General features: G+C 44.1%; 1 protein-coding gene across 1 annotated transcript; it reads right to left on the bottom strand.

The window, feature by feature from the left end:
- Window positions 1–27,828: 27,828 nt before the first annotated feature.
- FMOD (fibromodulin) lies at window positions 27,829–50,705 on the bottom strand. The gene is made up of 3 exons (XM_072137314.1): window positions 50,401–50,705; window positions 49,003–49,933; window positions 27,829–28,360 (listed from the first exon to the last, which is right to left on the bottom strand). The coding sequence occupies exons 2-3, from the start codon at window positions 49,922–49,924 to the stop codon at window positions 28,209–28,211; spliced, it is 1,074 nt and encodes a 357-aa protein (XP_071993415.1). The 5' UTR covers window positions 49,925–49,933; window positions 50,401–50,705; the 3' UTR covers window positions 27,829–28,208.
- Window positions 50,706–72,089: the final 21,384 nt, after the last annotated feature.

Genomic DNA, 72,089 nt, shown 5'->3' with positions numbered 1-72,089 from the left:
AGCTACCGACTGATGGCGCCGTGCCCACGGATGGTAGTTCGGAGGAGGAGGTGGAGGAGGGGTGGGAGGAGGAGGAGGCATAGTAGGCCTGAAACACCTGGACCGAGGTAGGCCCCGCAATCCTCGGCGTCGGCAGTATATGAGCAGCCCCAGTGTCAGACTCGGTCCCAGCCTCCACCAAGTTAACCCAATGTGCCGTCAGCGATATATAGTGGCCCTGCCCGGCAGCACTCGTCCACGTGTCCGTGGTCAGGTGGACCTTGTCAGAAACGGCGTTGGTCAGGGCACGGATGATGTTGTCTGACACGTGCTGGTGCAGGGCTGGGAAGGCACATCGGGAAAAGTAGTGGCGGCTGGGGACCGAATACCGAGGGGCGGCCGCCGCCATGAGGTTGCGAAAGGCCTCGGTCTCTACTAGCCTATAGGGCAGCATCTCCAGGCTAAGCAATCTGGAGATGTGCACATTAAGGGCTTGGGCGTGCGGGTGGGTTGCACTATATTTGCGTTTCCGCTCCAGCGTCTGGGGTATGGAGAGCTGAACGCTGGTGGATGCTGTGGAGGATCGTGGAGGCGACGATGGGGTTTTTGTGGCAGGGTCCTGGGCAGGGGGCTGACTAGCAGCTGACACAGGGGAAGGAGCAGTGGTGTGCACAGCCGGAGGTGAACGGGCTTGTTGCCACTGAGTGGGGTGTTTAGCATTCATATGCCTGCGCATACTGGTGGTAGTTAAGCTAGTAGTGGTGGAACCCCTGCTGAGCCTGGTTTGGCAAATGTTGCACACCACAGTCCGTCGGTCATCCGGTGTTTCCTTAAAGAACCTCCAGACTTCTGAAGATCTAGCCCTCGCCGCAGGAGCCCTCGCCACGGGAGCTTCACTAGTTGACACATTTGGCGCTGATGCACCAGCTCTGGCCCTGCCTCTCCGTCTGGCCCCACCACTGCCTCTTCCAACCTGTTCTGGTCGAGGACTCTCCTCCGTCTCAGAAGCACTGTGTTCACCCGGCCTCTCAACCCAGCTTGGGTCTGTCACCTCATCATCCTCCGATCCCTCAGTCTGCTCCCCCCTCGGACTTCCTGCCCTGACAACAACTTCCCCACTGTCTGACAACCGTGTCTCCTCATCGTCGGACACCTCTTTACACACTTCCACTACGTCAAGAAGGTCATCATCACCCACAGACTGTGACTGTTGGAAAACCTGGGCATCGGAAAATTGCTCAGCAGCAACCGGACAAGTGGTTTGTGACTGTGGGAAGGGTCCAGAAAACAGTTCCTCAGAGTATGCCGGTTCAAATGCCAAATTTTCCTGGGAGGGGGCAGACTGGGGGGGAGGAGGCTGAGGTGCAGGAGCTGGAGGAGTGGCGATTTCGGTGACATGGGTGGACTGCGTGGAAGACTGACTGGTGGTGGACAAATTGCTCGAAGCATTGTCAGCAATCCACGACATCACCTGTTCGCACTGTTCTGGCCTCAACAGTGCTCTACCACGAGTCCCAGTAACTTCAGACATGAACCTAGGGAGTGTAGCTCTGCGGCGTTCCCCTGCTCCCTCATCAGCAGGTGGTGTCTCACCCCGCCCAGGACCACGGCCTCTGACCCCTGCAGTAGTTGGACGCCCACGTCCCCGCCCTCTACCCCTAGCCCTCGGGTTAAACATTTTTAAAATGAGAGTTATAACTTTATTTTTTTTTTTACTTTTTTTTGTTTTTTTTTGTGTTTTTTTTTTTTTTTGTGTTTTTTGTTTTTTTTTGAGTTTTTAAAACCAAACAATGCTATCCTATTGCTATGGCTATTTTCTAGCCAAGTATCAAAGCACACTACTATGCCAGATGAGATGACACTGAGTTAGTGCCTAATTGAAATCCAACCCCTACTAAATTTTCCCACTTCGGTCTTTGCTATGGATATGTGCGTCACTAAGCGCAGAACACAGCGGTCGCAAGTCTCGTCACTACAAATTGCTCAGAATTGGCTAGTACATGCACTGCAGAAAGTACAGCCACCAGCAGATCAACCAGAAATCAAATATATAGAACGCTACTGTATGCGTAAGTAAGCTCTTTGTATTCTCCTATGGCTATTTTCTAGCCAAGTATCAAAGCACACTACTGTCAGATGAGATGACACTGAGTTAGTGCCTAATTGAAATCCAACCCCTACTAAATTTTCCCACTTCGGTCTTTGCTATGGATATGTGCGTCACTAAGCGCAGAACACAGCGGTCGCAAGTCTCGTCACTACAAATTGCTCAGAATTGGCTAGTACATGCACTGCAGAAAGTACAGCCACCAGCAGATCAACCAGAAATCAAATATATAGAACGCTACTGTATGCGTAAGTAAGCTCTTTGTATTCTCCTATGGCTATTTTCTAGCCAAGTATCAAAGCACACTACTGTCAGATGAGATGACACTGAGTTAGTGCCTAATTGAAATCCAACCCCTACTAAATTTTCCCACTTCGGTCTTTGCTATGGATATGTGCGTCACTAAGCGCAGAACACAGCGGTCGCAAGTCTCACTACAAATTGCTCAGAATTGGCTAGTACATGCACTGCAGAAAGTACAGCCACCAGCAGATCAACCAGAAATCAAATATATAGAACGCTACTGTATGCGTAGGTAAGCTCTTTGTATTCTCCTATGGCTATTTTCTAGCCAAGTATCAAAGCACACTACTGTCAGATGAGATGACACTGAGTTAGTGCCTAATTGAAATCCAACCCCTACTAAATTTTCCCACTTCGGTCTTTGCTATGGATATGTGTGCCACTAAGAGCTAAACACAACGGTAGCAAGTCCCCCTGCTAATTCCTCACAAAATGGTACTAGATGCAAATTAAAATAAAAAAAGTAGAACGTTATTGTAGCCCTAAGAAGGGCTGTTGGGTTCTTTGAGAATCACTCCTGCCTAACAGTAAGCTAATAGAACACCCTAACGCTTTCCCTGACCAGCAGCAGCTCTCTCCCTAGCGGCATCCAGACACAGAATGATCCGAGCAGCGCGGGCAGCGGCTAGTCTATCCCAGGGTCACCTGATCTGGCCAGCCAACCACTGCTATCGACGTGTAAGGGTACCACGTCATGCTGGGTGGAGTGCAGAGTCTCCTGGCTTGTGATTGGCTCTGTTTCTGGCCGCCAAAAAGCAAAACGGCGGGAGCTGCCATTTTCTCGAGCGGGCGAAGTATTCGTCCGAGCAACGAGCAGTTTCGAGTACCCTAATGCTCGACCGAGCATCAAGCTCGGACGAGCATGTTCGCTCATCTCTAGTGTTGACTCCTCAAAGTTACTCAGCACCTGACGGATATCAGACATCCACGTCCACTCCTCATTGTAGACTTGAGGAAGCTGACTGACCTGACTACCAGTTCTGGTGGAAGTTGACATCTGGCAGTCTACAATCGTTCTGCGCTGCTGGTAAACTCTGGATAACATGGTTAATGTTGAATTCCACCTCGTGGGCACGTCGCACAACAGTCGGTAAGCGGGCAGTTGGAGGTGGCGCTGCGCTGCCCTGAGAATGGCAGCATCTGTGCTTGACATCCTGAAATGCGTGAGCAAATCAGACAGATTGGGGTATATCTTGAGGAATTGCTGAACTATGAGATTTAACACATGGGCCAGGCATGGCTCATGTGTCAGTCTGCCGAGTTGCAGAGCCGCCACCAGGTTACGGCCGTTGTCACACAAACCTTCAGTTTCGGCGGTGCCAGCCACAGATCAGTCTGTGCCGTGATGCCCTGTAATATCTCTTGGGCGGTGTGCCTTTTATTGCCTAGGCTCAGCAGTTTGAGCACCGTCTGCTGTCGCTTAGCGACGGTACTGCTGCTGTGCCTAGAGCTACCGACTGATGGCGCCATGCCCACGGATGGTAATTCGGAGGTGGAGGAGGGGTGGGAGGAGGAGGAGGAGGCATAGTAGGCCTGAGAGACGTGGACCGAGGTAAGCCCCGCATTCCTCGGCGTCGGCAGTATATGAGCAGCCCCAGGGTCAGACTCGGTCCCAGCCTCCACCAAGTTAACCCAATGTGCCGTCAGCGATACATAGTGGCCCTGCCTGGCAGCACTCGTCCACTCGTCCGTGGTCAGGTGGACCTTGTCAGAACCGGCGTTGGTCAGGGCACGGATGATGTTGTCTGACACGTGCTGGTGCAGGGTTGGGACGGCACATCAGGAAAAGTAGTGGCGGCTGGGGACCGAATACCGAGGGGCGGCTGCCGCCATGAGGTTGCGAAAAGGACTCGGTCCTACCAGCCTATACGGCAGCATCTCCAGGCTAAGTAATCTGGAGATGTGGACGTTGAGGGCTTGGGCGTATGGGTGGGTTGCACTGTACTTCCTCTTGCGCTCCAGCGTCTGGGGTATGGAGAGCTGAACGCTGCGCAAGGAGACATTGGTGGTTTTCGCACGGGAGTTGTTTGGGCCGGGTCCTGGGCAGGGGGCTAACTAGCAGAGGCAGCAGATGACACAGTGGAAGGGCTGGGACGGCACATCAGGAAAAGTAGTGACGGCTGGGGACCGAATACCGAGGGGCGGCCACCGCCATGAGGTTTCGAAAGGCCTCGGTCTCTACCAGCCTATAGGGCAGCATCTCCAGGCTAAGCAACTTGGAGATGTGGACGTTGAGGGCTTGGGCGTGTGGGTGGGTTGCGCTATACTTCCTTTTGCGCTCCAGCGTCTGGGGTATGGAGAGCTGAACGCTGGTGGATGCCGTGGAGGCGAAGATGGGGTTTTTCGCACGGGAGGTATTTGGGCCGGGGTCCTGGGCAGGGGGCTGACTAGCAGATGACACAGGGGAAGGAGCAGTGGTGTGCCCGGCCGGAGGTGAACGGCCTTGGTTCCATTGAGTGGGGTGTTTAGCATTCATATACCTGCGCAAATTGGTGGTGGTTAAGCTGGTAGTGGTGGAACCCCTGCTGATCCTGGTGTGGCACAGGTTGCACACCACAGTCCGTCGGTCATCCGGTGTTTCTTTAAAGAACCTCCAGACTAAGTGAAACATTTGGCGCTGATGCACCAGCTCTGGCTCGGCCTCTCCGTCTGGCCCCACCACTGCCTCTTCCAACCTATTCTCGTCCAGGACTCGCCTCCGTTTCAGAAGCACTGTGTTCACCCGGCCTCTCAACCCAGCTTGGGTCTGTCACCTCATCATCCTCCGATCCCTCAGTCTGCTCCCCCCTCGGACTTCCTGCCCTGACAACAACTTCACCACTGTCTGACAACCGTGTCTCCTCATCGTCCGACACCTCTTTACATACTTCTTCCACTATGTCAACAATGTCATCATCACCCACAGACTGCGACCGGTGGAAAACCTGGGCATCGGGAAAGAGCTCAGCAGCAACCGGACAAGTGGTTTGTGACTCTGGGAAGGGTCCAGAAAACAGTTCCTCAGAGTATGCCGGTTCAAATGCCAAATTTTCCTGGGAGGGGGCAGACTGGGGGGAAGGAGGCTGAGGTGGAGGAGCTGGAGGAGTGCTGATTTCGGTGACATGGGTGGACTGCGTGGAAGACTGCCTGGTGGACAAATGGCTAGACGCATGGTCCGCAATCCATGACATCACCTGTTCGCATTGTTCTGGCCTCAATAGTGCTCTACCACGAGTCCCAGTAACTTGAGACATGAACCTAGGGAGTGTAGCTCTGCGACGTTCCCCTGCTCCCTCATCAGCAAGTAGTGTCTTACCACGCCCCGGACCATGGCCTCTGACCCCTGCAGTAGTTGAACGCCCACGCCCTCGTCCTCTACCCCTAGCCCTAGACCTCGGGTTAAACATTTTCAAAATTAACCCCTAGGCGCACCAGGACGTTATAGTACGTCCCCGGGGCTAGATGCTTAGCGCACAGGGACGTTCTATAACGTCCTGCTTCTGACGAACGGAGCCGGTACCAGAAGCAGCGGCTGTCAGCTGTCTAGTACAGCTGACAGCCTGCGCTAACACCTGCGATCGGAGCCGGCTCCGATCGCGGGTGTTAACCCCTTACACGCCGCGGTCAAACATGACCGCGGCGTGTAAGGGTGTTTGCGCTGTGGATCGGATCCCCCGTGCCGCTTACCACTTCTGGGCAGCTCCGAGGACTGGCATGTGCCCCGGAGCTGCCCGGTCTCCATGGCAGTCAGACCCCTTCCGGGTCTGACTGTAAACTGTCTGAGCATGCGCAAGCTTGCTCAGACAGTTTACACTGCTCTACAATAAAATAGTATTGTAGAGCAGTGTATTGAACTTGAACCAGTGATCAGAGCATCACTGGTTCAAGTCTGTATAATTAAAAAAAAAAAAAAGTCAAACACTAAAGTTAATACATTAGAATAAATAAAAAATAAATGCATTAAAATATAAGCCCCTAAAATGTCACTTTCCTATAAAAACACTTAATAAAGTATAAAAAACACAAAAACCCCCCGCATATTTGGTATTGCCGCGTCCGTAACAATCTGTATAATAAAACAGAATCGTTACTGGACCCGCACGGTACACGCCGTAGAAAAAAACGCAAAAACGTTCCGAAAAAAGATCATTTTTAATTAATACCCTATAAAAAAATGCTCTAAAAAGTAATTTAAAAAATGTTATGCACTCCAAAATAAGCACACTAAAAAGAACAACTCTTTTCGCAAAAAATAAGCCCCTAACCAGATTTTTCAGCCGAAAAATAAAAAAGTTATGCATATGAAAAGATGGTGATGCTAAAATGAACAAGATTTTCTCCAAATTGGTTTTTATTCAGTACAATTGAATAAAATACACAAAACCCCCACATATTTGGTATCGCTGCGTCCGTAACAATCTGCATAATAAAACAGAATCCTTATTAGATCCGCAAAGTGAAACCCGTAAAAAACAAAACAAAAAAAAGCTCCAGAAAAAAGATCATTTTCAATTAATACCCTATAAAAATGCTCTAAAAAGGGATTTAAAAAATGTTATGCACTTTAAAATAAGACCACTAAAAAGAACAATCCTTCTCGCAAAAAATAGGCCCTTAAACAAATTTGTGAGGCAAAAAATAAAAAATGTATGCATATGAAAGACGGTGATGCTAAAATTAACAACATTTTTGCCAAATTACTTTTTATTCAGTAAAAATGGGAAAAAAATAAAAAATCTATATAAATGAGGTCTTTTTGTAATCGTGGCGACCCATAGAATAAAAATAATATACTAAACAGCCAAAAAAACCCCATAAAAATCTTCCTGAAAAGTGATGATTTTCATTTCCTCCACCAAGAAAGAGTTAATAAAATCTCACCAATTAGCCTATAGATTCCCCCAAATTACGTACCAGAAAAGTGCATCTTATGTGGCAAAAGAAATAAGCCCCTATAGGTCCACATTAAAAAAAAAAAAGAGAAAAAAATTATAGCCTGTACAATGTGACATAGCAAATCTGATCTGGATGGCGCCTCCTTCCCTTCTATGCCCGGCCGTGCGCCCATACAGCAGGTTACCACCACATATAGAGTATCCGTGTACTCGGGAGAGATTCGGTAACAAACTTTGTGGAGCCTTTATTCATTTAATCCATTGTAAATGTTTAATTTTCCACCCAAAATGGGTGTATTGTGAAAAAATATTACAATTTGCAGACTGCACCTCCATTTTGTTTTAACCCCTATAAAGCGTTAACAAACTTCTTAAAAGTGGTTTTTCATACGTTGAGGTGTAGAGTTTCCACAATGTGGTAATTTACTAGTCTCACTGTTATTTAGCCCTTTCAGTGTCAATTAGAAGTTGAGCAGGTTCATCTAATACAGGTTTTGGTGATTTTACAAAAAATGTGAAAAATGATACCTAAATTCTGAGCCTCATAACATTCTAGTAAAATATGTGGAATCTTAAAAAAACATGCCAACATAAAGCAGACATTTGGGAAATGTAAGTTATGAATTTATTTGGGAGTTATGACCATCTGCATCAAAAGTAGAGAATTTAGAATGTTGAAAATAAAGAATTTTTCCAAATTTTTGCCAAATTTAGTTTTTTTTCATAACTAAACGCAAAAGATTTCATCCAAATTTTTAAACTAATTTGAAGTACAATGTGTCACGAGAAAACAATCTCAAAATCCCCTGGATATCTCATAGCGTTCCAAAACTATAACCACTTATAGTGACACAGGTCAGATTTGAAGAATGGGGCTGCGTCCTTAAGGCCAAAAGAGGATGAGTCCCGTAGGGGTTAAAGTGTAAACTGTAAATTTTTTTGCTGTTTTTGTTTTTTTTTAACAAAACGATGCTATCCTATTGCTATGGCTAGTTTCTCACCTACACTGGCAGCACACAACAGGATTTTGTGCTGTGCCTGATGACTTTTAGTTTTGAAAAAAAAAATCAGACTGTGCCTAATTCAATCAAACCCCTAATAAATTATCCCACTTAGGTGTTTGAGATGGATATGTGTGTCACTAAGAGCTAAATAGAACGTTCACAAGTCTCCCTGCAAATTCGTCACAATATGGTACTAGCTGCACTACTAGTGCCAGCAAGGCCAGCCACAAGCAAATAAAAAATATATATACACTCACCGGCCACTTTATTAGGTACACCTGTCCAACTGCTCATTAACACTTAATTTCTAATCAGCCAATCACATGGCGGCAAGTCGGTGCATTTATGCATGTAGACATGGTCAAGACAATCTCCTGCAGTTCAAACAGAGCATCAGTATGGGGAAGAAAGGTGATTCGAGTGCCTTTGAACGTGGCATGGTTGTTGGTGCCAGAAGGGCTGGTCTGAGTATTTCAGAAACTGCTGATCTACTGGGATTTTCACGCACAGCCATCTCTAGGGTTTACAGAGAATGGTCCGAAAAAGAAAAAACATCCAGTGAGCGGCAGGTAGGCAGAAGAGCATCTCTGAACGCACAGTACGTCGAACTTTAAGGCAGATGTGTTACAGCAGCAGAAGACCACACCGGGTGCCACTCTTTTCAGCTAAGAACAAGAAACTTAGGCTACAATTTGCACAAGCTCATCGAAATTGGACAGTAGAAGATTGGAAAAACGTTGCCTGGTCTGATGAGTCTCGATTTCTGCTGCGACATTCGGATGGTAGGGTCAGAATTTGACGTCAACAACATGAAAGCATGGATCCATCCTGCCTTGTATCAACGGTTCAGGTTGGTGGTGGTGGTTTCATGGTGTGGGGAATATTTTCTTGGCACTCTTTGGGACCCTTGGTACCAATTGAGCATCGTTGCAACGCCACAGCCAGGTAGGCTGAGTATTGTTGCTGACCATGTCCATCCCTTTATGACCACAATGTACCCAACATCTGATGGCTACTTTCAGTAGGATAATGCGCCATGTTATAAAGCTGGAATCATCTCAGACTGGTTTCTTGAACATGACAATGAGTTCACTGTACTCAAATGGCCTCCACAGTCACCAGATCTCAATCCAATAGAGCATCTTTGGGATGTGGTGGAACGGGAGATTCGCATCATGGATGTGCAGCCGACAAATCTGCGGCAACTGTGTGATGCCATCATGTCAATATGGACCAAAATCTCTGAGGAATGCTTCCAGCACCTTGTTGAATCTATGCCATGAAGAATTGAGGCAGTTCTGAAGGCAAAAGGGGGTCCAACCCGTTACTAGCATGGTGTACCTAATAAAGTGGCCAGTGAGTGTACGTCCTATTTGCACATGCCCTGTGCAGAAAGGACATCTATAAACATCTTGACAGTGACCAACTTCAAATGGCCATATCTCCTGAACCCTGGCACATAGAACAGGATATTTATCATACGTCATATCATGATAGGACCGCCTCTGCATTTTCACAGTGCGAAATGTCAAGAGGCTGCAGGCTCCTGCGATTATTCTACACCAGGCCTGCCACATGTAAAAAGTCGCCGGCAGCAGGGCGTGCACAGGGGGAGTACGGCTGCACCCTCCGCTCGACCAGAGATGGTGAATATCTCTGGTTCCCTTAAAGGCGTATTCCCATCGAGCATCTTCATTTAATTTAATTAATTTGCCATACGTAAACATTTCTTCCAATGGATATTATTAAAAAAAATATTCCTGTATGAAGATAATTTCTCATAAATGTGGCCAGAAACCTGATGCTTTCTCAGATACGAACACCTCACATTTTGGCAGTGGTGGCCAGACATGTCCTGCCCGACCCCTTGGCTTCAGTGATTATTACCACAGGACGGCTGTGCGACATGCAGTAACTCTCGGATATTTCCTATACAAAAACCTTTTGTTTGTTTGTGCAATCACTCCACCATAGGTGGCCGTATCCAAGGACACAGTCTTGTTTCTAAGCGACCATATCACTACATTTATGAGAAATTATCTTCACACAGGTAAAATGTTTTTAATAATATCTAATTGAAGAAATGTGTGTGTGTGTGTATATATGTGATATATATCTCTCAAATTAATGAAACTGAATGTGAATGCCCAGGCGAGAATACTCTTTTAAAGGGCACCTACCACCACGATTCTACCTATAAAGGTAGATCGGGTGGTAGGTGGATGAATGGGACGTGAGGATTAGCCCTTTATTTTAAGCCTCTACTGGGGCGTGGAGTAGCCGGACATGAGGCTACTCGTCGCGGCTACTCTACACCCCTGTAGCTCTTTTCTCCCCCTACCATTGCATCTTTAGCGCAGAACGCCGGGTACTCGGACGAGTGCGCGCAGCTACGAAGAGCGCATGTGCAGTAGCTCCGGCCTTGGAGCTGTGGCCGCACACCCGCAGGCCTGCTGCGCATGCGCAGAACGCCGGGTACTCGGACGAGGGCGCGCAGCTCTTCGTAGCTGTGCGCCCTTGTCCGAGTACCCGACGTTCTGCACCGAAGATGCAATGGTAGGGGGAGAAAAGGGGCTACTGGGGCGTGGAGTAGCCGCGACGAGTAGCCTCATGTCTGACTACTCCACGCCCCAGTAGCCGCTTAAAAAAAATTTACATATCCCCCGATTTAAAGTTTTCTTAAAGATAGCCGGGACGTGAGGATTAGCCCAAAAAATGGCTATCCTCACGTCCCATTCATCCACCTACCACCCAATCTACCTTTATAGGTAGAATCGTGGTGATAGGTTCCCTTTAAGCATTTATGCACAATCCAAAGAATTGTGTTTCTATATGTAAGGGTTCAGTAGATATAGGCGTCTGAAGTGTGCCCCCCTCCAGCCTGTCAGCTGAAGGCAGAATATAGAAGAAGTTTCAGGAGACTTTCACTTTGCAGAAGTACATGCACCCTCTGCATCCATAGCTCAACCTGAGAAAGGGTGATGGTCCCCAAACTTCTTACATAGGGGGGCCTTCATGGTCCCGCTCAGACCTTTTGGAGGGCCGGACTAAAGTTTAAAAAAAAAAAAAGAAATTCCTCTGTACACTGCACATATCTTATTTTTGAGTGAAAATACAAAGCAGGAACACTACAATACTATATTTAAAGTAAAGAGCAAGTACTTACCAGCATCTCCATGGGAAGTATGAGCCTGCTTTTGGTTGATCACCACCATTATTATTTCCTATGCTGCCCCCCACCATTAATTATTCCCTGATGCTGCCCCTCGTAATTATTTCCTATGCTGCACCTCCACCATTAATTATTTCATATATTAGGGCCCCCGGTTGCCACAATCTTTTCACTGCTGTTTAAAAAAAAAAATCCTATACTCGTCTATGGCAGTGGATCCCGCATTGCCTTTCTTCTGGCTGCTGCCGGACAGGAAGGGGTGCGTGGCCGCGCATCCAAGTTCAAGGAGCGATGTGCGCCGGGGTTGTCTTCCGGCCACATCGCTCCACCTACAGTAATAGTGTTTAAATGTCCCTTTCCGGCCACATTGAGCACTTTACAGTGACGGACAGGAGCTTCCTGTCCAGACAGACAGAGGCCCCTGCCCGACTGCCGAAGCCAGATAAAAATGGTCCGCGGCCTGCATGTGGGGACCCCTGGTATAAGGCCCCTATCACACTTGCGTTGCAGATCACATCAGTCTGATCAGAGTGACATCAGGTTTGGTCAGTGAAAAACTGACATTTTTCATCATAGTGCAATCAGTTTTCAGTCAAAATTTGTTCAGTGTCTCAGTTTTTTTACGTTTTCAATGCATTTTCATAGCTTTTTTAATGCGCAGATAACGCACGTGAAAAAGACTGTGGACTGTGGTCTATCTTTTCTATGGCAATTGATCAGTGACAAACATTTTTCATGCGTCTCCATGGACTTTTATGGTGCGTTTTTGACATGCGTGACTTGCAAATGTACAGCATGCTAAGATTTAAACCTTATGGTCCATATTAGAGGGTCCCATCACCTCCCATGTCGCCGTTACATAGAATGGCGCTGCAGGTATGGACGCAGCTAAAACCACCACACAATTTATGGATACCATAGCTCAGTGATGGCAAACCTTTTAGAGGCCGAGTGCCCAAACTACAACAAAGACCCGCTTATTTATCGCAAAGTGCCAACACAGAAATTTAATTAGTGATTTATACTCCCTTCTCTGTCACAGTTTTTATTGATACCAGCACCATGAGGACACCCATATAGCAGAAAATAGTCCCAGGTAGAGCTGTCACTTTAAAATAGCTCTGTGCACAGCAAGTCCTGGGCTGTCTGGGACTGCAGGAAGATACCCGGAGTCATCTCTGGTGATGGCCTGAGTGCCCACAGAAAGGGCTCAGAGTGCCACCTCTGGCACCAGTGCCATAGGTTAGCCATCACTGCCATAGCTTATATGCCTATCTGATGGAATGCAGCACTACCTCAACTGGAGGAAATGGAGGGCACAAAAAGATAGCAGGACTCGGGCATCCACCTGCTCTCTGATATATATACAGACAGCGTTCTGGCCTCATTCAGATCCCTGGAAGCTGACTTCTGGCACATGTACTGAGTGTGCCCCCCCCTATTGCACTTTTTTGGGAAATGGTGACAGCCTTTCAATCAGACTTGCTCTCACCCCAAGTACCTTGCACACTGAGATATGTTTACTGGGAATACTGTCTGAAGAAGCATGGTCTCACTACCACAGAATATTCTTACAAGAAGCAATATTTATGGCCAGGGAATGTATCGCTCTTAAAGGGAACCTGTCTCAGCTCTTTGGAAAAATTAAGTTGCGGGCAGGTTCCCATAGAGCTCTTATAGCATTATGGCAAGCTTTCTTCAGGTAATAAAATCTCTGGCCTGAAAAGGAAAAAAAATTAACATTGATTCTCTGCCTGGTATCCAGACAGAGTCTAGTGAGTCAAGGTGGGCATATACATGTGTGAGTCTGAGTCTTGCTTCCACCTACTTTCACTACGTCATCCGGCTGTAGTGAAAGTAGGTGGAAGCAAGACTCGGACTCAAACATATGTATACACCCACCTTGAAATGTGTAATGATCTCTAATAGCCAGCAGATAGCAGGCCATTAGAGATCAGCAGTAAAATTGCTACTACTTAAAATTTCCCTACTTAAGAACACCCAACTTACACGACCCCTAGTTACAAACAGCCCTCTGGATGTTGGTAATTTACTGTAATTTACGCCCCATCCCCTACTGACGGGGAACCAAGGGCCGACACTGGCCTGCTTGAAAAGGGAAATTTTCATGACACCAGTCAGAATAACAGTTGCTGACTTCAGCCGTGAGAGATACCGTATATACTCGAGTATAAGCCGACCCGAGTATAAGCAGAAACCCCTAATTTTGCCACCAAAAACTGGGAAAAACTACTGACTCGAGTATAAGCCGAGGGTGGGAAATGCATTGGTCAACTCCCCCCCCCGCCCCCACAGTATATAGCCAGCCAGCTCCCAGTAGTATACAGCCTGACAGGCCCTAGTAGTATACGGCCACCAGCCCCCAGTAGTGGCCAGCCTGCCCCCATGTAGCATACAGCCTGCCAGCCCCCATGTAGCATACAGCCTGCCAGCCCCCATGTAGCATACAGCCTGCCAGCCCCCATGTAGCATACAGCCGGCCCCCACAGCCCTTAAAAAAATCAACTTATGTACTCACCCTCCAATGTCAGTGCGTCACGTCTTCTTTCTTCTCCGCGGGTCCTCTTCTTTCTTCCGGCATGGACGTGGCCATGTTTTCTTCTAGCAGGCGCATACTATGACGCGGCCGCTGCTGACGTCATAGTATGCGCAGCCAGGAAGAAAACATGGACGCGTCCATGACAGAAGCAAAAAGAAAGAAGAGGAGCTGCGGAGAAGAAAGAAAAAGGGACGCGCTGACATCAGGGAGCCACGCCGACATCGGAGGGTGAGTATATAAGTTTTTTTTTTTTTAAGTGGGAATTTTTCTTTTAATAGACTCGTGTATAAGCATTTACAGCACATTTTTTGTGCTGAAAAACTCGGCTTATACACTAGTATATACGGTAGGTGTTGCGGGTCAGCGTGATGTTATGAACCCTTCACGACTAGGGCTATCTCCTATAAGACATGCTTCAACTGCTGCTGTAACTCCTCTGCCTCTTACTGCAGACTTCTGACTCCTCGCTCACACTGACTCTGACTGACTCTTAACTCCTCCCTTCTTCCCACAATCCTTTGCTGCTCTTTCACCATGGTAGGCTAGCCCTTTGTTTATTAAACATAAAACAATTAAAAGGTATATACACAGTACATTGTGTAAAATGTTGGGTCCTAAAGCTACAGCAAAGTGGAGGGTACTACATTCCCCGGGACTTAAAATGGAGTACGTCCTCGTACGACTTTTACACATTCACAAAAAATACAGTTTTACATTTTGTTCAATTTCCAATTACAAAGTGGGTGGGTTTAACCTCGCATAGAACTCAGCAATTGTATAAGGTAGAATAGGTTATCCTTGCTGCACAATAACACATCACATGGTTCCTGTGTCCTAAAGACACCAAAGGAACTTTACCTGGATCTAATATCCCTTTCAGCAAGTAGGCATCCACCAAATCCTGTCAAGAGTAGCTTCTAGCATCACTTTATCCCTGATTCTCTACAGTTGCTGAACCCCTGGGCATTAAGGTTGGGGTTGTCCATCATGAAGGCCAAACAACCGACTCAGTTTGTCACAGGCCATAAAAGCTACTGAGGCCTAGGGACTTATACCCTGATCCGCAGCTGGTCCCAGTAAAAACATCTCATGTCTACACCACCGACCCTCCTTGCCTATCACTCACCAGACAATTTTTTTATTCAGTTCAGGTGCCAAAGATATAAATTTAGATATTACATTTACATTTTACAGATGTCAAGTCGTTTCATTACAATCTTTCTTCAGCTGAAAGGCCTAACGGTTTGTGCAAACTGGGCATAGTAAATATTAATATCTAAGTGCAAAATTCACATTGGCATATATTGGTGCATAATATCACAATAAAAGTGCTTTTTATAGCAGTTACACCAATAAAGTCCTTTTGCCTGAAAAGGAATGCAATTCAAAAGTGTCCATATTCCTAGGTCCTGGGTGTGGATGCCACTTAACTAGCTTTGTCTCTGGGCACAATGCAGAGCACACAGACCATATTTCGTTGCTGTGCCAGCTATTTTTTTGAGGTACCGTTGTGGCCGGTAGAGCAGACAAGTGACCATTACTGAGAAAGATGAACTTTCATAGAACAGATGAAGTCTCTTTTTTAGTCCTCAATGGCCTGAGGAACAGGCCACGGGCTCCCAGGATTAGAACAATCACCCAGCGGATGACCTAGTCCTTCCCACTCTGCTAAGGGCATACTCCCTTAAACGTTGCAAACATGGCTTTGAAACAGAGGGGGATTACGGCACAGCCTAACTTTGATACAGACAACATCAAAAAGTACCTCTTATCAGGGCATCGGCCCCTCAAGGGAGGTCATCACCTCCTGCTACTTCGGAAACATCAGCAACTTCTTGGCCTTGCTTTCCTCTTTCTCACTGTAAGGCTTCTCATACTCTGGCACATCTGGTGGTCCGTTACCTCTTCTTCTGCTGCGGAAACTGTCATAGTCCCTACCGACATTGTGACTGGGGCTGTGGTGTGGCTGACCCCCATGTTTACTGCTGCTCTGCCATTCACTGATGACATGTCCCCGGAGGGTGTAGCAGAGAACGGCCTTGAAGGGGAAAGCTCTGCTTCCCCACGGTTTCCTCACCATCTAGACTTTGGGCCCACATCCTCTCCTTGTGGCACCAGTAACCCTTTGGGCCCTGCTGCAGGGAGAAGGTCACTTTCGCTGCTGGCTTAAAATTATGCAACCTCTGTAGCAGGCCTGGCTACTTCTCGGACTGCCGGGACACGAATACCTACCTGTGAAGGAAATCGCAACGTTCCGGACCCCTGAAGGGTACGTAAGGTCACTCAGTTATCCTTTTACAGACACTCCCAGAACACACGGGTTCTGAGAGGCGCAGGAAGTGATTTAAAGTTGTCCACACAACTTCCGGATATGGCACAACCCTAAATCAAATCCCTGAATGACTATAAGATCCCTCTCACTAGCCGCAGTGAGACAGAATATTATCAGCCTTATGCTGCCACCAGTTCTCCTTTAATATAAGCCCGGTCCGTAACGGGATTATATAGGGTGAGGAACCAACCCGGTAGCATGTATATAAGCGAGAAACCCAGACGTAAGATTCGTGATCGAGATAAAAGAGCAACACAGATTAGATTTTATATTTAATTGCCTTAAGGGCACACTAGACAATACAGTACACACAATAGATATATACAGTAAACAGAGTACAAATTACAAGGGTAGCACCACAAGTCTAAGCAGTTGGTTAGTTAGTTAGTTACCTTTGTGTGTGGCCTAATGGGGATGGATAGTCCACACTTTTAGATCTTCCCTGCGCTTAGTTGATGTTAGTTTCCCCCAGGACAAAAGACCCCCTGCCCCTTCAATGGTGCCCGATTATATCAGGTGTGGACACACCTCTGTCCACCCTAAAGGTGTGGTCAATGGTCACTCCTACCTGATATTACATCCAGAGCCCTGGAGAAGCCACAGCTACCCCAGGGGAAGTCCTAGGGTCATGGTTCTGGTATCATTGGATCCGGGTGAATTCTAGGATCGCATTGATACCAAACCTGACCCATTTGCTATGGTCCTATCCAGAGATATTGATATCTCGGGATCTGAGTATCCTAGAGCAATGAACAATGGGTTGTTATGATTTATGGAGAATAACCAATCCAAAAATGTATTTGGTGTTCTGGTGAGATGGACCATAACTTCATAACTGTCTCTATTCAACCTGGTGATGTGAAAGTTTTAATGAATCTTTGTTTGAGACTGGGGAGACGGGGGGGGGGGGGGGGGGGTGAGGCCTGCAGTCGGTTTGTCTGTATAGGTCTTTGAAGCCCGATCACATGCTGGGTTTGTCAACAAACTGGCTCATTTAGGTTAATTTATGGTGGTGAATTACCAGCAGGCCTCCCCTCCCCCTGGTCACATCATCACACTACCAATATGTCCCATCTTCTCTAATGAAGCCGAACCCCCTTTGGGTGTCGAACCCAGTCACAACACCGGAAGTCCCGTTTACTCCTGCCCAATACCCAGTCATGGACTCACCGGGCCTGCCTCCTTCTGGCTAGTTTTCAACTGCTCCAAATCTTGGGCCTGCTTTGACTTCTGCACCTCTACCTCTGTGCGGCTGCCAGCAGGGCACTGCTGGATATACTTTCTGCACCGGCCACCAGATGGATCTGCCCTTGGATGCTACTGCAGGCTTCGGCTCTGTAAACGCCACTCTCCTTCTGAGTCACGGCCATCTCCCAGAGCTTCATCAACAGCAGCTCATGAAATGGACCTTGTTCCGGTCCCATCCAGGCAAGTCTGGCCCATGGGGGTGAAGGCGGCAATGTCAGTGCTCGGGGCACCCTGCCATACAGTTGCTCTCTAGGGGTCTCAGTGCTGGAAATCCCCTCAGGGCTCCTGCTGGGAGGATATCAAGTAGTTCCCAACACAGGGGAGAGAGCTGGGCATTATCTCTTCATCCATCAGCTCACGTTCTTCCTTCCGTGCCATGCTGCATGCACAGTTCACAGGGCTTCCTGCAGCTTCACGCCAACTAGTGACATCCAGTCAGCTCTTCCTGCCAGTGGATTTTTCGCGGGCTTTGAATTTTTGCTGCGTAGTTGTTTAGTTATTCTTCACGGGTTAATTTGTTCCATGCTGGAGCAGCGCTCCCATGACACTGTGCAGTATGGCAAACCATGTCTAGTCAGATAATCCTGGAGGGCTTTCACAGCACAAAATCCAATTCTTGGCGTTTCCCCTTTGCCCTCTCTGCAGGGTACTCACTATTGCTGGCGATGGCTGCTTGGGATCTCCAGACCTCCAGTGGGGTGAGCAGGCCTCACTTCACCCCCACGCATCTCTGCTGCACCACGAGGTAGGCCGCAATATGGCAGACTGTCCTTGTTCTCACACGTGGCATCCGCTTGCCCACACAATAGGCCGCAAAATGGCTGCCGGCCTTATCCACTAGGTCCTCGCAGAATGGCATTGATCCTGTTCGTGACGCCAAAAAGTAAGTTCTGTCGCGCTCAGTCCCCTTAGGCCGAGAGCCGACACAGGCCTCCTTGTAAAGGGAAAGGAAGAAAGGAAATTGTTCACTCCTCTGCCTCTTACTTTAGACTTATCTCACTCCTCTCTCACACTGACTTTGACTGACTTTTAACTCCTCCCTTCTTCCCACAATCCTTTGCTGCTCTCACCTTGGTAGGCCGGCCCCTTGTTTATTAAACATAAAACAATTAAAAGGTATATACTCAGTATATTGCCATAGCTGTAGGACCCGACATTTAACACAAAGTGGAGGGTGCTACAGTACCATTTCAAAGGCAAGCATAGCAAAAGCCTGAACTTCCAGCACAGGTTGAGTGTGACAAAAATAAATCCATCTAATTGACCAATACTAAGTATAGTATATAGTATATGCACACCCTGGCACCTGGTTTCACTAGAGGAAGTTGTAGCAGGTAGAGGTAGTACACATCCTCTCCTTGTGGATCCATCACCACCAGCAGCAGCACCCTGGCCACATTATGTAACTTAAGTCTGCTTTCCTCATTGTAATATATCCCCAGTAATGTATAAGGATATGGGGAAGTTCATAATAACACTGGAACTACAGTGTAGTACTTTATGAGGTTATAAATGAAATTAGTACTAACAATGTATGCAGGGCCGGAATAAGGTTGGTGGGGGCCCCTGGGCACAAAATCTGGTGGAGGCCCCCATTGAATGTAGTCCAGAGAGGGAACAGCAATAACTATTAACAGCCCCCCAGCAATAACTATACATAGCCTCCCCAGCAAAAACGATATACTGCCCCCAGTAATCATTATATACAGTGCCCTAACAATAACCATATACAGCCCCAAGTAATCACTTTATACAGCCACCAATAACTATATACAGCCTCCCTATAATAACTATGTACAGCTTCCCTATAATATACAGCCACCTATAATAACTATATATAGTCCCCTATAATAACTATATTGTCAGCACCTGCCCAGCAACCGCGCAACCACAACTAGGCTTGGCGCTAGCTGTCAGACTAGGTAAGTGGTAGCGAACTCGTCCTGTGACGTCCCTGCGGGCTAAGGTCCTGCCTAAAGCAGATAAACCGCCCTGGCAAGGGCAAACACACTATCAGGAACCTAACTGACGGTCCCTGAGCGACCCTACAAGATGACAGGGAAGACTTACTTCGCCTGGCAGCTGCTGGATGGTGGAGCGGACAGGTAACCAGAATACAGGTATAGACCAGTGTTCACACTGGTACACAGAAACCGACACAAGAATGAGACAGGGAAGTGGGGTCACGCTAGGAAATAAACGATACTGAGGGACAAACAGATACAGACAGACAAGCAGAGTCAAACAACCGGGTCAAAACCAAGATGGCAGCAAATGTACAGAATCGTATAGCAAATAGAATGGTTGGTAGGAAAAGCAGAAGTCAATACACAGAATTGCAAGAAACGCAAGAGCACTAGATACACAGATTAGACTGAATAACCAGCAGCCAATGAACGGCTGGCCAGAGTATAAGGCAGTAATGGACACTACCTCCAGCAGTGACTGGCTCAGCCGTCCATCACTCAAACTGCAGCTGCATACGAGTTCAAAGACAATCCCAGCTTTCCCAAGATCAGAAATGGAGCTGTTTTCAGGCAAAAACCTGAAACCAGATCCCATCAGAACAATTTGCGAGTTCTGACAGTACCCGCCTTTTATGAGGTGCCACTGTACCCACTGTTCCCATGCAAATAAGATCTTGGGCCTTTAGCAGATTTTTGTGGGCTTGTGCCCAAACAGAACATAGGCTGGACACAACTGCATCTGCCTCCAGGTTACTGGATGTATCAATAGACACACAACAAAAAAACGTGGAACAAAACCATACCTGCAGAGAAATGGGGACTTGGCGGTAGATGGGAAGTCTTGGTGATTATACACAAACTACCCCAATCTTCCTGGCAGTCAGATACAAAGCTCCTAAGGTACTGCTCAACCCGCAAACTGTCTTGATCAGATTGTCCAGCAGTCTCAGGATGACAGGACAGTGTTGCAGACAGTTGTATCCCCAACTTTTTACTGAACTCACTCCAGAAACTCAGATGCAAATGGTTCTCCCTGATCAAAAATAACACACAGGTACCCCATGCAGTTTAAGAACATTGTCAATGAACAGTGACCACCCAAATTACTGTCATTCCCTGAGAGGGAGGCAAATTCTTGACAAAACTCATAGAAAGATGTGTCCATGGTTTAGACTGAACGGATCAAGGAGCAGGGGATTCCACTGGGCATTCTCTGGAAACCTTAGTCTTAGTACAATTACTACATGTTGCAACACATTTTCTCAACATCATGTGACTAGAGATGGGCGAATCGATTCGAACAAAGTGAAATTCAATATGAATTTCATGGAAAACTTGATTCATCACCAACCCGAAGTTTACGCTGATTCATGGGAACAAAGTATTTTTTCCCCTCTTTTATTTAGCTAAATGGGCACAAACACAACGTGTTGCATGGGGCAGAGAACTCTGGAAAGGAGAAAGGAACACCCTTGATGACATCTGCAGACCACTAAGCCCATCAGCGACCGGCAGGCTTATGTGATGTCACACAGCCCTATAAAAACCAGCCATTTTTAATTTCGGCACTTCACACTGCATGTGCTGTCTGTAGCGTCTAGCAGCTGTTAGTGTAAGGTGCTTTAGCGATTTCTGCTCCAATCCCAGGGTGTGCGTTTAGGGGGATCTGTATACCCTGAATAGCAGTTCTTTTTAGTTACTGAATCCAATAGGAAGAAATCTGTTTCATATCCACACTGCTGCTGTAGTGATTTGTGGACCTCTCCCAGGGTGTGCGTTATGGGCATCTGAATAACAGAAACTACAATATTTTTTTGTTGCTAAAGTTGAGAGCAAGACATACGTGTCACATCTACCTAGTTTATAGAGTGATTTCTGCTCCTTTCCCATGGTGTGTTTTGTGGGGTATCTGTATAACGCAAATTCCAATACTTTTTGTTGCTATAATTCAGAGAAAGATTTACATGCCAAATCCACGTAGTTTATAGAGTGATTTATTTGCTCCAATTACAGGGTGTCCATTGTGGGGTATCTGTATAATGCAAATTCCAATACTTTTTTTGTTGCTAAAGTTGAGAGCAACAAATAAGTGTCAAATTCACGTAGTCGATTAACCACTATGTCAGACAGAAAGGTGGCAGGTGGAGCAGGCAGAGGTCGCAGCACAGTAAGGGGACTTCGCAGCAGGGGTGACTCTGTGAGGCCAGAACTGCCGTTGTCATCTAGCGGCAGTGTGTTAACAACCAAAAGGTTGTTGAATGGTTGACTAGGTCATACAATTCCTCAAATATAACATCTGACAACCCCAGCCAGGAGTCCGTGGGTTGGTCAGATACAACAATTAGTTGGCATGGCCCAAGAGCAGGTCAGCGGCTCTAACCTGTCCTCAACTAGCCTCTGTCCTGTTCATTTCCCTCAGCCAGAGAGCTACTAGGTGGTCAGGGCTCAGTGCCGCTATTCAGCAAGGACGAAGTGTTTGAGGGCAGTCAGCAGCTGCTTGGCAGTGAAGAGATGGGACAGACATCCTCTGCTTCGTGCAGTAGGTAGGCTGTGCATACTGACACCATTGAGGAGAGTAGCGGTGACAGTGAAACGCAAATTGATGATGATGTAGCCGATTGCACTCGGGAGCCGGGTGTAACAAGGGATTCGCCATCGTCGGGCGAAGAGAGTGTCAGCTTGCGTGCCAGGCAGCGGAGCAGGCAGCAAGTCGCTACTGTGGACATGGGTCAGCAGGGTGGCAGCAGTGTGAGCACGGGGGCCAAACTGCCACAGGGTACGAACCTGCTTCGGAGGTCCAAGTAAGCAATGCGTTAGCGAGGCAGCGGCATTAGTAGTCACTCAGCGCAGTGTATTGGCAGTAAAATCCCCACCTCGGCGGTGTGGCTTTTATTTGTTAAGATGCCAGAGGAGCGGAGCATGTGTATATGTGGAATCTGCGGGCAGAAAGTGAAGCATGGCCAGCGAGCTAACGTTATCACCACGGCCCTGCGTCAACACATGCAGCGTCACCATCCAATGGCCTGGGAGAAACATGAAACAGATGTGGAGGTCCATCCTGCTGCCGCAGCAAACGGCAGCGGCAGGGCCTAGTGGCACACTTGCCGTTTCAGCCAGTCAAGACTCCAGCACCTCTGCCGAAGGGAGCTGTTTGTCTTTGACATAATCTCCCGGTCCAGATGCTCCTGCTTTTCGCTACGCATGGAGCCAGCAGTCGTTGAAAGAGGCAATTACAAAGAGACAGCTGTATGCGTCCAGCCATCATAAGGTGCAGAAGCTGACTGTGCTCTTGTCCAAGTTGTTGGTACTGCAGCCCCTCCCTTTCCAAATCGTGGACTCTGCACCTTTCAGAGAACTAACAATTTTTTTTCCAAAAAGGCAGTGCCAGCCCTTCACCAATATGTACAATGGAAGGTGGGCCAGTCCTTGAGCTTATCAGTTTCTTCCAAGGTGCACGGCCGCGCGGACGTGGGGAGCTGTAACTACGGTCAGGGCCAGTACATGTCCTCTACAGCCCACTGGGTGAATGTGATTCCCTCCCGGCCACACCAACAACTTCCACAAGAGACGCCGCTTTCTCCTCCACGTTGTTAAACTGCTGCTCCTGTGCCAGTGTCCACCTCCTCCTTCACTACCACCACCTCAGCCTCCACAAGTGCTGCTCCATCATACCACATGTGCAGGGCACAGCTGTGTCTTGCAGTTTTACACCTGGTTTGCCTGGGCAAACAAAGTCACACAGGGGAGAAACTGCTGTGTGTCATGCAATAAGAAATCAATGTGTGGCTTTCTCTGTGACAACTAAAAATCGGAACCATGGTGACAGACATGGGGGGAGCATGGGGGGAGCATGGTGTCCGCGCTGCAACAAGCAGGGATGGCCCATGCGCCCTGCATGGCGCACATGTTCAATCTGGTTGTCAACAGATTCCTGAAGTCTTCCACCCATCTGCAAGACATTCTAAAAATGGTCAGGAAACTGTGCATGCACTTCAGCCATTCTTACAAAGCCAAGCACACCCTCCTCAAGTTGCAGTGTCAGAACGGCCTACCCCAACATAGTCTGATATCCAATGTTTCCACCCATTGGAATTCCTGCCTCCATATGTTAGACCGCTGGTATGAGTGGTTTTTCCACTCCGTCAACAAGAGAGGAGTAGCAGGAGCATCCGGAGGAGGTAGAAGACGAGGCAGATGACTCAGAAGCACCGTGGCAGTATACAGTGGAGATGGAGGCCAGGAGTCGCTCAAAGTCACTTGCGCAGATGGCCCACAGCATGCTGCTTTGCCTAACTAGTGACAGCCGAATAGTCAACATCTGGCATAGGGATGACTTTTGGCTCTCCACCCTCTGACTCTCGCTACCGGTCAAAAATGGGTGACTTTTTTCCAGCTGGTGAGAGGGAGGAACAACTGGCATACTATAGAGAAATACACAGTTGGCCGGTGCCTATGTGTGCCATTGTCCATCCTCTGTCATTGCTCACATACTACTACTACAGCTGCTGTGGGTAGGCGGGTGGTTAGGAGCAGCAGCAGCTTATGTCTGGATTCCTTAATGAGCAACTTCGTTCACCCGCCTGTCCAGTGCGGCGGGTGCCATCGTTAACCCAAGGAGAACCCGCTTGTCCACCCATAATGTGCTTGGATCGACCAGAATTTCAACTCACCAATGCCATATGCATCAGATTAGATCAGCCATGATACCTCCTCCAAACGTTGAGAAATGAGTCTGGGTTCTAACTACCTGCCTCAGCCACTATTCTGATGCTGCCACATGCCTGATGCCACACATCTACCAGCTCCATCTGCCTCCTTCCATCTTTACCAGGGACTGGAATTGTCCGGCACCTCCACGCTATATCTTTGTGCCACTCTTTGGGCTCCTGCTGCTGACACCACCTCCACACTATATCATCGTGCCACTCTGTGGCCTATCATGTTGCCGCCACCTCCACACCTCTGACCTCATGCTGCTGCTGGTGCCACCTTTGCTGTTCTTTTTTTGCCAAAGACCTGATATTTTCAGGAAAACTGAACTGAATACAGATACAGGTCAGTGTTCACACTGGAACACAGAAATCAACACAAGACTTTATTTCAATAAAGCTTTCTACAGTTCGGAGACTGTTCCTTCTGGAATAGATATACTGGTTTGGCTTAATCCCACACCATATCTTTAGATTTCTTCAAGGTCATACTATCGTTGTGTTTTTTTCACATTGTTGCTATGTAAAAGAGATTGAAAATACTGTATCTAATTTGTATTAATATATTGTGAAATTAGTGGTCATTATATTGAGAACACTGTATCTAAATTGTATTCTAAATTTAGTCCCCCCCCAAAAAAAATTCTATTGAGTTACATATGGTATGTTGAAAATAAAATATACACGGTAGTTTTAAAATTTCCTCAGTTATCGGTGATTACGAAGAGGAAATTTGTGGTTACAAATGTTTAGGGTGATTAAGAATATGATATATTGGGATAGTCCCCTAGAATCATTAGGACTGAATAGGTAGACGGTCCATAGAAGGTTCACAGTTTTAGATGATTGTCTCGCTGTTTGGGGAGCGTAAGTGTGAGTGGTGTAATGATAGCTTGCGATTTCTATGAATGTTGGACGGGGAGAGTTGCTATGCAACAGAAGGTTGTGATGGGGGGGGGGGGTTGTCAGATGGAAATATCTCTGATACGCTGAGAGCAACATCTTCCTATTGGTAGAGAATTATGACAGAGAACCATTGGAAGAACCCCACGTGGGCTTATTATGGAAGTGGGAAATTCAAATGTTAGTAAAGAAATCTATTTGTATATGTACGAGGAAAGGGGAAATTTAAAGAGGACCTGTCACCCAGAAATTCGTCACTAGAAGCTGCTTACTATGGAGTGTGAGGGGCGGTCCGGGGAAGAGGCAGTTCCTCGGACCGCCCCCTCATGAATACTTTCAGGGTTCAGTCACACATGTTTGTGATAAGTTTATAATCACATCACAGAAGCACATGCATTTAACATGTTATGGGTTTCAAAGCATTTCTCTTCCTTGCTGGAAGTGTAAGCAACTGTGTTTAATTTTTTTTCACAGCTGCTTACACATTCAGCAATGAAGAAAAATGCTTTCAAAACAGCCAAATGCATATGAACGTTAAAACACATGCATTTCTGCAATGTGGTTAAAAATGCATCACAAATGCAATGTGTGATCGCACCAAGAGTAATCCTCATGCAGGTCCCCCGGTAAAAAGTGCTGTCTCTCTCCACAAAATTTGCCAGTAAGCATACACCCCAACCATCCCGGATTCAGCGGGACAGTCCCAGTTTTTGGGCTCTGTCCCGCCATCATGGGTGGCTTGGAGAATGTCCCGGGCTACCCCATTTTTGCTCTTGGTTGGTCCACCTCCTCCTGGCCCTGAACATTAGAGCTGCAGAGGACAGGAGGATGCTAGGGGACAGGAGGAGGATGCTGGAGGAGGAGGATGGAGAACAGGAGGGGGCTGGAGGACAGGAGGAGGATAGAGGAAAGGGGGGCTGGAGGACAGGAGGAGGTGGCTAGAGGACAGGAGGATGGTGAAAAAGGCTGGGGGACAGGAGGAGGAGGCTGGAGGACGGGAGCGTGAGGAGGAGAACGGGAGCGTGAGGAGGAGGCTGGAGGACGGGAGCCACAGTGTGCGGAGGATAGAGAACAGGGACAACACCATGTGAGGACGGGTGGGGGTAGGAGTACAGTTAGTATAATGTGTAAGTTTGGGGAGATAAATAAAAGTGGAAAACCAAATGTAAAGGGAGGATAAAATTAGAGGGCTTTTTTATGTTGCAGAGTTGCATTAGGTTATTATACGGGTCCATGGGGAAGGTTAGCCAAAGTAAGGCGTATTGTACTATGTGGGGACCATCAAGGTCAATATTATCCTATGATTGTGGGTGGGACAATGGGCGTGGTTTAGAAAAGGGGTCGGGCTTTTTGTCGTTGTTTCTCAGAAATTCCTAGTGGCAGCCCTGTTCATTGGTATATTGCAGCAGTAACTGAGGCCCTGTCTCTTTACTTTGGTCTAATAATTTTTGATCCCTATTACTTTTCTGTGTCCTTATTCGGGTTTTTGTATTGATTTGTGCATAGTCTGATGCTGACATTTATGGTTTAGTATTTGTCACTGCTCTTTGATTCAGTTAAGTGATTTGCACAAGAAGACTCTTTATGTACTAATGATCAGAAGTTATTTTATTAAAATCTTAATGTACATCTACGTCTTGGAAAGTTATTAAAAGCAGAGCATATTGCAAGGAGCACATAATTAACTTTATAGGGTTCAGTAATGGCAAAAAGCGCTTGTCTCCCACAAAAGGAAATGGCATTTTATGAACACTACATACACAAACCAGAAACCTGTATGGCTTCGGGGATATTCAGCAGGGCTTCTGCACCACATCAGTGGCGTAGGAGTCCTGAAATAATTGCAAATGCTAGCAGGGTGTACCTGTCCCCGCACCTGCGCACTCACCGCAGCCGGCAAATTTTCACGTGTGAAATACATCAATAAGCCGCTTGCCATAGAAATAAATGTATCTGGCTGTGCCAGAGCAGAAAACTACATTGAAACACAATGTAATAAGTACAATGCATAAGTACATAATCTTGCCAAAAGCTCAGAATTTCACATCTATAAAGGACAGCCATTTGTTTTGCATACACAATGAACATTCATTACCACCTTTCATAAATTTGAATGAATACAGTCCAATGTTCCTTTATAAATTGTGTTTCTCTTCATAGTGAGTAATGACAGATTGCTGAAATGGGACTTTTACATCTCTGGAGATCTGCTCGCTGGCACTGCAACCGCTCCTTATAATGAGGGATTGGGTACAAGGCTCCTTTAGAGTGGTATTCAGTAAAGGAACACTTCTGGCGGTGAGTTACAAACCAATCCTATTAACATGAATTCACCTAATAGAAATTGACTAAGAGTCTTGGTGTATAGAAGAAAAGCCAAAGTGTAGACCCTCCATGTTCCTTTTACTTATAGATGGCTTATCAACATATTCCATAAACATAAATTTTACCAGTGCTTAAAGGGGTGCTCTCATTTCTGTAAATAAATGTCACTGTTTGTATGATGAAAAGTAAATATGATTTTCCAAGATCTCTAGATCTCTCCTTGCTGTACTTCTATAGAAAGTGTCTTTTTGCTTCCAGTGGACAGAAATCTGACCATGGTCACACAGGTGCACAGCTTTTTAGTGTCACAGAGTAATCAGAGCTGTGTGTTATAACGAGCCGTGCACCTGTGTGACCATGGTCAGATTTCTGTTCACTGGAAATAAACAGGTTTTCTATAGAATGACAGCAAGCAGAGATCTAGAAAACTGTGAGCAATTGATACAGAAAGTATATTGAAAACTTTCATTGTACACACATTAATATTATTTGCTGAAATGGGAACACGACTTTTAGGTATTTTCATATTCTCTACTTTTTTGGCTTCTTTAGATTGCATTATTAGTCTTGAATGGTGTTACAGGGTTCTTTAGACCATAATCTATGAGGTCAATTAATTGCTTTCCATTGATGTAGTATTCCCTTCTTCAGTTCCAGTTATGAAAGACTTTTGAGCAGATAGGTAGAAATGGATGAAGCCTATATCGTGCAGTTCTCTTTGAGGATTACATATTGATAATATCAGCAATTCGAAGACATAAGGGAGTATCTGGTGGGATATTATTGCTTTGGATCTCATTTCCATCCAAGCGTAAAATCTGAAGTCGAGAGAAGGTGGTTATGTCCACATGTGTGCAGAAACTTTTGATTGAAAATTCTGGAAAAGATAAATGCAAAAGCATACATATCAGGCATTGAAGGCATAAAGAATAATTCTAACAAATGTTAGTTTGTTGATATTCACAAGCCTTTAAATTGTATCTGTCAGCACAAATTCACCTAATAAACCACTAACAGGATGTTGTCAAGCAGCTTAGTATATTTAAGTTCATGTTTCTTTCATAGCCCAGTGTGGTAGCATCATTCAGAAAAAATATATAAAAACCATAGAGATTACATTTTATTAGCCCAGTTTATTTTTCAAAATGTAGTTTTTCTCTTTTTATGTGTGTTTTATATTTATATAGATGTGACTTAATCTGGGATATTAGGTGATATGTAACATAACTTTTCACTGTTATATATATATTTTTGTACTGAATAGCTTAGTTGTTGTTTGTTAGAAGTCAGAATAGGATATGATGTCACTAAGGAGTGGGTGTATATATACAGTATGTGCACATGCACACTTGTATGCTTAAAAAAGATTCCTGGTGAATCGAAACATTGCTGCTTTTTTCATGCCCATGTGAATAAAGGCGTACAGCCTTCTTTAAACTGCATTGGATGCTGTGGCCTTTCCTTATTTTTTGGTAGATTTTCTCTGGTCATAAACGTAATTGTGATGTTAATTATACATTTTTATAAATTCCCCACTAGAGTTCATTACAGACCCCTTTTGTAGTGTAAATGGTAATTACCTCCAATGGCAGACAGGCATGCCAGGAATAAATGTGTTAGTTGGTGCCTGACAATTGCAATGGTTTTAGACAAAGTGGAGCCCTTGGCAAAACTTAAAGGTTAGGCCCCAAAATAAAACTATTTTATGAACAGTCTTATTCAGTGAGAGGCTCCCTTAGCCCTGCACAATAACAACACTTTGCCTTATTGTACTAATGCTTGTAAACTACAATCAGTAATGTGGGATTGTAGAAGAATTTTATAGGAGATAGACAGATGATAGATACAGTAGATTGATGATTGAAGATAGATATGAAAGATGATATAGATTTATAGATAGATGATAGATTTATAGATGCATATAATATTACTTATATATGGATAGCTAGATAGATGATAGAAAAGAGAAAAAAAGTATTTTTGCAGTACAGTATGAATAAGCCCCAATGTGGGGGGTGCAAAACAAGGCTTCAAAGTCCAGGTACACTACTTGCATACATATCCAACAAAAATGAAGCAGCACTCCGGATAGTTGGTGTAAAAGGAGGGTGTGATTTATTCCATGACAAATGACGTTTCAGTGCGATGTGCACCTTTCTCAAGGCTTGGGAATAAACACCACTTGAATTATTCCACGATTTAGGAGTGCCGTTCATTATATAATATTTCTGCATATGGTGTGTGTATATATACACACACATATATTTTATATATTTGTGATATTTATCAAGGCTTATATTTTCTACTACATGGTGGCACGCTGTATGCATTTTGCATTGCTTTATTTTCACACCAAACCAATATGATGGATCTGGTCCGGACACTCCCTGACATATTAAAAATATGGGGGGGGGGGTCTCTATGGCTTGTCTTGGGCAGCAGACAGTCTTGGTTCACCCCTGCTGCAGTCCATAGTCTGGATTTCCTGTTTCACTGTACAGACTCTGCAATAAGGTAATAAATGTATGTTGGAACAATGTTAATTTTCAGCTCTGGCAGCTATAGGAAAAACTTTATAAACTTTACAGTTAAATAAAATACAGGGCTATACTACAAAATTTTGAATGTGAATTTTGCTGCTTAACCCCTTCCCGACATGTGACGTAATAGTACTGCATGGCGGGAGGTGCCTTCCCGCATTTTGCGGTAATATTATGTCAAGCTTCTGGCACCGGTTCCTGAATGTGTGTTACATAACAAAGTGTTATACATATGGATTACACTGTGTTATAGGAATAAGAGCTTGAAAACACTTTTTAATAAAAAGAATGAATTAAATAGTAAAAATCCCCTAAACACCAACATTCCCTATACATACCAAATAAAGTACAAAATACACAAAATCATAAAAAAAACCACATATTTGGTATTGCCGTGTCTGTAACAATCTGTACAATAAATCAGTAACATTATTGGACCTGCTTGTTGAACGCCCTAAAAACAAAACCCAAAAGACTTGCCAAAAATTGACATTTTTCATGAAATCCCTTCACAAAAATGTTCCAAAAAAATGCTAAAAAAAGTTGAGCTAAAATGGTACCGTTGAAAAGAACAACTCAACACATATCAACCAAAAAAATATAAAAGTTGTGTCCGAAAAGATGGCAAAATAAATGAGATTTTCTCCATATTAGTTTTTCTTTAGTAAAGTTGTAAAAATATATATAAAAAAAACCTATATAAATATGGTATCAGCATAATCATAGTCATCTATAGAATAAAGATATGTTATTTTTATGGTACGGTGAACGGACCCAAAAAATACAAAAAGAAAGGAAAACAAAATTGACGATTTTCTTTTCCTCCATTCAAGAGTTAATAAAATCTCATCAATAAGCTACAGACCCACTAAAATTAAGTATTTGTAAAGTGCATCTAATATCACAAAAAATAAGCCCTTATATGTCCAAATTGCAAAAAAATAAAGTTTGTATAGCTGATAAAATGAATAATCTGCTCTGAATGGCGCAACTTCTCTTAGATGCCCTGGCGTGTGCCCATACAGCAGGTTAAAACCACATATGGGGGATTGTTATACTAGGGAGAGATTGGGTATCAAACTTTGTGGAGGGCTTTTGTTATTTTACCCACTGAGAATGTGTACATTCTATGAAAAACATTCATTCATTTAGCCCAAAAAATGTAAAATTCAAAACTGCATCTGATTACGTTTTAACCCCTGTAAAACAATTAATGGGTTAACAAACTTGATAAAAGTTGTTTTAAGTATGTTTAGTGGTGTAGTTTCTATAATGGGGTAATTTATGGGGTTTTGCTTTTATTTAGGCCTTTGTAAAATCGCACCTAAACTTCAAAGCCCTATAACATCCTACAAAAATGATAGGATGCATAAAAAACCATGTCCACATAAAGTAGACATTCAGTGAATATTAGTTATTAAGTTTTTGCTATTATGACTATGTGTGGAAAAAGAACATTTTGAATTTCGAAAATTGAGAATTTTTTCCATATTTTCACCAAATATCTGATTTTCTCATAAATAAATGCAAATCATACCATCAAAAATTTTCAACTAACATGAAGTACAAAGTGTCACGAAAAAATAATTTCAAAATCACCTGGATGTGTTAAAATGTTCCGAAGTTATAACCACTTATAGTGACACATCAGATTTGAAAAAATGGGCCGTGTCAGGAAGGTGAAAAGTGGCTTCGGCGTTAAGGGGTTTAAGTAGATCATTTTGGGTCAACCTTGATCATGAGTAATGATCTTGAATTCAAACTAAGAATAAAACTTATAAAATATAGGTATATAGCATGGGCGTCGCTAGGTGAAATGACATAGGACACGTGCCTTGGATCTTTTGCACTAAGCCCAAAAACTCCCCTGACCTCAGGACACTGGTCCTGCTGTAGAGCATCTTTCCCCACTACTCTGTGCTCCACTACAGATACCACGCTGCTGTATACAGAACGGTTGTGATCTCTGCAGGAGATGAAGTCCCCACATTACATCTCCTGCTTCAGGAAGCTCACTACAGCAACCTGGAGCAGGAGGCGCAAAGAAGTGATGTTACCGTGCCATGTCCTGCAGACAGAGAAAAAGAGGAAAATCAGGAGGAGAGGTACATTTGTGTGTGTGGTCTGGGGCATTCCTAAGGCTCTTTTTGAATGTGGGATAGGGGCTTTTACGAAGTTTGTGTGTCGCTATTACTAAGCATGGGGGCCCTATTACTGTGTGTGGGGGGACTATTACTGTGTGGGGGAATATTAATAAGTGTGTAGGAAGGTGTTATTACTAAGTGGAGGAGGGGCTATTAAGCATGGTGGGAGGGGCCAATAACTATGTGTGGGGCCACTATTACTGCGGGAGGGGCCTATTACTAAGTTTCGGGTGGCTATTACTGTGTGGTGTTACGAAGTGTGTGAGGTGCTGTTACTAAGTGTGTGAGGTGCTGTTACTAAGTGTGTGAGGTGCTGTTACTAAGTGTGTGAGGTGCTGTTACTAAGTGTGTGAGGTGCTGTTACTAAGTGTGTGAGGTGCTGTTACTAAGTGTGTGAGGTGCTGTTACTAAGTGTGTGGGGTGCTGTTACTAAGTGTGTGGGGTGCTGTTACTAAGTGTGTGGGGTGCTGTTACTAAGTGTGTGTGGGGACTTGTTACTAAGTGTGTGTGTGTGTGTGGGGGGCTGTTACTAAGTGTGTGTGTGTGGGGGGCTGTTACTAAGTGTGTGTGTGTGGGGGGGGGTTGTTATTGAGTGTACGAGAGGTTATAACACTAGTGTCGGGGCAATATTACTGTGGGGTCTATTACTAAGTGTGTTTGGTCTTATTGAGTGTGTGGGGGCAGTAATAATTGTTGGGCCATTATTATTATAAGTGGAGATTCCTTTTAGTAGAAATTATTCAGAAGGGGCAATAATTAGCATATATACTTATAAAAAAAAAGTCCAATACAGCTCACCCCTGGAGATCCTTGTAGCTGTGGGTCTGATCACATTTCAAGTCCGTGCCATGGAACAAGTTGTCCGGACACCAACGAAACAAACATTGAAGAAAATTTGAAAGAGTTCCGGCACTGGACTAAAAAAATCTTCAATGCTTTATTTAATTACATTAAAAAGTGACTACATACATGCAGCTAAACTGGCATATTTTTGGGTGAAAAAACTCTCTTAGGATTCGTTCACATGGATGTACGTAGGACGTATATACAGTTACAAGCTTCCGGCCATCCATACGTCCCCCATAGACAGCAATAGGTGCACGGAGCGATAAGCGGCACCGTAGCGCTCCATACACATGTCCTATCTTTTCTCATGTGCATGCTTCTCCATGGAGAAGGGTAGGGTCACAGGGCGGGCACACGTTCATGTCCATGTAGCCTTAGTCATAGCATAGTGATACAATGTGATGTGTATTTAAAGAGAGAGATGAAGTACTGGCTGTCATGTGAAAGGAAGAGGAAACTCCCACATAGTGATGGCTGTTTAATGGAAAGCACCTGTAAGGTTCTAAATAGGCATTGAAGTATGAATACAAACACAGACTGCAGGACACAAAACACCAGATAGTCTGATATTATAACATACATAATGTCACATGCAGTCTATTCATTGTACAAGGGGGTGACGGCACTACTCCTATTCACAAAAAGAGGGATATAATGTCAAGCTGGGGAGTGCATGGGTTCCATATGTGTGGAGACATATATCTTCAGTGGTGCTCAAATCTTCTGAACAGAGACAGAAAGTCCAATACTCACAGGATGCAGTATAGAAAGCAAGGATGGCACTCACCAAGCTGTAGATGTAGATATCTTCTTCTTTTATTGAATAAGTTTAAGGTACATATACTCACATAACAAGTGCAACGGAGGGAGAGGGAGCTGAACGCCCATAGGAGGGCAACAGCCGTTTCGCGCTGTGCTGCGCTTCTTCCGGCCCCAAGTGTGAAGTGATTAAAAGCCGTAGGGTTTTTAAATGCTAGCAGACAACATGAGCACACCTGTATGGGGCGTATCCCATTACCATGCAGTTCAGAACAGGCCAATGGCACCCTAAACTCTAGACCAATTGAGAGGCATTTAGCCCATATTGGTTAATGATGGCTGGGCTTACCTCTATGTGTTAGGTCGCTTCACCTGTCACGTAGTGACGTGTCCTCCATGTTTTGTGGGTCCAGGTGGGTGCAGCGCCTATTCGTCCAGAACCGGACCAAGGCCCGCCCCTTCCGGGATTCCCCACGTGGGGTGGGTCGCGTGAGCGGACGATTTGTCTCACCCCCTTTTTTCCTGATCATGTGACTCGTTACCTAGATAACAAGGCATGGCGTCACTACATCACGGAGATCGGGGATTTTTTAACGCTGTCCGAAACCAGGGAGCAGACCACATCGCACATTGAAACGAGGTACGCAGCCAGTGAGTACTAAGAGTTGGGGTGTGCCATACACATTGCCTTAAAACTCTAACTATGTCGCATTTTGCATTACATTTTCCTACAAAAACAGCATATGTTAAAAAACAAAAGGTAAAAAACACCTATAAAAGTCACATTTCAAGTACAACACAGTGTAAGCCATCAAATATCTTGATAATGCACATAAATTTGATCTAATTCGATACTTTAGATCTTTATCTTGTTGTGTGTACACCTATACAGACCAAGAAATAATACACTATTTTTTGGGGTCTCATAAAAAAAACCCCATGTCGATTTTGTCATTAAGTCCGACAGGACCCATGGAAATCGATCTAAGGATCCATCTACTTTCTACCTGCAGTAACAGCCGTTGCCTGTCCCCTCCTTTTTTTGGGGGTGGGATTACTTCTAATCCTGCAAATCTGATAGAATCTACATTGCCCCCATGTTCTTCCCTGATGTGTTGAATCAGCTGTGGAGCCCCTACTCATGATCTTATGGACCCTAGATGTTCCCTCACCCTCAGGTATAAATTCCATATGGTTTTACCAATATAAAATCTGTGACAATCACAGATCAGGACGTACACGACATAACTTGTTTTACAGTTAATGAAGCTTTTTACCTGTACTTCTAAGCCACCAAATGACACCACCTTGCTGTTCAGGTTATACAGACAACATTTGCAATGACCACATTTAAAATTCCCTACGAGTGGGTTGTTCTCAAGCCAATTTCTTTTCCTCTCTGAACTAAAGGTGCTATTGACAAGTTCTGATCTGATTGATCTGCCTCTCCGGAAACTAATAAGGGGTCCCCCCTCAGCTAACTCAGCAAGATCCATGTTGTTCTCTATCAGGTGCCAGTTATCTCTCATAGCCTTCTTTATGGTATCTGCCAGGGGAGAGAAGTCAAAGGAGAAGGTAAATCTTTCCCTCTTTCTTATCCCTATTTCTCAGAAGTTCTTTCTGGTCTTTGGCCTTAACCCTTTCATACGCCTGGCTCAGTATTTTGTCATGGCAGTTCCGTCTGTTTGTATATACCAGGTCCCATCAAACCGAAATGCGTTATGGGATAGGATATAGAGAAGGGCATTGCAGACGAAGTCCCTATAGTTCTCGCTTTTTTGGGCTTTACTTATAATTTCTATCACCGCTGAGAAGCCTTCTTTATGCGGTATACGCATATAGAGGCTCTCTACATCAATTGATGCTAAGTATGAGCCTTCATGCCACTCCTGTTCATTTAATGCAGATAAAAAATCTTTCGTGTCCCTTAGATAGGAAGAGATATCTTTCAGGACTGGTCTAAGCAGCCTGTCGATGTACTATGACAATGGCTCGGTAACCGAGCCTATGCCTGCGACTATTGGTCGACCTGGCGGATTCTTAATATCCTTGTGAATTTTTGGTAAGAAATACCAGTCTGGTTTTTTTAAAGCTGTAATAGAAAACTTCTATGTAATAAGGGCTGTTTGGTTCTAAACAGGGATTGCAGTGTGAATACAAACACAAACCGCAAAACACCAAACAGTCTGATATATAGTGCCACTGATTATTAGAGACAGATGTCTGTGTGGCAAACTCTGCAGGGAGGACATGTGACTGAAAGAAACAAGGTGATCCCGAAGGGTGATGCCACACGTCGCGTTTTTGTAGCATTTTAAAGCATGCATTTTCAGTCCGTTTTTAAAGGACTGAAAACACATGCTTTAAAACGCTCCAAAACGTGATGTGTGAAGTAACTGGATGTATTAGGTAGGTATTTTGTTTGTGTTTCCTATAGCTGTCTATGAAAAGTACAGTTTTTTTGGAACTGGTGGGTTAGGGTATATAGAAGTGGACACTATTGAGAATATGGTACATATTCAAAAGGGCCTGTGCCTTAGATCTTTTCTGAACCTAGCAACACCCCTGGTACATACACATTTGGTTTGAAGATTTTTGGTGCTTTTGGTCTTCTGTATGTCTATTGCAAAGGGCAGACTACCATCATTACACATCTAGACAATATCCATAAGGAAGCAATAAAACTGGGAGGAGATTTTTGCAAATCTTTTTCTTTGTTAAAAAGGCTGTGTTGCCTTTTGTTGGAGTGTTATGTACCATTTGAATTAACTCATGATTGCCTGTTTAGGTTCAGGATTTGCAGCAGTTAAATATGAAAAAAGTTTTGGCTTGTGATTCTAAGTGGCTAGTGAACTTAAGTGAGTTGAAAAAAGCGGAGTTTTGTGTGTGTTAAGAGTGAATCTGTTGTTTGGGTGATTGTGGACTGAGTATATAGGTAATAGCACTTTTCTTAGTGTCACAATTTAAATAGATTTTTTTTTCCTTTCTTTGCCTGGTCTGCTAATTGGGAGGAGGGATTAGTGTTCACACCTGATAAGTTAAGGTCTAGCAACTCACTTTTGAGCTCGCTCAGTTTTGGCTTGTGATTCTAAGTGGCTAGTGAACTTAAGTGAGTTGAAAAAAGCGGAGTTTGAAAAAGAGAAGTCCACAGAACTGTAAGTAACCTACATTTTATATCTCTTTATTTATATACTCATCACAGTTTTGTTACTAGGATATGGCTAGCAAGATTGGTGGTATGCTCCAGTGCACACTCTGCCGCATGTATACACTGCTGGAACAAGAGTTCCAGGGTGAATACCGCTGTGACAGATGTGCCCATATTTTTCTACTGGAAGCTCGTGTTAGAGATCTGGAGGAAGATATTGCACGGCTGCGAGCAATTGACAATCTTGAGAGGAGTATGCTGCTCACTGAGCAAGCAATAAGCGGGGTAGAAGTGGAGGGTGGAGAGGAAAGCCAGCAGGGCCAGGTGGGTAGCTGGGTTACTATAAATAGAGGGAGTAGGAAGGGGTCAAAGAAAAGGAAGGCCAACTCTGACTCTGAACATCCAAGCAAAATTGCAAAATTGTGCAATGATGTAAGGACGTCAGTGTCAGAAATGGCAGCCCTAGCGGATCCTGCTCTCCCTCACAGCCGGGGGAGCAGACCAGCTAGTAGTAGGGTGGATGGGAGTGCAGGCAAGCCAAGGCAGCTAGTGGTTGTAGGGGACTCTATAATCAGGAAGACGGATAGAATAATTTGTCGCCAAGACCGCCTCAACCGAATGGTTTGCTGTCTCCCTGGTGCCAGGGTTCGGCATGTGGTGGAAAGGGTGGATAAATTACTGGGAGGGGCTGGGGATGACCCAGCTGTCGTGGTCCATGTTGGTACCAATGACAGAATAGATGGTAGGTGGAGGAGCCTGAAGAATAATTTTAAAGAACTAGGTTCAAAGCTTAAGGAAAGGACCTCCAAGGTAGTATTCTCCGGAATCCTACCTGTGCCATGCGCTACACAGAGCAGACAGCGGGAGCTCAGGGAGTTAAATGCATGGCTCAGATCCTGGTGTAGAGCAGAGGGATTTGGGTTCCTAGAGCATTGGGCTGACTTTTCACTGGGGTACAAGCTGTTTTCTGCAGATAACTTGCACCTAAGTGGAAGGGGGGCTGCTGTGCTGGGGGAGAAGATCCTAGCAGGGGTGGCGGAGTTTTTAAACTAGGAACGGGGGAGGAGGAAAAGGAAGACACTGATGGGGTAGACAGGTCAGAGAGGGGGCAGGTTATGTTGGTGGGTGGTGAGGTGGGCGGTGTATGTGGGACCAAGGCGGTGGATAAGGAGATCAACAAGTTGCAGAACAGTGGTGAGGATATATGTGCCAGTAAAATTACTTTAAATCAGATAAGTAACTGTGGAAAATTAAATTGTATGTTCACAAATGCCAGAAGTATCACAGGCAAAATGGGCGAGCTTGAGGCTCTGATATTAGAGGAACAGTTAGATGTTGTTGGTGTAGTAGAGACATGGCTTGATGCATCGCATGATTGGGTTGTTAATATTCAAGGTTTTACACTCTTTCGGAAAGACAGGGCAAATAGGAGGGGAGGTGGTGTATGTCTGTATGTCAGAAGAGACTTAAAAGCGATTGTGAATGAGTCTGTGGTGTCAGAAGAGTGTGAGAAGGCTGAAACTTTGTGGGTTGAAATTCAAAGCCAAGAGAGCTTTGAAAAAACTATTTTTGGTGTAATTTATAGACCCCCTAACATCACTGAGGAAATAGAGGGTCACCTATATAAACAGATGGAGCGGGCTGTACAGGAGGGGACCGTAGTGATAATGGGAGACTTTAACTTTCCAAATATAAATTGGGGTCAGGGCTCGTCTTCATCTATGAAGGGGAGACATTTTATCAACTTTCTGCAGGATAATTTTATGGTGCAGCTTGTAGAAGATCCCACAAGAGGTGACGCATTGTTGGACCTTGTGATTTCTAACAATGAGGAGATTGTCCAAAATGTCAGTATCAAGGAACCCCTTGGGAACAGCGATCATAATATAATTATTTTCCTCTTAAACTTTAAAAAGCAGAAGCAGGTGGGAAAATCGAAAACTTTGAATTTTAAGAGGGCTAATTTCCAAAAATTCAGGGCTGCAATACAGGATATAGACTGGGATCAGATACTGTCACATGGTGATACTAATGTTAAATGGGAAAAATTCAAATCTATCCTGGGTTTTTATACTTCTAAATTTATTCCAATAGGCAACAAGTATAGACGGGCTAGATTACACCCCGCGTGGCTTACAGCTACAGTTAAAAGGGCAATTAATGAGAAAAAGAGGGCATTTAAAAAATATAAATCTGACGGGTCACCTGAGGCTTTCAATACTTACAAAAAACTTACCAAAATCTGTAAAAAAGAAATCAAAACAGCCAAAATACAAAATGAAAGACAGGTAGCTAAAGATAGCAAAACAAATCCCAAGAAATTTTTTAGGTATATCAATGCAAAAAAAAATGGGTCAGAACAGGTTGGACCCCTTTATTCTGAAAATGGGGCATCGGTGACTGGAGACCAAGAGAAGGCGGAGTTACTTAATAGGTTTTTTAGCTCCGTTTATACAATAGAAGAGAGAACTTCTGACTTGGGTGGTGCCAGTGCAGGTCATGCACCCTGTAATATACTAGACTGGCTAAATGTAGACATTATCCAATCTAAGCTCAATAAAACCAATGTGTACAAAGCTCCTGGACCAGATGGGTTACACCCCAGAGTTCTTAAAGAACTCAGTTCTGTTATTGCTGTACCACTGTCTAAAATCTTCAGGGATTCCGTAATGTCTGCTGTGGTGCCAAGTGACTGGCGCAAGGCAAATGTGGTGCCAATATATAAAAAGGGCTCTAGAACTTCGCCTGGCAATTACAGGCCTGTAAGCTTAACTTCCATTGTGGGGAAAGTATTGGAAGGGTTAGTAAAAGACTACATACTGGAGTATGTGACATCAAATAGTATAATAAGTGACAGCCAGCATGGGTTTACTAAGAATAGAAGTTGTCAAACTAACCTTATCTGCTTTTATGAAGAGGTGAGCAGATGCCTGGATGGAGGAGCAGCTGTGGATATTGTGTTCTTGGACTTTGCAAAGGCATTTGACACTGTCCCGCATAGACGCCTGATGGGTAAAATTAGGGCTATTGGTTTGGCAGAAATCATTTGCAATTGGATTGAAAACTGGCTGAAGGATCGTATCCAGAGAGTTGTGGTCAATGATTCATACTCTGAATGGTCACCAGTTATGAGTGGTGTACCCCAGGGTTCTGTGCTTGGCCCACTACTATTTAATATATTTATTAATGATATAGAGGTAGGAATTAATAGCACTGTATCTGTTTTTGCAGATGACACCAAACTGTGTAGTGTAATACAGTCTATGGAGGATGTTCATAGGCTGCAGGGTGACTTGGACAAACTGAATGTTTGGTCATCCACTTGGCAAATGAGGTTTAATGTGGATAAATGTAAGGTTATGCACCTGGGGGCCAATAATCCAAAGGCAAAATATGTCCTTGGGGGAGTAAATCTGGGAGAGTCCCTTGTTGAGAAGGACCTGGGGGTACTAGTAGATCATAAATTGAATAACAGCATGCAATGTCAATCAGCTGCTTCTAAAGCCAGTAGGATCTTGTCATGTATCAAAAGTGGTATGGACTCTCGTGATAGGGATGTAATATTACCACTATACAAGGCACTGGTTCGGCCACACCTGGAATATGCTGTCCAGTTCTGGGCACCGGTCCATAAAAAGGATGCCCTGGAGCTGGAGAGGGTTCAACGTAGAGCCACAAAAATGATAAGGGGTATGGAGGGTCTTAGTTATGAGGAAAGATTAAAACAACTAGATTTATTTAGTCTGGAAAAGAGACGACTACGAGGGGACATGATTAATTTATTTAAATATATGAATGGTCCATACAAAAAATATGGTGGTAAGTTGTTTCAGATTAGATCAAATCAAAAGACGAGGGGGCACTGTCTCCGTCTGGAGAAAACAAGGTTTAATCACCGGAGGCGACAGGGCTTTTTTACTATGAGAATTGTCAATCTGTGGAATAGCCTGCCTAAGGCGCTGGTCACAGCAGGGACAGCAGAGAGCATTAAGAAGGGTCTAGATGCCTTTTTACAGCTAAATAACATTGAATGTTATGCTATATAGGATTGTTTCCCCTAAATCCCTTCCTCATCCAATCCCTTCCCTTCCTTGGTTGAACTTGATGGACAAGTGTCTTTTTTCAACTGTAGAAACTATGAAACTATGAAAAACCCCATCGTCGCCTCCACGATCCTCCACAGCATCCACCAGCGTTCAGCTCTCCATACCCCAGACGCTGGAGCGGAAACGCAAATATAGTGCAACCCACCCGCACGCCCAAGCCCTTAATGTGCACATCTCCAGATTGCTAAGCCTGGAGATGCTGCCCTATAGGCTAGTAGAGACCGAGGCCTTTCGCAGCCTCATGGCGGCGGCCGCCCCTCGGTATTCGGTCCCCAGCCGCCACTACTTTTCCCGATGTGCCGTCCCAGCCCTGCACCAGCACGTGTCAGACAACATAATCCGTGCCCTGACCAACGCCGTTTCTGACAAGGTCCGCCTGACCACGGACACGTGGACGAGTGCTGCCGGGCAGGGCCACTATATATCGCTGACGGCACATTGGGTTAACTTGGTGGAGGCTGGGACCGAGTCTGACCCTGCGGCTGGTCATATACTGCCGACGCCGAGGATTGCGGGGCCTACCTCGGTCCAGGTGTTTCAGGCCTACTATGCCTCCTCCTCCTCCCACCCCTCCTCCACCTCCTCCTCCGAACTACCATCCGTGGGCATGGCGCCATCAGTCGGTAGCTCTAGGCACAGCAGCAATGCCGTCGCTAAGCGACAGCAGGCGGTGCTGAAACTGCTGAGCCTAGGCGATAAAAGGCACACCGCCCAAGAACTATTACAGGGCATCACGGCGCAGACTGATCTGTGGCTGGCACCGCTGAACCTGAAGCCAGGCATGGTTGTGTGTGACAACGGCCGTAACCTGGTGGCGGCTTTGAAACTCGGCAGACTGACACATGTGCCATGCCTGGCCCATGTGTTAAATCTGATAGTTCAGCGTTTCCTCAAGACATACCCCAATCTGTCTGATTTGCTCACGAAGGTGCGCCGCATCTGTGCCCATTTCAGGAAGTCCAGCACAGATGCTGCCACTCTCAGGGCAGCGCAGCGCCGCCTCCAACTGCCCGCTCACCGACTGTTGTGCGACGTGCCCACGAGGTGGAATTCAACACTGACCATGTTATCCAGAGTTTACCAGCAGCGCCGAGCGATTGTAGACTGCCAGATGTCAACTTCCACCAGAACTGGTAGTCAGGTCAGTCAGCTTCCTCAAGTCTACAATGAGGAGTGGACGTGGATGTCTGATATCTGTCAGGTGCTGAGTAACTTTGAGGAGTCAACACAGATGGTCAGTGGCGATGCCGCCATCATCAGCCTCACCATCCCGCTGCTTGGCCTGTTGAAAAACTCTCTGGTCAGCATGAAGTCGGAAGCTTTGCGCTCCTCACAAGAGACGGGGGAAGAAGATTCCCTTGTTGATAGCCAAAGCACCCTTAGGTCTGTTTCTCAGCGCATATCGGAGGAGGTGGAGGAGGATGAGGAGGAAGAGGAGGAGAATGTTGGCGAGACACAAGAGGGGACCATTGTTGAGTCCTTCACTGTTGAGCGTGTATGGGCAGAAGAAGAGGAGTTGGAGGAGTTGGAGGAGGAGGAAATGGACAGTCAGGCCAGTGAGGGGAGTGAATTCTTACGCGTTGGTACTCTGGCGCATATGGCAGATTTCATGCTAGGCTGCCTATCCCGTGACCCTCGCGTTCAAAGAATTTATTCCAGCACCGATTACTGGGTGTTCACTCTCCTGGACCCACGGTACAAGCAAAATCTTTCCACTCTCATCCCTGGAGAGGAAAGGAGTGTGAGAATGCATGAATACCAGCAGGCCCTGGTGCACAAGCTGAAACAGTATTTCCCTTCTGACAGCGCTAGCGGCAGAGTGCGTAGTTCTGCGGGACAAGTAGCGAGGGAGAGTAGGCGAGCAGGCAGCTTGTCCAGCACTGGCAAGGGTACGCTTTACAAGGCTTTTGCCAGCTTTATGTCACCCCAGCAAGACACTGTCACCTGTCCCCAGTCTCGGCAGAGTAGGGCTGATCTTTACAGAAAGATGGTGAGGGAGTGCGTAGCTGACCATACCATCGTCCTAAATGATCACACAGCTCCCTACAACTACTGGGTTTCAAAGCTGGACATGTGGCACGAACTGGCGCTGTACGCCTTGGAGGTTCTTGCCTGCCCTGCCGCTAGCGTCTTGTCCGAGCGGGTTTTCAGTGCAGCTGGTGGCATCATCACCGATAAGCGTACACGCCTGTCGACTGACAGCGCTGACAGGCTGACGCTTATCAAGATGAATAAAGCCTGGATTTCTCCTAATTTCCAATCTCCACCAGGTGAAGGAAGCTCAACCTGAATAATTTATCCACTCCTCCTCCTCCTCATTTTCCTCCTTCTCCTCCTCTTTGTACAGTAAAGCAGAGGAAACTGGCTATTTTTTTACAGGGCCCACTGGCTCTAGCTATAGTACTTTATGCATTTAATTTTTATGGAGGGCCACCGACCCGGTCCTCTGTTTTAAACAATTTTTGGGAGTGCCACATACAGGCACTCAATCTATTCAATTTTTCTGGAGGGCCACCTACCTGCTCCTCTGGTTTGAAAACTTTTTTGGACTGCCACATACAGGCACTCAATCTATTCCATTTTTATGGAGGGCCACCTACCTGCTCCTCTGGTTTGAAAACTTTTTTGGACTGCCACATACAGGCACTCAATCTATTCCATTTTTATGGAGGGCCACCTACCTGCTCCTCTGGTTTGAAAACTTTTTTGGACTGCCACATACAGGCACTCAATCTATTCCATTTTTATGGAGGGCCACCTACCTGCTCCTCTGGTTTGAAAACTTTTTTGGACTGCCACATACAGGCACTCAATCTATTCCATTTTTATGGAGGGCCACCTACCTGCTCCTCTGGTTTGAAAACTTTTTTGGACTGCCACATACAGGCACTCAATCTATTCCATTTTTATGGAGGGCCACCTACCTGCTCCTCTGGTTTGAAAACTTTTTTGGACTGCCACATACAGGCACTATCCAAATTGAATTGTCTCCATAGCAGCCTCCACACGTTGTCTCCATTGCTACCTCCAAAAGTTGTCCATATAGCTGCCTCCATACATCGTCCCTTTATCAAACGAGGTGTGTCAGGCCGAAATTTGGGTTGTTTTCATGGATTCCACATCAAAGTTGGTTCCTCTCTGCCACCCATTGGTTTGAAGCCTGAGTCCATTTAGGGTATGTCGCCATGCCACTCTCTAGCCTGCCACTGCTGCCGCTGCCTCTGCATGCCGTCCCCTATAGTGTCAGGGTCAATTATTGGATGTTTTAGATGCTATCTAGCTTCATTCAGCCCGTGAGCCCTCTTCATACACTCCTTATACCGTTAATGGGTTAAAGGGGAAACCTGTAAAAAAAATAAACCTAAAACCACTTTAAAACTGATTGATGCAATTTTAACTTCAACATGTGAACGCAACCTCAGAACCAAGATGTCGGGACAATGAAGAACATAAGATGTCTGTGTGGTGAACTCCACAGAAAGGAAACATGGCCGAAAAGGAGGGGCAGGACCTAATGGAGAAGATAGAGGACACGTCACCTGCAGTCACTGGATGTAACAAGTAGGATTTTTTTCCTGTGTTTTCTGTAGTTTTATATACCATAAGTTAAGTTGTTATTGGCACAACCAAATATGAGGGGGCTATGTACAGGAGTAGGCTGTCAGGATTCGGGATGTGTGGATCCACTGGTGGTGCTAGCCGAGTCTAAGTGGTACCTGTCTTCACCAGAGCCCACCGCAAAGCGGGATGGACTTGCTGCGGCAGGGTACCACCAGGTCGTTCCACAGGTGTGACTAGCTTGCGGTGGCAGCTGAGGTCGAGGTACCTTAATGGAAGACAGTCTCGTGGTCGGGTCCAGGCACAGGGTCAGGGCAGGAGGCAGAGATGTGGGGTCAAGTCCAATCTGCGGTCAGCAACAGGAGGTCCAGGCAAATGGGAACACAGGAACACAGCAACGCAGGAACACAGCAACACAGAGGAACACTGGTAACACAGGAACACGACAACACAGGACTCAGGAACAGGAACACACTGGGATGCAGGGTAATCGTTAGGAAGCTTTCTCTAAAGCTGTGAGGCACAAAGATCCGGCAGGAAGTGGAGGAAGAGGCAGGCTTAAGTTCTTTTTCTAAAAAATGGCCAGCGCCAATTAATGGCGTGCTGGTACTTTAAATTTACTGAATGCATGCCCACAGAGGCAGGGACGCGTGTGCCGCGCTGCCGGCGTCAGTGCTGGATCGCAGCAAGGTAAGATACTCGCCGGGGGACTGGGGCAGCAGAGAGGGGCACGGGTGCGCCTACGACCCTGGCGATGGGTCGCAGGAGGACCTGTGACAGTACCCCCACCTTCGGCCTCCCCCTCTTCTTGGACTGGAGGAACCTGTGTAGAAGAGCACAATCCAGGATGTTCTCCTCGGGTTCCCAAGAACTCTCCTCTGGGCCAAACCCCCTCCAGTCGACAAGATAGAATTGTCTCCTTCTGACCGTCATCATATCAAGGACCTCTTTTACCTCGAAGATATCAGTAGCATCAGCCTCAGGAGCAGGAGGAAGTACTTGCTGGGAGAATCTATTCAGGATGACAGGCTTCAGCAGGGAGACCTGAAAAGAATTCGGGATGCGAATGGTGCGAGGAAGGCTGAGTCTATATGCCACTGGATTAATGCGCTGTAACACCTCAAACGGTCCTAGGAAACGTGGACCTAGTTTGTAACTGGGGATCTTCAATCGAACATACCTGGAGGACAGCGACACTTTATCTCCTGGAGAGAAGATGGGATAAGCCTGAGTTTTGCAGCAGAGACTGACGAGTCTGTTCCCAGATGGATGTAAGGTCTTCCACAGCAGGAACCTCGGCAGATACGGAGAGAGGTAGGGGTGGATGTCTCACATACACAACAAAGAAAGGGGCGGAACCGGCTCAGAGTCCAGGGAGTTGTAGGATAATTCTGCCCATGGGAGCAGAGTGGACCAGTCGTCCTGTCACGTGGAGACAAAATGACGGAGATAGCAGCCCAGGGTCTGATTAACCCTCAAAACTTGTCCATTGGACTGAGGATGGTAAGCAGATAAGAAGTCCGAGACAATGTGCAAAGGAAGTCCATGAAGCCAGAAGATGTGCTAGAAGAACAGGCTGGCAAGACGTGGAGCCGTTGGCAGGCCTGGCAGAGGAACTAAGTGGGACATCTCGGAGAAGCGATCGGTTACCACCCAGATGAAGGTATTAGTTTTTAGAAACCAGTGTAAGGCAGCTCATGGCAAGGCAAATAAAATTATGAGATTAATTAGGATTCTCATAGATGAGAACATAGTTGTGCCCTTTTGCAAATCAATAGTCAGTGTAAATATGGAATACAGTTCACAATGCAGTGCACTGTTTTTAGTTAATCCCCGCCCCCACCATAGACTTTTTTTTTCTCAGAGCCAAAAACATTTAGCAAAAATAATGTAAAAACCTGTTCCCACGCATCATTTTATATTTGCAGTGTGTTCATTAGTATTTTTCTCCCATAGCTGAACTTCTTTTATTCAATTTCCCAGAAACCTTACTTTTGAATTAACCCAAAGTTTGTACATTACTATGTATTTATGGAAGCAGTACTGGCACAAGCCTAACAAGAAAAAATGCAATCCCCCATCCACCTAGCCAAAAAAATCTATTCTAGATTATAGCCTCATTGGATGAGAAGAGGTTGTAACCTCTTCAGAAACCTGGCAGTAGATTCATGGTCCTCTGGCCATGGGCAGAATGAAATACAGATCTACTCCTCCATCATGCTGGGCTTTAAAGAGAGAAGCTGAAGTATGCTATCGTGTAGACTCTTCTCCATTGGAATGTTCTCTATGGGGCAGATTTACTTACCCGGTGCATTCGCGATCCAGCGGCACGTTCTCTGCGCTGGATTCGGGTCCGGCCGGGATTCATTAAGGTAGTTCTTCCGCCGTCCACCAGGTGGCGCTGCTGCGCTGAAAAGCATCGGAACGCACTGGTACACCGAGCCGAGCTGAGTGAAGGTAAGTGCAAGCTCCGCGACAGATTTATTTATTTTTTTAAATGCGGCGGTTTTTCCGAATCCGTCGGGTTTTCATTCGGCCACGCCCCCCGATTTCCGTTGCGTGCATGCCAGCACCGATGTGCCACAATCCGATCCCGTGCGCCAAAATCCCGGGGCAATTCAGGGGAAATCGGCGCAAATCGGAAATATTCGGGTAACACGTCAGGAAACGCAAATCAGGCCCTTAGTAAATGACCCCCTATGTGTTCACTTGAAGAGTCTGAGTTTGGCATCCCAACAGCTTCTTTTTGCCCAGCTCTGCGTCATTGATAAGTATTTTACTATACACATATAGGAAAAGACCTGTCAATCATTCCCTTAAAGCACATATTGCACAATCTGCTATCAGGCTACTTTTAATGTTAACACCCCTAATTGTATTTCTAAGTAATGGATTAATGCCCATATTTCCAGCATTTGGTGTTACTCAAGTTCCTCTGAAGTCTGTGTCCCAACAACAACAGATCCACAAGTAACTGGAGGGAGCTGAGTGTGGGATTCTATATATGGACAGAAGGAGCTGGATTCTTTATTTGGGGACTGTTGGGGATCCTACATTTGGAATGCAACAGCAGAGTGCAGGAGATCTAATGTGGAAATGCTCCATTATGTCCCCTTTCTTCTCACACAGCATGCACCCAGATGCCCTCTCCTTCTAATATGAACTGCACCTTATGTCAATAAAAACAGAGGTATGGCTCCAAATCCTGAAATGTAATCTTGCATGTGAAGCATTTAGGTTGGGACTACATAACCTACACTTGTTCAGAATCTCACCACGTCCTCAACATTGGGAAACATTTACTGTAGCACATCCACATATGAATTCAATCCAGTTTTTAGTAGGTTATTATATTACTATGTAATAAAAACTGGTTTGTTTTTATACGTGGAGGTGCTTCAAAAAATCTTTCTTATGGGTTGGAGGACCTTCGAGGAAGTAGATGATCAAATTGTCTTGATATCATTGCAGGCTCTTCCGATCCACTAGTATATTGCATCTACATGTAGATGCTATTTTTTACTAGTACTGACATCATTATAAGTACTTCAGCTGCAAGAAATGCACACAGGTTTTGTTGCATATTTAACAGTAGCATCATAGTGATCCATTGATAGTATTTTCAGAGTATCTGCATTAACATTGATTGCCTCACAACTCCTTAAATCAGTGAAAGCCATATATTCTTAAAAAAAACGCTACAAACTCTCAACCATAGTAAAAAAAATGAACATATTGAGAGGTGGTAGGATCACTGTTCACCCTTAGTAGGTCCCACTTATATTACGTTCACAAGTTAGAGGAGCCTAGGCCTTTCATTAGAGGCCCCAAGTTTGCCATTACAGGCAGTCCCCGGGTTACATACAAGATAGGGTCTGTAGGTTTGTTCTTAAGTTGAATTTGTATGTAAGTCGGAACTGTATATTTTATCATTGTAATCCCAGCCAGAACTTTTTTGGTCTCTGTGACAATTGGATTTTAAAAATGTTGGGTTGTCATAAGAATCAGGATTAACACTAAAGCTTCATTACAGACACCTTTGATAACTGTTACAGCTGATCATTGTAGCCTAGGACTACAATAAATTACCAATATCCAGAGGTCCGTTTGTAACTAGGGGTCGTATGTAAGTCGAGTGTTCTTAAGTAGGGGACCGCCTGTAATTTGCCAGGAAAGCAAATCTGGGATGCTGATGACTAATTTACTGCATGGCAAACAGGCAGTGCTATGAGAAATTTATCTCTTTCTTTTGTGTGATTGTAAGTTTAGTGACATGGATTCCTGTATCAATTTTGAAGGTGTCATTACCACAATCCGCCCCCATCCCAGACCCCCCACCCTAATTTAGAATTAAACTATTAAACTTTTTAAAGCAAATTATAGATCTGAATGTTTGTGTGTATTTAGCTTTCTCTCACCTGCAATCTGGTTGCCTTGCAAGTACAGGTGTTGCAAGTTGGTGCTAACTGGTGGGATACGATGAAGTTGATTATAAGATAGGTCTAGTTCCACAAGACTGCTTGTATTGAATGTGGTTCCAGAGAATCCATCGCTGGTAAGCCTGTTATGTGAGATTCTAACATATTGTAAATTTGGGTAAGCTTTGAAGTAATCAGATGGCACAGAGCTCAGTTGATTATATTCTAAATAAATTTGCTCAATGGAGTCTGGAAGTGAATCCGGTAGTCTACGAAGCTGATTGTTGCTGAGGTCCAGGTGCACCAAAGACTTCAGACCTCTGAGTGAGTGTCCCACTTCTTGAATCTGGTTTTCATGAAGATACAGAGCAGTTAGATTTTCCAACCCTTCCAAGGCATTAGCAGGAACTCTGTTTATCTGATTAGAAGACAGGTGTAGTTCACGGAGCGAGCGAGGCAGACCACTAGGAATACGGGTCAAATTATTGTTTTGCATATAAAGTCTCTCTAGACCCCGAAGTTTTGAGAAAATCCTTCTGCCAACTTTATCACTTAAAATCTGGTTTCCATGCAGAGCCAGCCACACTAGACCTGTGGCATTGTCAAACGCACCATCTGGAATAGCCGTAATCTGGTTTTCTTGGAAATAGGCATATTTAATGCGAGAAGGAACATATGGTAAATATTTCAGATTGCGTCCATCACAATACATAGCAGTTGGATAATTTGGGGGGCATTCACACTCTTGGGGACAGTCACTGACTGATGGCCTTGGGGGATCTGGATCATAATCATAGGAGGGACCATAGTCATACTGCTGACTGCGCAAATGAGCAATCCACCAATGGGAATCATATTCGTAATACTGTGACCATGAGACATCACAGAAGGACACCAAAAGAATGATGGCAAGTATCTTCATAGTGAAAACCTTAGAAAGAAGAAAAAAAGTTAAAAGCTTTACTTGATCCATTTTACATTGCTTTAGTCTGAGACTGTGTAGTGCTTTTAAGTAATAGGCATACTGCATATTTCCTACAGAGCTTTAACATATGTAAAATGCACAAATAATGTCACCTGACCTTCTGGATCAGTAATATATGGATCAGTAAAATATACTAAACTTGTATTTTAAAAATAAAATAACTAGAGTTAGTATGCATAACTACAGTTAGCAAGCATTCCTCAGTGTATTGTTCTTCATATTTACTATTTATGACCATAAGCATTTTTGTTGATTTAAACTATAATTATTATTATAGTATATAGTATAGTATTTATTATTTTGAACTAGAAAATTTTGAATAATTAAAATTTTTAAAGCTAGTAATTATTTGTATTTTGACATAAGATTACACTAAATTCAAAAATATATAATATAAAATATATATAATTTACCTTATGTGTGCTTTCTATTACTTCTGCTCAGTATCCAGGAAGGTTATAGGGCAAGAGGATTCTTCAGATGGGTTCCAGAGTTTATATCTAAATCTTTCTTTATCCAGTTTGCTTTTAATAGTGTACAGTAGTTCCTTTAAGTCCAAAAATGTATGTGGCTTTCTCAGGTCACCAAATAGTTTCTTCTTCCCTGAACCCTTCTTGTTTAGTGAAAAAAAAAATTACTTTGCTGTACTTCTTTTTTCTCCTTTCCTCTGCCACACTCACTCTTTCCCCATATGTTTCTATGAGGTGTTTATGGAATTTGAGACCTGGGATGAAAATGGAAGTTTTCCTCAGACTCCTGCCAATTACAACCTTCACTTTTAACTTCTATGTGGCTCCTCCTTGTCTCCAGCCCTTAACTGTACTGCCAGTTATTCTCATGCAATAAGGTCCTATTAAAATGTCTGAATACAATGGGGAGCTTTTGGTTACTTGGTAGCAACAACTCGGTTATAATCTTTCTGATTTTAAAAGTATTTTTCAAATCTAATTGTATTTTCTCAAGACCCTGCTGCTTTTATATCTGTTACTGACTACAGCTGAAGTTTCACAGCAATCTTCATTCATGTTGGCACCTCTTAACAGAGCAATGGTAACCACGCTGATCCCATTTTGAACATATTCCGATGAATCTTTCTCTGCTGTTCTGAAATCCAAACTATCAAATCCCCTTATCACATTTTTGACATATATTGCATATGTACAGTGGTTGTCAGCAGTCTCTAGTGTCATAGCATCAGCATGCTTATATAGAGAACTTTTTTGACATAAGTCAAATGACTGATTTATTATCTTTGGACTACATGTGCCACTGCAACCTTCTACTTATTTTTTCCATTATGAGGAAATAAACAACACTCTCAAAGGCCTGCCTAAACTATTCCTTACAAAATTCCATGTGGCGAAACAAAGTATTTTCCAACACCGGTTTCAAACCTTTATCCATGCTCTATTTTTACTACTTTAGACCTTTACATATTGACACTGAAAGAAAAAAAATGCATTTTTAAAAAGTGGCATACATGAATTAGTTAACTGACCCTTACCAAATAGTAATTATTGGAGAGCCTATATGATACCCTTAGGCCTTTTTTTTTAAAAAAAAGGTGATCACTATGTCCTAGATTGAGTGTCCACAACTACTTTGATATACATTATATACATGGTTGGACTGGCCCGGCGGAGGATCAAAGAATCTTGCCAGTTCAACTAATAGTACACGATGTGAATGACACCGGCCACTTATGTACTAATACTGTACTAAATGCGATTAATGTTATCGGCATCTGTAAGATGCCATTGTGCCATTGACGGTCACAGTGTGAATTGAGCGGGACACTTCCGAGGCTCATGTCGCACTGACTTTACGCCCTACTTATCAGAGGTAAGTAGAGCACTGAGGGGCCTGGAAGAGGACAGAGGGGTCTGGAAGAGAACAGAGGAACTTGAAGGGACAACAGGGGCTGCTGAAGGGAGGACAAAGAGGCCTAAAGGATGACAAAGAAGCCTGGAAAGGGAAAGAGAGGCCTGGAGAGTGGAAAGAGGAGTCTGGGGGTTGAAAAAAGGGTGGTCTGGAGAAGAAGTTCAGATGAGTCTGGAGGGAGTAAGATAGAGGGGTCTAGAGAAAGAGAGAGGAGTCTGGTGGAGGAGGACAAGGGAGTCTGCAAGAAGAGGATGGAGGAGTTTGGAGGAACATGGAGGAGTCTGCTGAAGGAGGACAGAGTAGTCTGGAGGAGGAGGACAGGGGAGTCTGCAGGAGGAGGACTGAGGAGTATAGAGGAGGAGGACAAGAGAGTCTGGTGTAGGACAGGGGAGTCTGGGGAAAAATGACCTTAAAGAGGGGTTACAGTCAAGTTTCAATATTTGTAGATGATATTAAGCTGTGTAAAATAATTAATACCAAGGCTAGGGGAATGGGTGGAGAAATGGTTGATAACTTTTAATGTATATAAATGTAAGGTTATGCACTTGGGTCATGGAAACAAAAAGTACAATTATGTTCTAAACAATCAATTTGTAAAACTGCAGCTGAAAAAGACTGGACTGTATTGGTGGATCATAAACTTAATTTTGGCTAATGAAGCAAATAAAATTATTGGGTGTATCAAGAGAGGAATAGATTCTCATGATAGGGACATAGTTTTGCCCTTATACAAATCACTGGTCAGACCCAATATGGAATATTTTACAGTTTTAAGGTGCCAGTGTATAAAAAGGACATAGTAGAACTGTTGTGGTTGCAGAGGAGAGCAACCAAGATTATTAGGGGAATGGGTGGACACAGGGATTCTTTTCTGTAGGCAGTAAAGAGTAAACAGTTTTGGTTGGCCCGGGTCCAACCTTAAATCAGAAGTCTAGAATTGGGAAGGACATATTGGGGTAGATTTACTTACCCGGTGCATTCGCGATCCAGCGGATCTGTGTGGAGGATTCGGGTCTTCCGACGATTCACTAAGGTAGTTCCCCCGATGTCCACCAGGTGTCGCTGCTGCGCTGAATTTCGTCGGAGTGCACTGAATTTCACCAAGCTACGCTGGGTGCAGGTAAGCACGTGTCAAGCGACACTTTTTTTTTAAAAAATGCAGCAGTTTTTCCGAATCCGTTGGGTTTTCATACTGCCACGCCCCCCCCATTTCCGTCGCGTGCACGCCGGCGCCGGTACGCCACAATCTGATCGCGTGCGCCAAAAACCCAGGTGAATTCAGGGAATATCTGCGCAAAATGGAAAAATTTGGGTAACCAGCCGGAAAAACGCAATTCGGGCCCTTAGTAATGACCCCCATTGTTCTTGTCTCAGATTCTACACTGCGCTCCTCTCTGCCTCCAGCCCCCACCCTTGCATTCCAAGATGAGCTCACACACACCGTAAAGCTACAAGCTACAGACAGATGAGGTCTTTATCCAGGATAGTTGGAGGGAGGCACAGCAATGCTGACAATCACTAGGGGATTGAAATTTGATTATTTTCTTTCATGGGCAAACCTCTTTTAGCACACTGCAGGGATTCCCCTGCAGGACCTAGCCTCCTGGAGAATATTACTACCCGGAGGCTACAGGACCTGTGATGATGTCATGTGATCACATGATCTGGAGGGGAAGGCAGTGTACACAGCTCCACTACCTCGCCAGTGATGTAAGGGGAAAACCTTATAGGAGCTAAGGGAAGGGGGAGAACATATGGAATAACTGTGTAGGCACATTACTGGGGGCTGCCTGGGCTCATTACTGGGATAACTGTGTGAGGACATTAGTGGGGGGGCAACTGTATGAGGACATTAGTGGGGGGCAACTGTGTGAGGACATTACTCGGGGGGCAACTGTGTGAGGACATTACTGGGGGGGTGGCAACGTGTGAGGACATTACTGGGGGGTGGCAACCGTGTGAGGACATTACTGGGGGGGCGGCAACCGTGTGAGGACATTACTGGGGGGGCGGCAACCGTGTGAGGACATTACTGGGGGGGCGGCAACTGTGTGAGGACATTACTGGGGGGGCGGCAACTGTGTGAAGACATTACTGTAGGGGCCGCAACTGTGTGAGGACATTACTGGGGGGGCGGCAACTGTGTGAGGATATTACTGGGGGGGCGGCTACTGTGTGAGGACATTACTGGGGGGGCGGCAACTGTGTGAGGACATTACTGGGGGGGCGGCAACTGTGTGAGGACATTACTGGGGGGGCGGCAACTGTGTGAGGACATTACTGGGGGGGCGGCAACTGTGTGAGGACATTATTTGGGGCATGTTCACAAATGGCACTATGATGGGCCTTGGTTTGATTGCATATGCATTTCCAGTGAAACGTGTGCGATCGGTAATGAACACCTGGTGTCTTATTTTGTTTAAATTCAAGGCACATGTCTGAATGCAGCCTGACAGTATGTTGGGGAGAGTGTCGGGGAACCAAGATGTAGGGACAATGAAGAACATCATTATCTGTGGTGAACTTTTTACATGTTCAAGAGAAGCCTGGATGCCTTTCTGGAGAGCAAAAATGTCACGGGTTATGGGGAAAAAACATTTAATTCCTGAAGGTAGGACTCGATGGACTTCCAGCCTTACATACTATCAACGAGGAGTCTGAAAGAGAGGGATTGAGGGGCCTGGAGGAGGAAGAAAAGCCTTGATGAGGACAGAGGATATAACATAATTACCTTACCAGCCGGAAGCTCACGACACCAGGGGTAACTTTTATAACATCCCCAACATTAATGCCCTGACATATGGTCACTGCAGCCTCCATTTACAGAGAGCCTGCACTGGATGAAAGGAAAGGAGAATATTTGTACTAGTTATTTCACTGCCTCCCCACCAGTACATAAAAATTCACTGATCTCGGACTCTTGCAATGTTTCTATGTAGCAGTAGGCTGAGCCCCCAGAATCTTTCATTCTTGTCTTGTTTGGATTCATTCCTCTGTGCATGCAGTGTAGTTCAGGGAGCCATTGGCTCCCCAGATCATCATGAGGCCAACACCCCTTGTGATGACGTCAACACACCCAGCAGCTTCTTTTAAGGAAAGGAGGAGGGGATGGTGTTCACAATATTAAAGGGAGATTAAGGAGCCACAGTATTAAGGGGAGTTAAGTGGGCCACAATAAGAGGGAGGTGAGGGTGGCGTTGAAGAGGCTAAAGAAAGTGAGGTATTATAATAGGTACTAATAAGAAGGTACTAGGAAAATAATGAATGTACAAAGCTACAAAGTATCAACCACCACTAAGTGTAAAATATTTTAATATTACTAAAAAAAATACATGTATGTGATTAACAACTATCAAATCTTGCATTAACAATATACATTTAGAAGCAAAATACTTTATCAGTAGTAGGAAAAAACACATTAAAATATAACAAGTTTAACGATCACAGGTTTGGCAACAAGGTAGATTGGCACAAAAAGGGCCTAAGTGCTAACCATACCTAAAAAGACTAGTATAGTCAAAAAAATGATGATAGATTGTGGGAGGTTGTACTAAAATGAGATGTTATGGGCGACAACGATTACATTGTTTGTAAAAACTTGAACAGTTGTAACGATATGGCACACAAAGTTGGCTACAATGAAGGTAAAGTCTTGAAGTTGTCCACCAGTATCTGTTTGGTCACCACAGGAGATGTCACAAATATGTGGCTGTACTTATAACGGTATAACGAAATGCAATATTGTACATACGGTCAAAGATTTTTCAGCATATGCCTGATTAGTCTAATCAAAAAATGTTATGTCTCTATGAAACTAACTGCAGGATTATTAAATGACATTCATACACGTGTGTAACATTTTCATGAAAGCAGCTGTCAGGTAATGCAGTGCTATGCACGTTCCTCACGGTTTAGCTGTCAATGGATTAGATGTGACCTGTAAAAATGTAAGTTATAGATCATGATGTCCTGCTCGTACGTGTATTATTTTTTTGTAATATTAAAATGTTCACGTTCCACTCGCAAGGAAGTATTGGTGCTCTGCTGAGATAGTCTGCTATCTCGTTCTGAGCCTTTCAAATGGATGGCTGAAAACGAAAGTATGTTCTCCTCTGCCCAAGAATATTATATTAAGAATATTTTTTGTGATATTGTTTGAAAATTCCTTGACCTTGTTCCGCCCTGTCTCTTTAAATATGCAACTGTAGTTGTATTGTCAGAAAAGATTTTTAGATGGTTCCCCTTGAGATCCTTTGTACAAGCCTCTAGAATCTTCAGGATCTCTTTCGATTGAAGTTACTTGAGACATTGTTCAGGACCAGTAACCCTGAACATATCTCCCTGGAAGAAGTGCTCCTCAATCTGAGGCCCTGGCATCTGTCTGAATCTGAACTATTGGCCAAGTTACTCAGTTCATACCTTTTTGTAGGTGTTCCTTCCACCAGTTTAAGGATTTTTTTTACTTTTGAAGGAATCTCCAGCTGTGTGTTTAAGTGATGATGATTTCTGTCCCATCTTGACAGGATCCAGGACTTGTAAGGGTCTTGTGTGGTTCTGGCACCAGGCTACACTCTGGATACATGAGGTTATAGTTCCTAGAAGACTCATCGCTGTCCGAATTGAGATGAATTTCTTTTCTGGAAAACTCTGATCTTTTGTAGAAGCCTGTCCGCTTCTAAGATGTCTGAGTTAATAAATTAAAGGATACCCCCAAAAATTCTTTTGTGATCCATCCCAGCTCCTGAAGAATTACTATTGTTGCTTTCTTTTGTCGTTCTAAGTGGCCTACCGAGTCTCCAACCAATTGGATATCGTCCAGGTATGGGACCACCAGGACTTCTTCGGTCCTTAAGGATTTGACCACCTTTGCCATTATCTTGGTAAATATTCGGGGGGCCGAAGAAAGACCAAAAGGTAAGGCTGTGAATTGAAACTCTTCCCCCAAGGGTGAAATAACAGCAAAATGCAAATACATCTGGGAATCTGCATGAATTGGAACATGATAATATGCATCCTTGAGATACAATGTACGAAATAATGCATTTTGAGTTTTCAATGGGGTGGCTGATTTCATTGACTCCCTTTTGAATCTCACATATGTCACCCATTTGTTTAACCCCTTAAGGACGCAGGGTTTTTCAGCTCATTTCTCGCTCTCCAACTTCAAAAATCCATAACTTTTTCATTTTTACATGTACAGACCTGTGTGAGGGCTTATTTTGTGCGTAACAAATTTTACTTTCCCATAAAATTTATTTTAACATGCCGTGTACTGCGAAGCTGAAAAAAAATTCCAAATGTGGAAAAATTAAAAAAAAAAAACGTCACGTTCCTGTGGCCTCAGTTTTTTCAAATTTGACTATGCACTCAAAATAACACCTCAGCTTTATTCTTTGGTTCGGTGCGATCGCAGTGATACCAAATTTATATAGGTTTTATTGTGTTTTAATACATTTTCAAAAATTAAACGAATGTGTAAAAAAAGAAAAAAAAATTTTTTTCCATCTTCTGACGCTAATAACTTTTTCATACTTTGGTGCATGGAGATGTATGAGGTGTCATTTTTTTTTAAATGAGGCAACATTTTCATTGCTACCATTTTGAGGTCTGTGCGACATTTTGATCATTTTTTATTTCATTTTTTATGTGATGTAAAAAGGTGTAAAAGTCGCATTTCGGACATTTGGGCGCCATTTCCCGCCTCGGAGGTCACCGCCGGCCGTAACCGTTTTTATATTTTGATAGATCGGGCATTTTGGGAGCAGGTGATACCTATTGTGTCTGTGATTTTTACTGTTTATTATGTTTTATATCAGTTCTAGGGAAAGGGGGGTGATTTGAATTTTTTATATTTTTATTAATTTTTTTTATTAAACTTTTTTTTTTTTTTTCCCCACTATTTCTTAGACCATCTAGGGTACAATAACCCTAGATGGTCAGATTGCTCCTACCATATACTGCAATACTTCTGTATTGCAATATAAGGCATTTTTGCAGGTCATTCATTACAATGAGCCACTGGCTCATTGTAACGAATCCCCAGAAGCCATGTAGCCTCGTGTCAAAAGAAGACCCGAGGCTACCATGGCATCCGATCGCCGCCCCCCGATGACTTTTGGGGGCGCGGCGATCGTAAAAAAGATGGCGGCGCTGGCGGCAATGACGGGGTTAATAGCCGCGATCGGTGCAAGCACCGACCGCGGTTATTAGCGGTGGGGGTTTTCTGAAAAATGCAAAAAACCCCACCTTTGTATGAAGAGGACTCAGCCCGTGAGCCCTCTTCATACACTCCATATAGCTCTGCGCCGTAGAGCTACGGCGCAGAGTGTTAAGTGATTAAGTACTTTAGATTTATAATTAATCTGTATGACCCACTTGATTTGATTATTAAGAAAGGAGGAGAATAATGACCTGTACCTTTCTCTTCTGGTGGGACTGGACAGAGCACTTCCAAGTTCAGCAGAGTAGACACTTGCTCCCAGGTGTTGAGTCAGATTTCAAGAGGAATGCCTGGATAGGATAAATCAATGAGGAGGAGAGGACACAAACTCTAAAGAATAGCCATCTTGGATAATAGAAGTCATTGACCTGTTCTTTGTGATATTCTTCCGTTGGGGGAGAAAGTTTCTCAATCTTCCCTCATTATGACCCGTAACTCTTCTAAAAAGGAGGGTTTTTCTTCTTTAAGGATTCTATATAAACATTCCTTACATAAACTATTCTTGTAGGAAATATCCAATTTAGCATTACAAATTTGGCAATGCTTGGAAGTAGCCTTTTTAGGCCTATCCTTTTCTGGATCCTTCTCTTTCGGTCTCCCTTTCTCTCTTTCCTTTTCGCCTGTTAATCAGCAGAGATATAGGGAGTGCTAATCAGAAAGTGACCCCTTTAAGAGACCTGAACTTATGGTGTTTATAAGGGAAAAAATCCCTTATCCCCATAAAAGTGTTTTTATTTACAGAGCCCAGCATTATGGATCGTGTCTCAGCCTCATCCGCCATGATATCAAGCTCAATAGAGACCTCAGCAGAAGTGAAACTACATCGAGGTCTCTAATATACTCACCTTCCGGCACCTGACGTCATCAGCTGCAGCAGACCGGACTGTCGACTGCTGCAGACCCCATGAGGAGCCGAATGGCAGCCAGCAAGTCCGAGGGGCATCCCAGACCTGGAGACCCGAGTAGAGCCCAGGGAGCTTGGACAAGGGAGGCCTGGGGAGGACAAGCATCCTGGAAGGTACGAGACCTACTACTCTACCCCCCCCCCCCTTTCCCGGAGGAGAGCGAGAGGATTTTACTCTCAACCATATCCCCTGGGAGGAAGGCTAAGAGAGGAGCCTTAAATACTCTCAATTTCCTGTCTCTACAGAGAAAGGGGAAGCAACCTCCAGGGGGCTGTCATGGGGGACGAAATGGAAATAAAAATACATAAGGCACACTGCACAGGGTGCAGCCCAGATATACTTGAAAAACGACAGCAAAAGTCGCAGTGAAAAGTCGCAAAAACTACAAAAGTAGCAAAAATTTCACAATTTAACTAGCAGAAATAAAGATACATGTCCCCTCATGAGTTACGTTTTGATCATGTCCTGTTTTGGAAAATGGAAAGAGAAGGAGGCTGACATTATAGAATTTTGGCTAGAACAATTCTGGCGCAAGTGACACTTTGTGGCACATGCTGCACAATACCGTAAAATTTAAAATTTTTATGGTTTTGTTATGGATCCACCTTTGGCTGTCAATTCTGCCTTAATCCTGAATCCTGGGCAAGCTATTGATGAAAGTCAAGCACATCTCAACCGATATCTGATCCTAGGTCTCTTCTTTACATTCCCAATGTTGAATAGAGTGATTAACTCGCAGAAAAAAATGCAGTTTTTTCTTCAACTTAACTAACAAGTGTTTCATTGGTTTGAGGTCTGGGGAATGTGTGGGTCAATCCAACAACTTTATTTTATTGTTATTTTGTTATTTAACCATTTCTTTACCAATCTTGACATTACATTGGATTTTTGTCATGCTGGAACCTTGTCATGCCTTGGTGTGGATAGAACAGTGAACAAAAGTATGACTGTGTGTTAAACCTCACGGCATACTCAGCTAAAATGGTGTTCTGGCACTGAAGTTGCAAACTGAGATGCCTTTAATGTTAAATTAAAAGACCAGAACACACATGAAGGGCTATACAGCAGACAAACTCTTAACCGGCAATGCTAGTCAATGGTAGGTCAAAACACAGTACAGAAGGGAAGGGATGGTCTAGCCCAACCTTTATAGCTGACTAATGAGATGATTGATAGACAGCTGAATTTTAACCCTTACATAACTCTCAGACCAGAATTCCAAACAAGCAATGTGAAACAAGTTTTGTTATTATTGCATAGAGAACCTTACCCAGTCTAAAGATGTAGAAGGTTTTATCTGATCTAAAATAAAATCTCAGCAACAATGTCTTGAACAGAGATACCATACAGTGATTGGCAAAAAAGAGAGAAGACCACAGCATCCAATATGATGAAAAAAGGTTAAACCTTTATTCACGCAGGCATAGAAAAAACTGCAACGTTTCGATTCCCCATGCTTGACAAAGATTCATGGCGAATTTAAACGCTGCAGTTTTTTCTGTGCCTGCGTGAATAAAGGTTTAACCTTTTTTTCATCATATTGGATGCTGTGGCCTTCTCTCTTTTTTTTGTCTTGGACTATGGATCTTGGACACTAGGACCCTCGGCTGCGTGCATCAAACAAACAGCTTTTGGTAATTACATGGGTTGCTGTCTCTTTTCTTTTTTTGGATGATACAGTGATTGGCAGTTACATTCTTTTGGAAGCTAATTGTATTGCCATTCTGTGTGTGTGTTTTATAAACAAGTGAAAATGGTTACGGTCTTTTCTAGGACATCCTATCTATCACTTGAAATTAAATTTGGGATATGCTGTATTTGAGTGTGTGGAAATCATGAGGAATAGATGGCAAACCGTTTCTAGGTACTTTGATATTAGAGCCTATATCCGCCCCAATACGGATCTCTCTTAAATTCTGTGAGAAAACTGGAGCTGTACTGGATTCCATAATTCTTCCACTCTTGGAAAGCTTTAGTATGAATGTTCTAGTGACTCTAAATTCAGTTTACACTGGACATGATGAACAAAAGAGACGGGCCGAGTCCTCTCCACAGCCGGTAAGTCTTTGCTGCATATTGCAGCAAAGGCTTACCGGTAACAGCCGCGATCGGTGTTTTCACCTCGATCCCCGCCGCATGAGCGCCGCCATCTTGTTGCGGATTGTTGCTCCCCGATGACGTCACGGGGAGCGGCGATCCGTTGCCATGGTAGCCTCGGGTGTTCCGAATACCCGAGGCTACTTCGTTTTTAACCCATGCAATACAATGTGCTAATTGCACATTGTAATGAATGGGGAGTAAAATCCACATATACTGCCATTCTAGGGAGTCTGAAAAATAGTAAAAGTAAAAAAAAAAAAAGTTAAAAAAAAAATTATAAAAAAACCTAAAAATTCAAATCACCCCCTTTCCCTAGAACTGATATAAATATAAATAAACAGTAAAAATCATAAACACATTAGTAATCGCCGCATCCGAAAATGCCCGATCTATCAAAATATAATAATGGTTTTTTACTGCGTTTAACCCCGTAACAAAAAATTGCATTCAAAGTCAAAAATGGCATTTTTTTTTGCCATTTTGAATAATATAAAAAAATTTATAAAAAGTGATCAAAAGGTTGCACAGTCCCAAAAATTATAGCAATGAAAACATCATCAAAATTCGCAAAAAATGACACTACCCACAGCTCTGTACGCCAAAGTATGAAAAAGTTATTGGTGCCAGAAGATGGCAAAATAAAAAAAAAAATTTTGTACAGGAGGTTTTAATTTTTTTAAATGTATGAAAACATTATAAAACCTATACAAATTTGGTATCCCCTTAATTGTACCGACCCAAAGAATAAAGTAGACATGTCATTTGGGACGCAGAGTGAAAGCTGTAAAATCCTAGCCCACAAGAAAACGTTGCAAATGTGGTTTTTCACCATTTTTACTGCATTTGGAATTTTTTTCCCGCTTCCCAGTACATGCCATGGAATATTAAATATTGTCATTATGAAGTGCAATTTGTTACGCAGAAAATAAGCCATAACACAGCTCTTTATGTGGAAAAATAAAAAAGTTATAGATTTTTGAAGTTGGTGAGTGAAAAATGGAAGTGAAAAAACTAAAAAAGGCCAAGTCGTTAATGGGTTAAGCAAGTGTCTTTAGTTAATTGTGAGAAAGGGATAGACTGATTTGTAGAAGGTGGATGAAAGATATCAAAGTGTAAGATCTGTACATTTCCTCAATAAGTCCTTTATAAGTATGCTTGTTGGGTCTTTAATCATTAGCGCATACAGAAATAGAGTAGACTTCAATTCCAGAACAATAGAAAGAGCCCATAGCACACCTATCTGCAAAAGTATCATCAATATAATATTTTCAGCTGATAGAATGTTCTTTGAATAAGGAATGTGACTATACCTGATATTGCTTTAATGTATTTGATATATAAGAATATAGTTTACTAGTTTCAGTCAGCAAGACTTTTTGCATGATGTTTTACATTTATTTACAAATATTTTAAAGGATTATGAAGAGTGTTCACAGGCACCTATCATGGTTGTTAACCCTTTAAAAGCCACCAACATGTATACCAATATCATGCCAATTATTGCAAACACCCAACCAGCTATTAGATTTTGGGGGCAATTACACAGGGTCCTGAATGTTTCCCCTTAATAACTATGTATTGCCTTGACGATCCATTGCCACGACTGACTGGAATCTCTACGAGACTCCAGGGCCTTCATTTAGGGCTCATTTACACTGCCGTCTGCGGGGCCGTACATGCGGCTGCAAATTTGCGGCCGCATGTACGTCCCCATAGACGGCAATAGCGGCACGGCGGGGATCCGGTGACACACATGTGTGGCACCGATCCGGGCCGCACACCGCAAAAAGATAGAGCATGCTCTATCTTTCGGCGGATGTGCGGCCGTGTGCCGCTATTTCCTATGGAGGGAGGAGGGGTCACCTCCCCCTCACCTCCAGCACACGGCGGTATGCCCGCACGGCACCCTTAGACAGAACTATTTTGTGAGATCAGGTTGTCTATGACAGACCAACATAGATCAGTTGCAAAACTTCAGTATACAGCAATACACCAGTATTGCAGTATATGGTAGAAGCAATCAGTGCACATATTTGCAGTTCTCAGTGAAAGTCATAAAATCAGAACCCATAAGAATATGGAGCAAATGTGTCTAGAATATTTTTCCAGCTTCCTGGAATATTGGAATATTAAATACTGACACTAGTCAGTATACTTTGTTACACAGAAAACAAACCCCATGTACCTCTGTACATGTATCAATGGAAACATAACATAAAAGGGCCAGGCCATTAAGGGGTTACTGTGTATTCCTGATATTTACTGCCATGAGAATATTATTTACATGTTACCTGCATAAATGTTTGCATTATATATAATATTTTGTCTAAAGATTGCTTATTTTGAAATCTACTGCAACATAATAGAACTGTTAATTTGGTCTAGTCAAAATTAATTTTATTTACAGTATTCAATGGCTGTTATGAGGAGCTGAATTCTGATTATAGTAAATATGTTCAAGCATAAAACATTGCAATAAGCACACCTGTGGATCTCCAGCTGTTATCCAAGCGGGCAGAATGTTCTCGCTTTTAACAGCTGGAAAGTCAGTTTTATTTGCAGGATGCCAAGCTTGCACAATATAACACTTGGCTCAATTACATGCCTACCGTAATTTCATAATACATAAAGTTGAACAAACTGACCTAATAAAACCTGCACATTGCAATAATTATCCAGCAGAAATCTTTACCACAAGATGTTTCAATTACAAATACAACAACCCATTCAGCAAGCCACAGACAACAAAAATGTTTTTCTCCACAGAGGTGGATTGTCTAATTTCTTCTTTGTGAGAAAGCAGTGCATGAAAAACAAAATAATAAAAAAGAATTTACCAGATGACTGTTGCCAGAACGTTTTGCATTAATGTTATCTCCCACTCACAAAAGTGAAACTATGAAACAAACAATGGCACATGGAGGTTATATATAGGCACATATATCATCTATATATTGATAAACAGTTATAATAGACACATTTTTCATAAATTTGATCTTTAAGAGTCAAATAATCCTTTAAAGGGGTTGTCCACTTTCAGCAAATAATTGATGGTCTTGTGACACGCAGGTGCATGAGCCATTAGTATTGCACAGCTCTGATTACTCTCTGTGATAAAAAAAGGCTCCTGTACCTGCATGTCCATCACATCCATTTGTACATGAGGTCATAAAAGACCCCTTGGGACATTTTTACGTTTTGTTTTTTTTAATTTACAATTTATTCTTTTATTAGTTTTCTCCTGTAACTGGGGCATTAATAAGAGTTACAGGGGGAAACGACCCCCTGTGAGGGCTGATCTTGATCAGAGCTGTACTGGGTCAGATCTGTCAGAATTTGCGATCAGTGGAACCCCTGGACCACTGCGGGAGGTGGTACTAGCCGACACCTGGTACCGAAATCTAAGTGGCACCTGGTCTTCACCAGAGCCTGCCGCAAAGTGGGATGATATTGCTGCGGCGGGGTATCACCAGGTCGTTCCACAGGTGCGACTAGCCCGCGGTGGCAGCCGAGGTCGAAGTCTCCTGGTCAGGTTCAGACACATGGTCAGGCCAGGTGGCACAGATGCAAGGTCAAGTCCAATCAGGGGTCAGCAGGAGGGGAATGGGAACTCCGAAACACAGCAATGCAGGAACAGGAAAACAGGAATACACAGGAGCACTGGAACTGGAACGGAGGCACATGGGAACAGGAACACAGGAACACACAGGATTACAGGAACAGGAATGCAGGAACACGGTAACTCAGGAGCAAGAACACACAGGAATATCGCTTTCTCTAAGGCATACGCACAAAGATACGGAAGGGGAGACAGGAAGGGGCTGGAATTTAACAGGGAAAGCAGCTGACAGGGCGGCAATTATCAGCGCGCTGGCCCGTTAAATTTTACAGAGCCAGCATGCATGCGCCCTAGGAGACGCGGGGACCGCAGCTGGAGCCGGGACAGAGTTTGCCCCCGGAGCCCGCCTGCCAGCTGAGTAAGGCACATGGGTGCGCCTGCAACCCGGGATATGGGTTGCAGGGGCACCCATGGTCATGACAAGATCAGACCCAGCAGCTCTGATTAACCCCTTTTAGACCTGGCGTTCACAGCCTAAAGATATGCTGCAGAGTCCGGATCTGCCCCGCTGACGTCTGAAGTCAGCAGGTGGTCTAAGATGAGATAACCAGCCATACTATTACATCTAGGTTTTGCTGTTTCTGGTTCACCATGGCTGATCCTACTGATCTTAACTTGCTACCCAAGTCCATGCTCTCTCCCAACATCAGGCTGAAGTGGTTGCTGCACCTCTTGCTCGGCGGCAGTTTTTTCCCCCTTTGGGACAGAATATTAAAATGTTGCTCCTGTATCTTTGAAGGCTGTAAAAAGTTAGAAACTCTCTGGGGTGCATGGTGCATAGGTCTGGCTTTTTCTGTCTGTTATTTGAGACTTTTCTTGGCTGGTCAGATGTACCTTAGCGTTTTTTCTTTATTTATACATGTGGTGTATTGTTTGTAGTGAATTTGCACCTTTTTAAAACAAAAGTCACGAAAAGTCACCAAAAATTGCAATCCGTTCCCCAGCTCTCTTCTACACCTGGTCAGGGGCAGCCGTAGATTTGCGCAAAAATTTGCGACTTTTACATTTGGATTAAGATAACTCAGGGAACACTGCAGAAAACTAGACAATGGCAAACTTTCAAAGGAGTCTCAAAAATTAAAGAAAAAGGCAAGCCAAAAGTTTGATACATGTACCCCTCTGAGACTCATGTCTGCTAAATTTTTGGATAAACCTGTACATTTCCCAAGATCAGATAGCAGGTGTTGTTATATCCCTATTGCAAGGAGACCCACAGTCCTGGACTCTAAAACTACTTGCAGGTGCAGAGGAATTGTCTTCTGTGGATTAATTTTCTTTAACCTCTGGGGACCATCTACACTGAGCCTGATCATATTGAACTTGTGGAATCCCAAATTCTCTCTCTCTAGCAAGACAAGTGCTCAGCTGAGGAGTATTGCATGGAGTTCCACTTTATGATGAACAACCATCATTGAAGATGATTTTAAAATGGGGTTTGTGTGATTCAGATAAATATGCCTGGGTTGGGCACCCTGAACTTAGTTTCTTAAAACAGACTATGTTCCTGGGTGTCCGTATAAATCGCAGGATTAGGGATGGATGCAAAGCCAAGATTGAATCTACTTGTACTCCTGAAGTACCATCTACTTCTTCCAAAAACTGTTTCTCTTTCTGCTACCTCTGAAGCTGAGCATTTATTTTTGCTCAAGACTTGGATTTAGAATGGATGCTCCAATCCTCATGACAGGGCCACAGCCATGCAGGTTGGCTCAATTCACACTGAGTTGGTGGAGTTTTACAAATATAATATATTAAAAAAATCTGCTGAACTTCTAGGGCTTCCATGGTTAGTTCTGCATAGTCCCATCTTTGATTGGGCCTCCAGTAAATGGGTTAACTGGGGCCAAAAATGTTCTCTGATAAAGGTTTTGCTAAGACCATACCCTGACATAGCCCTCATGACTGTGGGATTGATCTCTTACCCAGCTCCAAATATCCATTCCAGAATCTGAGGCTATGTTGGAGTTCATTCTTAGTGGGGCAGATTTCTTTTTTGTTAAAAAACAGTATCCATTCCCATTGGTACCCAATTTGTTCAATCAGGTAGTGGGTGCCAATTAGTTCTCTAAAATTAATCCTTGTGGGCCCTAGAATCTGATACAAATGAGAGAGTGAGACAAATGGTAGACAGCATTTAATACTTTAGAGCAGTGGTTCTCAACCTGTGGGTCGCGACCCCGGCGGGGGTCGAACGATCAAAACACAGGGGTTGCCTAAAGCCCTCGGAGCCACGATTTTATTGCCTTTTTTGGCACGAATACAATATTCTTGTACGTGGTTTGGGGTCACCGCAACATGAGGAACTGTATTGCGGGGTCACAGCATTAGAAAGGTTGAGAACCACTGCTTTAGAGGGACATTTTATATATCGGTTCATGCCATTTGTGTTGTGTAATGCTCCTGCTGTCTTCCTACAGTTTGTAAATGATATCTTCCAGGGTCTTCTGGGTCAGAATTTAGTTGTTTATTTGGATTATTTTCTCCACATTGGGCCACTCAAATACAATATGTCTATAATGTACTGTCTATAAATATAAAATATAAAAATAAGCAGCACTCCTGAAGCATAAGGTGCAATGAAGTCCTCTTTATTCCACAAGTGACAGGTTTCGGCTCAATCAGAACATTTTTCAAGCGAAATAACAAGTGACCAAGGCGGACATATACACAGGAAAATGGTGATCACATGACCTTACAAGTCCAACCAATCAAATTTACATACAAAATGCTTAGCATATACAAAACATGTGCTAATTGTTTAAAAAAAACAGAAACATCTAATATATAAATACGTATGTCCTGTCCACTAAAGGAATCTGCACCGTTGCACTTATAATCACCAAATTTTGTACAGCCGCTCTCTGTGACTCAGGGAATGTCATAGACTAAGCTTTGAGATGAAATTTTAACCCCACGCTTTCCAAAATCCACTTATAAACCACCATATACAGGAGCCATTGTCTGCTGCTCTGTCATTTGGAAGCTGGACTGCGATCAGTTGCTGTTTTGCCACAGGTCATTAATATGAGCTCTGAGCTTTGATTGGTTTCCAATGAGTATAAGACAGCTTATGTGTGAGGTAAGATTTATCAGAAATGTCTCAGGTAAAACTGTTCCAATTGGCCGCGGAAACCAATCAGAGATCAGTTATAATTTTCTAAACGGCTGCAGGAAAATGAAAGAAGAGTTCTGATTGGTTGCTACGGGCAACTAGAACAGTTCTGTACTCAGATATTTCTGATAAATCCCCCATAGACAAAGTGACAGTCAGAGACAGTAAAGTCAGAGACTTTATGAAAAACAATAGCTAGTGCATATATAATAATATGAGTACAATATATATTGTTACAATCACTACTGAGTGTCGATCATGAAACTCTTACTGAATAAACTGCTAAGTACATAAGGGCCAACATCCCCCGATCCGGTAAACGGATAAATCCTCTGTACTCCATGCTTCTAAACATCCCATCGGGGTTGTGGCGTGTAACAGACTTACACAAGCCACAAAAGAACAGAGTGTACATGCACAGACTGGCTGGCAGGGACATCAGTTGTAAAGCACACTCACTGAAGTCTGTTACAGACCGAACATTTGATTGGATGTTTAGAAGCATAGTACACAATATTTGTTCTTTCACCGATTCGGGTGATGGTTTTTATTGGCAAACATGAACTTAGCACTTTATTAAGTAAGAGTCACTTAAAATAATTTTTTCTACATATCGTTGGGGGACCTGGAGCCAAGTCCGGTGTAGCTTGCACCCACTACTACTTTTGCATTTGTGCTGCTAGGATTTTCCTGACGTAATATACCTTCTAGACGTCATTAAAATCTGTTATTTGCTAAGCTTTGGACTCAAGTGTTTGTATGGAGTCCAAGAAATAATGTTCCTTGGTTACTCCTGAATCATCACTTCTGAATTATTAGTATGGATCCAATCAAGGACACAACTATCGAAATACTATTGAAAATAGTATTGGTGCACGGCATTTGCAGCTTATACCCACCATCAGAAGTGGTAGGTTTCCTTTAAGGATGATGCTCTTTCTCACAGTTTTTCTGGCAATACATCAGAGGCTATACCTTATAAAATCCTGTCTCTAGGTATTGCCGTCATAGACCATGACCTATTCACCGTTGTAGCTAACATGCAGGATTTAGCTCCTGGAACCAAATATCTGTTGTCTAGGTCCAACTGGTGGACATTTATGGTCTTGTGATGTTCTGGATCTTGTAATAGCATGCAAAGTGTGTGCTAGCTCCAAAGTGCCCTGACAAAGTGCTCTCACGCCCCCTCCCATTTCCCAGAAAGTCTTTGCAATAAATATCCATGTATTATATAACATATTGGCCCTGATTCCCAGGGTAAGACAGTAATTTTGGTGGTTTGTGATAGATTTTCTAGGTTTTCTTCCTTCCTCATGGCAGATGCGACCCTGGGTCCATCCAGCACAATCCATGGATATTGAGGTGCGACCAACACATTACATGGACTTAGAGGTGTGAACTGTGAATTACATAAATATAGAAGAACGACCAAAACATTACATTGGATCTCTTCACCCACCCACAAAACAGGACCACTCACCCTTGCCCCACTGACAGTACAAAGTACCATCTGCCCATCCTTACTCACAGCAAAAGTAAACAGGACCCCTCATCTTCTCCCCCACCCACAGTACTCAGAGCCACCTGATCAGTGTTAGGTTTCACTTCAGTCCTCCACTGATCTGCCACGTCACCTGTAGTCCATGAGTAGCAGGATGATGCTGGGGCCTGTATTCCTTTCTTGAGTATAAAAATTTCACACGTTACGGGGAAAAACATTTTGTTAATCTAATAGTTTTCACTTTATGGACCTTAGTCTTTTTCCAAACTTATCAAGTATGATACTGTGATCCCCAATACATCTATAGAATAAAAATTAAACTAGGGAGTTTTTTTTTTTTTTACATAATCTATCCCTTTTAATGTATGAATACATGGGAAAGATGACATGCTCTGCTCATATCTGTGTAAAATGCAGTGAGGATACCCTGTTATTCTATGAGCTAGATTTGTGCTCATTTGACTGTAGTTTGGCATATAGACACTGCTTTTTAATTTTAGCCAGAAATCAACTACTTTAATGAGCCTCTCAGGCTCATTAGCATAGTTTTAAAAGATTATTTTAGAAGGAAGGAAGCCATGGATAACAAAGAAGACTACCACAGTTATGGTGCCTGGATGGGTCCCAGGTTTGTCATGCTTGATTGTGTTGGTAGATTTTCTTAAAGTAAGATGTTTCCCTCTACATCTGACTCATGTTGAAGGTGTAGGAAAACATGTGGCTCTATGTTATACAGCTAGCCACAGATAATATAAGATTTGTAAGACAAATTAATGACTAGAGAAAGTGCTTGAAATAATAAAAAGAAAAAATTAACAACGAAATAATAAAAAACATAAAAAAAAATTGTCACAGCAGTTAGTTATTCTCATAGTATTAAAAGAAGCAATGGGAAACCACAAACCCCGTCCTCTCTCTGTGGTTAAAGATGATCTGGGTGATTAGGGTGATGGCACATGTGGTGTTTTGAACGCGGTTTTGGCCCGGTTTTAAGCAGTCTGTCAAAAAACGCATGCGTTTTTGAGCAGTTTTAATTAAAATAATTGGTCAACCCTGTCAAAAACAGGCCAAAAACGCATTCAAAACGCCACGTGTGGCATCACCCTTAAAAGAAGCAATGGGAAAACCACAAACCTGCAGCACATATCTCCCGCCTGTCAGTGACAAACCTTGGTGGATCCAGAGGATTCAGCCCCTGTAGCAAACACCTCGACCATCGAGCCTTGCAGCCGTTCTCTCCAGTAGGGCCGCTTCTAACCTCCTCGACCTCTATAACACGGCAGGTGAGCTCTCATATCGGCTCCACAGGCTCCCAACACAAGTCAGCTGCCTCTGACTCAATGGCTCCTCCACAGACGTCGCAGGCTGCGCAACAGAATACCCCACAAGTGAGCCAAGTGAGTCACCTTTGAAACCTCTAAGATAGGGGAAAAAAATAAACCCACACACAGCCCACCTTCTAAGAAGTCCCTCTTTCAGCCTGCTGCTTCTTTACCAGCAGCCCCATTGGGAGATGCAGCCCTAATTACTCAGTCGTGAATTGCAGCTACTGTGCAGGGTGCTACTATCTTACCAACCAAACCCATTTCTGCGACGGAGGATGCTACTTTTCACTCTGATCTGCCACCTCCTGAGATTGCGGCTCATACTCTAAAGGGACACCCGGAACTACAGGCCCTGCTACCCTTTAAAAGGGACATGGATGCGCTTGCTCCTGACCTAAAGGGCGCTTGGCGCCATGATCTTCAACAAGTTCAGGAGGAAGTATCTGAGCTGCAGGAAAGGGTGGATGATCTGGAAACGTTTAAATCCGAAGTTTCCACCACGCTAACAGATATCCGTGAGCAAGTGTCAACAACTATTTCTCAGCAGCGCCAGCTTATGCTTCAAATGGATGACCTGGAAAATCAAAACCGGCGCAACAACATACGCATCAGGGGCTTGCCTGAGGCCACTCAGCCCCAAGATATAATACCCACGCAGACAGGCATATTCAATAACCTGCTGAATCTTCCCGTAGATACCCCTATCGAAATGGATAGAGCCCATAGAGCGTTGCGAGCAAAAAGCCCATGAAGAATCCATCATTTCACCATAGAGAACAGATCATGCAAAAAGCAAGAGTGAAAGGTGATCTTGACTTTGATGTAGCATCGATCACACTATTCCCTGACCTATCTAGGAGGACACTGCGCCAAAGAGCAGCGCTACACCCATTGATATCCCAGTTGCAAAGCAGAAATATAGCATATGGATGGGGATTTCCATTTGCACTACTCAGGCACCAAAACCATGACACTCTCACAGCATGTAGAGCTTCAGACCTTCTTGCAGCTGCTGGACCTGCCGGATATTCGGCTTCCGGAACGTGCCCTTGCTGGATAACCAATTGCCACAGAAAAGGCAATCACAGTGGCTGCTCCATTCGTTGCCTCACCATGACCCCAGAGACAAAGAACCAGAAGAAATTCGTCTGAGGAGCGTCTCCAGGAGAACTGATGGTGAAAGTCTCCCTAGTGAAACTTAGGTGAAGTTATTAAGATGTTCTTTGACAACTGTTAGCTTATCGTTGCTACTCCCTTTGAAGTATCCCTTCCTTTCCACTTAGCCTTAATACCTCTCCGACACAGGGCATTATATTAAGAATACTAGGTTCCCACTTGTTTACGTAGGGTGTTGGACAGGGAGTGATGCAAAGTGTAAATGCTGTACTTATGATCTCCCCTTGTATATGAGTAGGTCATACATTTTTGTAACCTACAAT

This window comes from Engystomops pustulosus, chromosome 2 (genome assembly GCF_040894005.1).
Source record: "Engystomops pustulosus chromosome 2, aEngPut4.maternal, whole genome shotgun sequence".
Taxonomy (NCBI): domain Eukaryota; kingdom Metazoa; phylum Chordata; class Amphibia; order Anura; family Leptodactylidae; genus Engystomops; species Engystomops pustulosus.
Note: the sequence above shows the minus strand (reverse complement) of the source record. Positions and strands in the feature narration are given on the sequence as shown.

Coding starts and splice junctions, on each gene's coding strand:
- FMOD (XM_072137314.1), bottom strand. CDS start 49,924: ATGAAGATACTTGCCATCATTCTTTTGGTGTCCTTCTGTGATGTCTCA. Junction 28,361..49,002: donor GCAAGGCAACCAGATTGCAG/GTGAGAGAAAGC, acceptor TATCTTTTCCAG/AATTTTCAATCAAAAGTTTC.